Source organism: Eublepharis macularius, chromosome 17 (genome assembly GCF_028583425.1).
Source record: "Eublepharis macularius isolate TG4126 chromosome 17, MPM_Emac_v1.0, whole genome shotgun sequence".
NCBI lineage: Eukaryota > Metazoa > Chordata > Lepidosauria > Squamata > Eublepharidae > Eublepharis > Eublepharis macularius.
In genome coordinates, this window is record NC_072806.1 from 11,542,006 (window position 1) to 11,613,817 (window position 71,812).

General features: G+C 46.2%; 1 protein-coding gene across 2 annotated transcripts; it reads left to right on the plus strand.

The window, feature by feature from the left end:
• The first annotated feature begins 5,270 nt into the window (after positions 1–5,270).
• On the plus strand, positions 5,271–50,959 carry EPHA8 (EPH receptor A8). Of its 2 annotated transcripts, none has more exons than XM_055001086.1 (16): positions 5,271–5,327; positions 8,824–9,487; positions 19,553–19,708; positions 26,883–27,218; positions 33,645–33,769; positions 35,459–35,621; positions 36,118–36,211; positions 37,753–37,866; positions 39,064–39,197; positions 40,386–40,571; positions 42,395–42,456; positions 44,408–44,617; positions 45,776–45,925; positions 47,222–47,419; positions 49,021–49,154; positions 50,845–50,959. In XM_055001086.1, the coding sequence occupies exons 2-16, from the start codon at positions 8,890–8,892 to the stop codon at positions 50,957–50,959; spliced, it is 2,775 nt and encodes a 924-aa protein (XP_054857061.1). In that variant the 5' UTR covers positions 5,271–5,327; positions 8,824–8,889. The 2 variants fall into 2 exon arrangements, with proteins under 2 accessions (XP_054857061.1, XP_054857060.1); XM_055001085.1 differs by having other exon boundaries at positions 47,222–47,412; positions 48,999–49,154.
• Positions 50,960–71,812: the final 20,853 nt, after the last annotated feature.

Here is a 71,812-nt window from a genome sequence, read left to right on the forward strand (position 1 = left end):
GTTGAATCAAGGTAGCCAGTGGTTTAAAAGAGTTTGGAGGATAATAATAGTATTATAATAACATTTGATTTATATTCCACCCTTCAGGACAACTCAGAGCGATCTACAAAATGTGTTATTATTATCCTCAGGACAATCACCCTGTGAGGTGGGTGGGGCTGAGAGAGCTCCGAGAGAGCTGTGACTAGCCCAAGGTCACCCACTGGCTTCCAGCAGAGGAGTGGGGAATCAAACCTAGTTCTCCAGATTAGAGTCCTGCCATTCTTAACCACTACACCAAACTGGCTCTCTATCAGCACCTGTGAGTCCCAGTGGCTAAATAGAACCTCCATGATCAGAGGCAGTGTTTGGAGGTTTAACCTCAGGTGAGGGCCATTGTCTTCATGCTCTACTTGTGAGTTCCCCTGAAATAATTGGCTATTCCTGACGGAGACAGCATGCTCGGCTAGATGAATCTTCTGTTCAATCCAGTATTTTTCTTATGTTCTGATGTTATGCAAAGCAAACGGAACTGATCATCGATGGATGCCGATGGGAATTTGATTAACATGCTCCTCGTCTGTGTGAGTCTTGGGCGAGCCATTTGGGAGAACAGGATTTCAAATATATGAAAGAAAGACAAATAAATCTTTGGGTGCCTCTGAGTATGCAAAAGATCGCTGCATGCATTTTTATCTGGGGGGGGGGCAGGTATCTAGTATTTCCTGGGTGTAAGGCTGGATGGGGCTAAGAGGGAATCCAAACTGCACATTTCCAAGAGACAGGCAGCTGGTGCATGCCTGCCTCACCGCTCCCCCTCCCATATACCGGACTGGATTAAAGAGAACGTTCGTAGGAGTGTTCAAAGGCATTTTGTTTCCCCAGCATGAGTGGATAGATTTGCCTGGACTTCCTCATTAACTTAAGCTGGACTCCCTGGAGGCATGGGACTTTTAAGCAGGTGACTTTGATTTCCCCCCTACCCTTCCCCCCCCTTTCCTGCTGTCTCCATTTGGGAGACTCTGCTCTTTTCTCTGGTGCTAGCAGAGAGCTGGGAGAGGAGTTGTGCACCATGGGGCATAATTACTTTGGCTTTTAGTGTTCAGACTTCAAACTTGGATTCTGTCCCAGGAGAAATGGGAAACAAATATAAAATTCTTACTGGAGCCTCTGGAAAGCAGAGATTGCAAGGAGCAAGTGGAAGCCCGGTGAAATTCTCGTTCAAATTTCTCCCTCCCTCCCTTCTCTGGAGTTCCCTCTCCCTGGTCTTGTTTCCAAAGTGTAACCAGTGCATTAGTGTGTTTCCATTTGATTTCTGAACGCTGAATGTGGAAAATTTGCAAACGAAAGAACACAGACATGTTTGTTGAAGCTCTGAGCTCCTGCTGTTTATTTGCCGCTTCCTGCCCTCTCCATGTGTGCATTGATCAAACAATGGAAAAAAGCAATCTTGATGTAATGGTACATCTAGTTAGAGTAAGATTTTTTTTGTGTGGTGTGTATGTCAAACACACAAACAGTGCAATTCTGGGGGCTTAGACTGTGGGCTTAGACTGGAATAACTCTGCTTAGGATAACACTAAAAATGATCTCGAGCAAGTGAAGCTCAGTTACAAATCAGCTGAGATGACAATTCAATCGGCAGCCTTGATCATTTGAAAATTATTTTTTTTAAATGTTTGCAATTGTTATAAATTGTTTTAAAAAGGCACTTTACCCATGCCTTGTGCCCACCACCTCTTCTTATTTGCCAATGCCTATATATAAAATGTTAAAGACTTACAAAATAGTTGTCTTGGATATGTGACTCCTTGTATCTGATGAAGGGAGCTCGGACACTTGAAAGCTCATATCTTGGAAATCTAATTGGTCTTTAAGGTTCTATTGGATCCAAATCTTGCTCTTCTACTACAGCCCAACATGGCTACCCATTTGAAACTACAAACTTACACCTGTTTTTTTGACCCATTGTTTCAACCAGGTTTGGTGGTTGAGCATGAAGCTGTGGAATAACAGCAACAAAAACAACTAACAACAACAACAACATTTGATTTATATACCACCCTATCTTTGGGGTAATGTTGCCACTATCGAGACAGGTAACCAGGTGACCACATCTCCTGAGACTATTTGAGCAGTGGTAAAGAGTAAAGACCTCCCCTTGTCAGAAGAACATTTTCTGGGCTGGGGAAAGTGTGAGATAGTTACCAGCGGGTTAGTAGGGTCTATATTGCTGGAATGTTACTTTGATTGTATTTGCTAGGTCTTCACTAAATGTTCACCTGTGAAATTTTCAGGATGAAAGTTGTGCTGTCAGGAGGGACACTAAACTTTTCAACGTGGAACTTTCCCAGACTCTTTTCATTACTGCATTGACATCTCCTTCAGCCCTTTATTTTTGTTAAAACAGCTTCGTATTTCTGGGTCCTAGCCAGTCAGGGATCCCATAGCTACTGTGATACCAAACTACTACAAAGCTAATGAGTTCCAGCTACATGAAGACCTCATGAAGTTAACTAGTAATAAAAACAATTCCTGTCTTTGCCCTGCATGAATAAATACATCTGCTAGCTTTCATCATTTCCCCCCCAAAGAATCATAAACAAGAGAGTGTTTTTCACAGTTACCAAAAGTTTCCCTGAAAAGTCCCTCCCAATTTTTCTCGTCGCTGATCATTGCTGCTATATTAAAGTTTTGCTCTATATTTCTCTGGTTTTATTGTATTCTTGAACTTTAATTGTATGCTGCTCGGAGGGCACATATTATAAAACACTGTGAATGTGTGAACTGAAAATTTGCCACATAGTCAACAATGTCTGAACAGGAAGATTTGGGTCCAGTAGCACCTTAAAGACCAACTAGATTTCCAGGAAATTAGCTTTTGAGAGTCAGAGCTCCCTTCATCAGATACCCTGTTGATACCCTGGAAATCTAGTTGGTTAAGGTTCTACTGGACCCAAATCTTACTCTTCTACTACAAACCAACATGGCTACCCATGTAAATGTCTGAACAGATTGCCTTGGTTAGTTTCTGCGACTCTAGTCCTCTGGGAATGCTATGGAAGCCCCTTTTCTTTTGTCCTAGGAATAAAATGAAAGAGGAAAGACATATGGCTGAAAAAGATGACAGCCAAGCATACTTGATGGAGCATTGATTCATTCTGAAGATACTGAGAGCCAAGCTACAAGTGATGCCTGACACAGGTTGAATACTTGTCAGCTTCCTTCAAGTTCTGATGGGAAATGTAGGCATCCTGGTCTTGCAGCTTGGCTCTCCATTTAATTGAAGTTTACAGAGCGGTAGTCTATGGGAGGGAGAACATGTGGTCAGGAGGGGAGTGCAGGCATCTGGCTCTTTCCCGGAGCCCCCCTTCCCCTCCGCTGGGTGTGTGTGTGTGTGGGGGGGGTGGTTTCTGTAAACTCCAATTAAATAGAGAGCCAAGCTGTAAGACAAGGACCATCGAAACTTGAGGGAAGCTGACAAGTGTCCAACCTGTGTCAGGCATCACTTGTAGCTTGGCTCTGAGATACTCTATTTTTTTCAGTATTTCACTTTGAGTAGTACTGCTGCCATCCTTGTAACATTATGCTTGAGGAAGGGAGCTTTGACTCTCAAAAGCTCAAGCTGCTATTGAACTCAGATTTCATGTTTGAAAGCTGAAATAACCCTGCTTGCAAAATTCATTTTTTGTTGTGTTGGATGGAATCCAAAGTTATAATTCCATTAATGGTGAAGGCTTCCTCCAATGCGAACAGTACAAGGTGAATATTTCTACCAGTGAAATATTATTTTATTATTTACAAAATGCGTAGGCTGCCTTTCGGCCAAGTGAAGACCACCAAAGAGGCAAACTGTTAAAATTTTGTTTTTTAAAAAAATCATAAAAATGTAAAAAATACAATGCAAACTAAAATGAAACACATTGGGCAGGAAGGAGGTGGTGATGAAGGGAACACCAGACAAAACGAAAAAAGGCTTCACTCACTGGCAGAAAGTGACAGAAGGGGACAGGCAAATATTCCTGGAGAGGGAGTTCCATAGTTTTGGTGCCTTTTCTCAGAGCCAAGCTACAAGAGACAAATTACACAAGAAGGAGCACGTGAAGGGGGTCGCAATGTTAGCTGGGAAGCTGAGTTTTAAAAGAAACCAGAAGGCTTTGTCAATTTCTCCTCTCCACAGAGCCTGGGTGATCCCAGCTCAGAGGGTTTGTTAATTTCCTCTTTGCCTCCAGAAGGCTAGGTCAGTTTCACCTTCCTTTCTAAGAGGCAAAGAGGAAATTAACAAACCCTCTGAGCTGGGATCTCCCAGGCTCTGTAGAGAGGAGAAATTGACAAAGCCTTCCAATCTCTTTTAAAACTCAGCTTCCCTGCTAACATTGCAACTCCCTTCACGTGCTCCTCCTCGTGTAATTCGTCTCTTGTAGCTTAGCTCTTAGACTACCATCTACCTAATCGCAGAAGGTTGGAGCAACCAAAGCAGGGCCTTGCAAGATGACCTTAGTAGGTTTGTATGGGAGTAGGCATTCCTTCTGGTACACTAGTACCAAGCCATATAGGGCTATAAAGGTTGAATCGGGCCCAGAAACAAATTGGGGGCCAGTGCAGATGGTCCAAGACCCACCATCTACTTCAGTCAACAATTTGGCTGCAGCATTCTCTATGAACTTGTCTCCTCCAACAGAGTAAGGGTCCTTGCATTGAAAAAAGCTCCATCATTGTTGGAATATGTAAACTTGGGCTCCCATTTGTTTGCAATTTGTCACAGGTGATATTTCAAGCAAATCTGTAGCTACATGGTTGATAGCTTGGATCAGGACATAGGCAGGGAGCCAGTATTCACTCCTGGCATATTGTCAGAACTTAACTGGGCTGCTGGGAAGTATAGTTTTTGCAGCCTTCTGATTCAGTTTAGAAGGCAGTAAAAACTACAGTTTCCATCGAAGCCAACAGCTATTCATACTGGCAAAGACTAATTAACAGAGATAACTTCCATACAAGATTACCTCCCCCCAAATGATTGTGGTTAGGGACAAAATGGCAGGGCAGCTGAACCGGTGTATTCACGCCGGCGTTTCCGAGACATCCAACCGAACATTTATGAATGTTCATGAAACATCTTTTAGTATTTAACAAGGATGCTTGCAAAAAAAGTGAGAATTTGGGAAGTGTCTGTCCCTCGCTCTTTGATATATTTTGATTGTGATCAAGACTGGGCGGTATAGGAAGTCTATGCTCACATTTTTTTTAGCCACATAAAATAATTTTTCCGTATATGTTTTGCAGTAAACTTGCTGGACACATCCACAATCGTTGGGGACTGGGGCTGGCTCACCTATCCTTCGCACGGGGTAAGTAAAAGGAGATTGTTGGCAGTGGAGCCAGGAGGCGGAAGCAAGTCTTCATTTTCTATGTTTCTTGCAGAGATTGTTTGCATGTTTTCTGCATTTATATGCTGCCTTTCTGCCAAGGGACTCAAGGCTATTTTCAATTGAGGTTAAGGCAATAAAACAAAGAGAAGAACAGAGATTCTTCCCATCCTGTGGTCAGTGGTCTGTTGGGGAATTGGTGGCATGAGCTCTCTTCCTGCTTAGGATTCATAAGGAAGGTGGCACAGCTGGCTTTCTTCAGATAGTTGGAAGTAGTTGGCAATCTCTTCAGAAGCTTGGTGGCATGGGCTTCTTATCCCACAGGCTAAGCAGCCCCAGGAAAACTTGCCTCAGGTACATTTTTTCAGAAAATTGAATTCCCTGTCTTGAGCATCCCTGTTTTCAGTATCCACTAGCTAGCTTCTGCCTCCCTGTTCTCAATATCCCCCCGGTTAACTTCTGTACCCCCAACATTCCAGAGCAAGCTTCTGCACTTCCATTCTGAACATCCTTGGGTCAGTCACAGCTTCTAGCTCTCTCAGCCCCACCCACCTCACAGGGTGTTTTGTTGTGGGGATAATAATGGCATACTTTGTAGACCGCTCTCAGTGAGTGTTAAATCATCCTGAAGGGCGGTATATAAATCGAATGTTATTATTATATATTATTATTTCCCCCCAGCAAGCTTCTACATCCCCATTCTTAATAGAGCCAGTTTGGTGTAGTGGTTAAGAGCACGGGACTCTAATCTGGAGAGCCGGGTTTGATACCCCACTCCTCCACTTGAAGCCAGCTGGGTGACCTTGGGCGAGTCACAGTTCTCTGGAGCTCTCTCAGCCCCACCCACCTCACAGAGTGATTGTTGTGGGGTAATAATAACATACTTTGTAAACCCCTCTGAGTGGGCATTAAGTTGTCCTGAAGGGCGGTATATAAATCGAATGTTGTTGTTGTTGTTGTTGTTGTTATTATTATTAATATCCCCCAGCTAGCTTCTGCACCCCCAACATCCCCCAGCTAGCTTCTGCACTCCATTCTCAATATCCCCCAGCTAGCTTTTGCAGTCCCATTCTCAATATGCCCCAGCCCATTCTCAATATGCCCCAGCTAGCTTCTGCAGCCTCATTCTTAACATCCCTCAGCTAGCTTCTACATCTTCATTCTCTGTATCTCCCAGATATAGATTCTGCTTCCCAATTCTTAACATCCCCAGCTCACTTGCATGGCCCTATTCTCAATATCTCCCCTCTTGCTTGATAGCACATCCTCATTTGTTATCTATAGTTCAGCTAACTTTTACAAGAATTTGGACATCTGGCCTTTATAATATTTTTCCTGACGCAATGCAAAATGGAAGCAATAGAGGCAGGCAGGGTAGACCTATCCATGTGCGAAGTGATTTCTCTTTGCAGTCTTCCATGTAAATTTCTCCCCCTTTCTTCTTTCCCCCACGTGGGCCAACACTCATATCTATTATTTGCATCTTTATCCCTTTATAATCTGCTTTTTTTAAAAAAAGAAATCTTGTGTTGACTTTAATTTAAAATGTTAGCCAAGTTCCTGAATACAGATGTAATCAAACTGCTTGCCTGCCGCATTAATTATGATGTCCTCATTTTCATCTTGCTAGGGGACTTTATCTCAATGACATGGGATGAGAGAAGAATGTTTCATAGAAACCATTTCGCAGCTGGATACAGAGAGACACTGGGACACGCTGGGATGTATCAAACCTGCCCCTTTAATTTTCGTGGAGATTTGGGCTTCTTTTTTTATTCCATGAGTACAGATATTGGCAAAAATCTGAGGAGTGTTTCAAATATACTTAATTTAAGCTTGTAAATAGGACATTCATCTGACCATGTGTCCCAAACCAGGTGCCGCTTCTTGCTTTCAATAGGATGGAAATTTTAATCTCCTCCAAAATTGGTATGCTGCCCATAGCCTTTATGGACATCCAAACATGGAAACTGTTCTTTTCTATCAATGAGATGCACATCTGGAGATATGCGCCTTCTTTCTTAACATGTACGCCAGCAAGCTTGCACAATCCCTTCAATGCAGATCTAATCTAGTTTGTGCATCCTCATTTTTAACACAGACCTCAGCTAGCTTGCCCATTCTTATCCTTAACACAGTCTGCAGCCAGCTTGCACAGCTCCGTTCCTAACACAGACTCCAGATAACTAGTGCAATCCCTTCCTTAATACAGATCTCCTCCAGCTTGCTCATCCCCATCCCGAAGACAGGCCCCCGCCAGCTTGCGCGTTGTCATCCTTAGCAGTGTTCTCAGCTTGCTTGTGCATCCCCATTCTTAACAGAGACCCTAGCTAGCTTGTCTGTCACATGCTTCCGCATACACGGACATGGAGGTGTCACACACAACACACTTATGCCCCTCTTTGCTTCAAAATCAATACAGGGTAAGTCCTTGCAGAATAAATGGATATAGCTCACAGCCAGTTTGGCGGGAGTCGCCTTTCAACCCATGGAGGGATTCTCAACACTCTTGTCCGAAAACAGATTGCAGGAATACCCTTGTGTGCGTGAGATGGGAGGCATCCTCCCCCCCCCTCCTGCCAAACTATCAGAGCTGCTCTGGCTGACTCCGTGCCTGTAATGAAAAGCAGGTTATCCCTGGAATGCGAAACAAGGTCTGTGTCAAGTCAGAGCAGAGCTGGAGATTCTCTTAATGGGCTTGAAATATATCTGCTCGGATTTGCTTTCCCGCTCTGCACTTTGCACCACCGCTTTGACGGACAGGCGCCAATGCTCCCCGTAGCGGGTGTGGACACAAACCAGGGAGAAGAAGTTGATTGATTGACTTACATTGTTTCTGTCCCACTTTTCCCCTGTTCACCCAAGGCTGCTAAAAGGCACCCCCCTAGACTTTCTCCCAAAGGCAAAGTGGGAAGAGTGGTTTGGATCCAACCGGTTTTTCAATACGAGGGAGTTGCATTTGACCACCAAAGCGGCTGTGCTGGAGATCATGGGACTAGCATGGATAATAATAATAATAATTAATTATATTTATATCCCGCCCTCCCCGCAAGTCGTGTGCGATAGGGGTTATAATAAACATGGGATTGCACTGAAATTAAGCCCCAAAGGGGGTTGGATACAACTCCATGTTTTAATAATAATAACATTTGATTTATGTACCGCCCTTCAACACAACTTAATGCCCACTCAGAGTGGTTTACAAAGTATGCTATTACCCCACAACAATCACTCTGTGAGGTGGGTGGGGCTGAGAGAGCTCTGAGAGAGCTGTGACTAGCCCAAGGTCACCCAGCTGGCTTCAAGCGGAGGAGTGGGGAATGAAACCCCACTCTCCAGATTAGAGTCCCATGCTCTTAACCACTATACCAAACTGGCTCTGAGGGCTAGTTCTCAGATAATAGAGACTGTCCCTAATAAGGCCAATGAGGATGAGCACCTGGTTATATTAACCCTTTTCTCCTGCTCTACCTTGCAGTGGGACTCTATCAATGAAGTGGACGAATTTTTCAACCCCATTCACACGTACCAGGTCTGCAACGTCATGTCCCCCAACCAGAACAACTGGCTGAGGACTAGTTGGGTGCAGCGGCATGGGGCTCATCGGGTTTACGCCGAGATCCGGTTCACTCTCCGGGACTGCAACAGCATGCCTGGCGTGCTGGGAACATGCAAGGAGACCTTCAACCTCTACTACCTGCAGTCAGACCGCGACCTGGGCAGCACTACCCGTGAGAGCCAGTTTGTGAAAATTGACACCATTGCAGCCGACGAGAGCTTCACCAACGTGGACTTGGGGGTCCGGCGGCTGAAGCTCAACACGGAGGTGCGTGGCGTGGGGCCGCTCAGCAAACGAGGCTTCTACCTGGCCTTCCAAGACATCGGGGCTTGCATTGCCATCGTCTCCGTCCGTGTGTATTACAAAAAGTGCCCCGCCATGGTGAGGAACTTAGCCTCCTTCTCCCAGGCGGTCACGGGTGCTGACTCGTCGTCCCTGGTGGAGGTGCGGGGTGAATGCGTCAGGCACTCTGAAGAAAGAGACACCCCCAAAATGTACTGCAGTGCTGAAGGGGAGTGGCTGGTTCCTATTGGGAAATGTGTGTGCAGCGCTGGATATGAGGAGCAGAGAGATGCGTGTCTGGGTAAGTGGGTAAGAATTACGATTGTGGGACCCGGAGGGAGGGATGGAGAAACAAGGCATCGAAAAGAGAAATATTGTCGAAGATGCTAAGCCCACATTTCTCTAGAGAGAGACTGCAAGTCTAACACTCTGTCACTGACATTCAGAGTGCTATACTTAAACTCATCAGTTTTAAAGGTCAGCTTACAGTGGGGGGTTCCAGAACTCCTCTTGCATTGGGAAGGGAGCATATTTCATTCCTTGTGTCTCTAGTTCTGGGAGATCTTGGTCGAACTATACCTTAAAGCAGGGGTCATTTCGTAGAAAAAGAGCTGGAGGAACTCATTAGCATAACTCATTAGCATATGCCACGCCCTTTGATATCGCCAGAAGTGTGTCATTAGCATAGCTGATTTGCATATACCACACCCCCTGACATCACCTATTCTGGCTGTTTTGGACCCAATCCTGGCCATTCAGGGCCGAAATTGGGCCCAAAATGGCAAAAAGGGGCTGAAAATGACCAAAAAGGGGGCCAAAATGGTCAGGATCAGGCCGCTGCTGAGGGGGAGAGTGATCCACCACCCGTCAGAGGCCCGATCCGGGCTGGTTTGGCCCCAATCCAGGCCCAAACGGGCCCAAATGGCCGAGAGTCAGGTGGGTGGGGCCACCTGACATATAATCTCTTTGAGGAACTGCCAGAACTGCGTTCCTGTGCATTGCTCCTCAAAATGAGCCCTGCCTTAAAGACCAGCACGATTTCCAGAGTATAAGCTTTCGAGAGTCAACACTTCCTTTGTCAGATACAAATAGGCCTGGTTGCATTTCTTTATGGGCCAACGGGTGTCCATTGGAGTTCACTTCTTCCTCCTGTCTTGACTCACAGCTGGCCGAATGGTTTTTATTCCCTTGGTGAACTATGACTTTGGCTGAATCCACACATCCAGGCGTTGCAGTAAACGTTCTCAAAACTTCTGGAAGTATAGGGTCTTTCTAGTGCGATTTCTGACTCATCACACAATGAGTCAGAAATTGCGCTAGAAAGATGCTATACTTCCAGAAGTTTAGCAAACATTTACTGTGACGCCAGGACGTGCTGGGATGTGTGGATTTGCCCTGTCCTTGCCTCCTACAATGCTTGATATAGAAAAAAATTAGAATTCTAGAATAATTTTTCTCTCACTTGGCGTTCAAATGAACAATGTGAACATATGTATGAGTATTACACTCACACACACTTTTGCACACCTTCTAATTAATCCTAACACAATTGCACTGCATAGGAAAACTGTTTATAAGAGAGAGATCATTGTGTTCTTAACAGAGAAAAGAAATTAATCTAATTCAACACCCTCTAAAGCCTCGTGCCTAGATGACCAACTAGTTTGCCTATATGGTCAAGCCAGATCTGATCTTTCCCCATCTCTGACCATGACTGAGCTGGCGGGAATGGAGTTGCTTGATTGAGTTTTATGTTCACATTGCCACCTTGAGTGTTACTGTGCATATGTTAAATATTTAAAACTGGTCAATAAGCCATTCTCGTGAGATTATTTACGATCCGCATTACGATCGAAAACCCCCCACGATAATGGCAATCACGCGATCGGGACCTGGTGGATCGTGCTCGGCCATGGCCAATGATGTAGCGATCGGGGCGGGGGGCTTGATCGGGGCTTGATCGGGGCAATCGTGCTAGGATCGAGGATCCAGACACTTAGGCGCCAGCAATCTATTCCCCTGGCCACGGAGCCAGGGGAATGCCTGAGCTGTGTTTGCCCTCCTTCTGTCACCCTGGAAACCCACATGGAAGCCCAGCTTTCCTTGATCAGCAGGGCTTCCTTCCAACCATGGAGCAGCAAAGCAGTCACCAGCTGGAGAAGACACCCAAGGGAGGGAGGGGGAAAGGGGTGTTCTGTAGCCATGGGCACTCCAATCTCATCCCTGCAAACCCTGATAGGCAGCTCTGACGATCAAACACAGGCCAGACCCCCCCCCACCCCCTGAGGGGAGGCAGCTCGCCGCCGTCTCCACATGCCCACCGGGCCCGGCAGCCGCCGCCAACACCCACCTTCCCACATAGCTGGAAATAGCAGCGTGCCCCGCTTTGGCATCCATGATCCACGATCCACGGCTCAGGAATGGATCGGTGTGGATTGTTTATTGGGGATCGTCGCCGGCGCCGATCCATGATCAGCTGGATTGTTAATTTATTTTGGATCGTGCCCATCTCTAATCCCAAGTTTACACTTAATTGCAGCTGGAACATTTAGCCCTGACTTTCTTTAAAACAGCATGCTACTGTCTCATGTACATGCGCTTCCCTGAACTGGAATGGCGTCGCCTTCTTTCAGATCTATGATAAAAACAAAACAGAATGATTCCCAATTGTCAGAAGACCTTCTCCAAACTCTGGAGAATTTCTCATTCAAAGAAATAGACATTCCTAACTATCAGAAAACCTTCTCCAAATTCGAATGGGTTTCTCCTTCAAAAAGACAGACGTTCCTCAATGGCTGCTTCCACACACATTGGATAATCCACTTTCAATACTCTTTAGTGAACATTTGGAACTGCTTTTCAACGTGTGGAACAAAAAATCCACTTCAAAAGGATTGTGAAAGTGCATTGAAAGTGCATTATTCAAAGTATGTGGAAATGGCCATTATCAGGGGACCTCCTCCAAATGTGTAGCAATAGTAGAGTTTATTGTCTATGGCCAAAGGCTGTTACAATCCAAACGCATAAAATGATCTGACATAAATAAGTGAATCCTATATACAAGTATTGACAATTAATTATTTATACAAGTATCAACAATTAAAATGATCTAACCGGGAAATGCTGATCAAATAAAAGCATTACTTTCTCTGGATACCTCTGTAGCCTGAATTTTTTGGGCTGCTAAAGCAAAAAGTGGCACTCTATAAGAAACAAATAGATCAGTGTCTGAGAGGCTCCAGGCGTGTATTCCATTTAAAAACAGAGATCCCCATCTACCAGGAGATCTTCTTCTAACTCTGAGGGCCAAGCTAGACGTGACGAGTTACACTTGAATGGCAAGTGAACAGGCTCACGTGTATTCCTCCCTGTTCACTTGCGCTCCACTTGCACTCCACTCGATCACATGTGGAGTGCAAGTGCAATTCGTCACTTCTAGCTTGACCCTCTGCTTCCACTCATGAAACATTCACTGACCCGGACTATAATCTGTCTTGTCTTCCTTTTCGTTCTGATTAATGGGAGTGTGTATACAATGATGGAATAATTGGATATATATTTTTTCATTGACTGTATTTATTATATTTACTAGGAGCACCTTGCACTGTTAGGACTTTCCATTAAAACTGTTTACATATATTGTATTTATTGGTTGCAAAATTATGATTTCAGTAGGGAGAAGTTTTCTTTCCTGGTACAGAGATATCTCCCCAGGTTACCGCCTGTACAGTTAGGGCCTTCTCGTTCTTGAGGGCAGCCTGGCCCTGGGCCTGGCCCTTCCAGTGGCTTTGGCGCTCGTTCACGTACAGAGTGAGAGTCCATTAATGATTTAGATTCTTTCCCCAGACCAAGAAGAGGTTTTTCTAATCATCATAAGTCCCCAGAGCATTCATTCCTTGGCATTCTACCAACGGCATGCACAGCGGCTCTCTGCGTCTGGCTCCCATCCAGGCCTGTCCTCGGCTTTGGCCACTTCTGTGCTCCATCCACAGGCTGTTTTCTGTAATCCTGCCTTTCCTTTGACAGGAAGTTTTGACAGTAAAGAAAACAAAAGAAAAGTCAATAAGAAAGGAGAACATTATCTTCTTAATCCATCACCTTCTAATGTGGCCGCTCCGGCTCAGAGAATGGAGGGAGTTTTTTTCCCCCAGAGAGTCAGCAGGGTCTGGGAAGATGGTTTTGTTTTGCAACTGTATAAACGGTGATAAGGAGACGGCAGCTGTGCGCAAGGCACTGCCATGCGCTAGCCTGGGGCTACATGTATACAGCAGGCGGCTCACTTGGGGTCCCTCGCAGGAGGCTTTGTTTATTTTCTGTTTCTTCACAAAAGCTATTTAGAAGAGCCGAGCTGTGAGCTGACAAACAAGAGTAGGGGGCTTTGTCTAGATTGGGGGGGGCAGAATGTGAACCAGCGGACTTGACAGCATTAAACCCAAGGTGATAGTCACCAAAGTCAGGGAAGAAAAAGACATCTCTGCATCAGGTTGTTCTCTGCCCTAGGATGTGCAGCATAAGTTGCATTTAGGCAGACACAGGTGCTTCTAGCTATTGACATATATTTATCCCACTTTCCTCCCAAGGATCTCAGGACAGAGTACATATTTCTTCACACATTTAATCCTCACAGCAACCCTGCGAGGTGGTTTCAGTGGAGAGAGAGTGTCTACCCTGAGGTCACCCATGGAGTTCCACAGCAGCTTGGAGATTTGAACCCAGGTCTTAGTCTGACATTCTAACCCATATACTCCACCGGTTTTGACAGTAAAGATTTCACCCTCTTTGTCCCTTTAATGCTCTGGAATTTATCTTTTTTTCTGCAACCCAGTCTCTTTAAGTGTGGTTTAAACAGGAATTTCTAACCTTCCTTCTCTGATTTCTAAAATTCAGTTCCTTCATTCTACATGCATGTTTTGTATGCACACGAATATACACATAAAGCATGGTGGAAAAGCACAGTGGTGCTACGTAGGATTGCCTCAAGGGTCTTTTTGTGTGGTGTTTCATAGCTGTGCACATTTACTCCTGCGTGCTGGTAAAACATTACAAAAAAAAAGAGATACACAGTGTGATAGCGATTCATTATGAAGGACCCGGGTTCAAATCTGCACTCTGCCAAAAAGTTCTATGGGTGACCTTGGGCTAGTCACTTTCTTTCAGCCTAATCTACTTTACAGGGTTGTTATGGGGATAAAACAGGGAAGAACCATGCATTCTCTGAACTCCTTGGCAGGTAGATGTACAGTCAAAGTAAGAAACTGAGTGGAGGAAATTGAGTCATTTCTCATAGGAAGGGAGGGAAAGCATTGTAGGATTTGGGGGGACTGAATGTCACCCACTGGGGCCATTCTGTATGTGATCCCAAGCAATTAGCTATACCTTTCCAAACTACCTTGAGAACTTTTGAAAAGGAAAGACTGAAACCCCAAGGAGGAAATCAAATTGAGATGCCCAGTTGATGAGCCATTGTAAGGTAAAGTTTGAGTCTTGAGTTCAAATCCCTTCTCAGCTATGTATTTGACTGTGGCCAGTCTCCATCAGTCCACCTCCCCTACCTCTCACTGTTGTTGATGAGATAACTTGGGGGTGGGACGTTTCTTCCTTGAACAAAGTGTAGGTTAAAAATTAAATTCGGGAGGGATCCTAAAGGGTTGCCAATCTCCAAGTGGGACCTGGAGTTGTCCTAGAATTACAACTAATCTCTAGACTACAGAAATCAGTTCCCCTAGAGGAAATGGCAACTTTTGAGGTCAGGCTCTATGGTAAACCATAGTATGTAAAGGAAAATGAAGTCCTAGAATGATGACATTCCTGTTGAGGCCCCTCCCTAACCTCGACCCTCTCCAGGCACTGACTCAAAATCCCTAGGATTTTCCCAAGCAAAGTTGGCAACTCTAATCATGTACCAAGTTGTTTGCATGCCCTGTGCACCTGCCAAATACCCTTGCCCCAGATATAATGTTTAGGGTTATCACGTCCCCTTACCCTCCCAGCAGAAGTGAGGGACCCAGCATGTACCTCTTGGAGGTTCTCATGCTCTTTGCTCACACTTGCTTCCAGCATGGTGTGATGTCATCACTTCCAGGAGTGAAGATGTTGCACTGTGCTGGGAGTGCACCCCGGGAGACCTGTTCCTGCTCATTTTTCCGCACCGGCCAGGTGAGTGGTGGTGGGGGGAGGAGGCTGGGAACAGGGGGTCCCTCACCCCCACCGGGGGACCAGCAACCCTAATAACCTTACAGTTGCTCTGCTTGGCGGTGCATAACTTGCTGGCTTCGTTCTTTGGAGAGTTTTGCATTTCACAGGGATTGTGGCCGGAACAGCTTCAAACGGCTCCCAGCTACCATGGTGCGTCTCTGTCACTTATGCTAACCAGGGGACGACCCAGGCACTCTCCGAGGTAGGCCTCCACTGAACCTGGGGGCTGCCCTAGCTGTCCCTCAAAAAACTATAATCTCTTGAAAAGTGGATTGGAGAACTTGAGTGCCTGTTTGAGAGGATCTCTTGGCCCTGGCATGTCACTGCAAGGCACATCCCCAGAGATGAGGGCTTGTCACAGTGTCCCGGGGTTGTCAGCTCAGCTCAGCTCAGCCAGGCCGGCCTATCACAACCGTCTCTGTCGGCCAAGGCCCCCGCCCCCAGCTGATATTCTCTCTGAATAATGAATAGATGTCAAAGAAATGCCTGGAGTCCATCTAATGAATGTCAGTTTTTCTAACAGGCAAGATTGATTCTGGGCTGGCACGGAAGACGTGACTTGGACTTAGATCTATGGAGTGGTCTCTATCTGACAAAAGCCATTTCCACAATCCATTTGTTACCCAGTTTTAGTGTCAATAGGGCATGGTGATAGAACTATCCGCGCCAAGTTCACAGCAGGCACCACCACTCACAGCTGGCCTGTAGTCTAGCAACTGGCAGGCGGGTGGGTGGGAATCCCAGGAGAAAAATTAAAAAGAAAACTATGGTCCTGTTTATTTACAGGGAATTCTTATCACAGAGTTCCGGCAATTCGTCGAGCTACCCAGAAACCATCTGACTTTACCATATAGCATTTCCTAGAGCTACCCTTTGTTACTTCCAGGTAGCTCTAGGAATTGCCAGAACTCTATGGTAAGAACTTCCTGTAAGTAGATGAGGCCTTGTTTCCCCTTTTCTGGGGGCAGGGGATCCCCAGAAAATCCCCAACAGGGGGGTTGGTAACCCTACCTTAGCCATAGGAGTATTGAGGGGAAGGACATGGGAGCATGTGATGTGGGCAACATTGCTGATGTCACTACATCACTTTTGGCTTTAGGAATCACTGCAACTCTATGGTAAAACTCTGGTTTTTACCATAGAATTTCTGGCAATTGATGTGTCAGCATGTAGGCTAGAGCCTTTATTTTTCTCCCACCATCGCTTGGAGTGCAGTGGGCAACAGAGCCAATCATTGGGAAACTGCCTGCCGTAAGTAGGCTCATGGTAAGTCTAACTAATAACCATATTTTCAAGTCCAGTAGCACCTTAGAGACCAACTAGATTTCCAAGGTATGCACTTTCAAGAGTCTGACGAAGAGAACTTTGACTCTCCAAAGGTCACACCCTGGAAATCTAGTTGGTCTCTAAAGTGCTATTGGACCCAAATCTTGCTAGTCATCATATTATTTTATTTTTTTCAAAATGTTAATGCTGTGAGCAGCCCAGAAGACAGATCATACAGGACCAATGAATTTCCCCAAATCAAACCAGACACCCTGATTTTGGAGTTCTGAGTGATCTAATCTTGTTGCCAAATGAAACTGATGAATTAGAGAAATCTTCAGTTCAAGTATGGCTTTTCTTCTTCCCCAGGGCTGCCGCTCTGAAGGTTCAGACAGATCAACACTGCAAAAAAGCAGGCTTAAAGTGATTCTTTGTGTGATTGCATCAAGGATTTTTTTGTGTACGCATATGCAGGAACACATAGATGCATCAGCCAAGCTCAGCTTAGAAATAATCACGATACAGCTGTTTGGTACAATCACATCCACATTGCTTTTTTGCAGTGTTTTATCATTGTACACATACTTCAGCAAGATGGTGGGGTCGTATTTGAAGAGTTCCAGGAGGCCATTTTCACTCCGGCTCCTGAGCCAAGCTGCTTTGAACAAAGCTTTTACATCCCCAAACTGCTTTCAAATGCACAATGCACCCCCTGAGTCCAAGCTGGACCCAGCAGAGTGGCTCTTCCTTAGCGATCATTTCCTTGACAGACAGGTCTGTCTATCATTTCAGCCAGCCCACCAGCTTATTAACAGATGTTCTCCTGTCCCCCGAGCTACGAGGAGGGGGACAAATGGACCAAGTTGCAGATGGCTCAGTTAGGCCCTCCCATCCTATTTTCTGCTTCCCAAGCAAGCCTGTCAGCTCCTGAGACAGGCCGCAGCAGGAGGTGGCTGGATGAAAAGACGCATTAGAGGACTAGATGGGGAATGGGGTGGGAGCATGGGAAGGTGCAATGCACAGGCAGAGAAATAGTAAGAGATGTCAGAAGAGGCTCATTTGATAGCAGACCCAGATACAGGAATGTCCAGTATAGTACTGAATTCCCCTCTAAATGGAAGAAAGCACAGAGGTTCCTGAAGCTCAGACAGAATTAAGCCTTATTTAGAAATCACAATGTGCCCATGACAAGCTTTAGATCATAAACCCTCACCTGCCTTCTCTGTGATATCTTTATGTTTGTCTGCTCCTTTACAACACTAACACCCATGTGCACATTGATAATACACTGCAAAAAAATAAAAGAAAAAGAAATGTTGATGTGCTTGCACGCATGATTGCAGCGACATCTTTTGTGCAATCTTTTCTTGATGAGCCCTATAATTTTGCACATTAGTGCAAAAGTACACGAATCGAATCGAATCGAATCGAATCGAATCGAATCGAATCGAATCGAATCGAATCGAATCGAATCGAATCGAATCGAATCGAATCTAATCGAATCGAATCGAATCTAATCTAATCTAATCTAATCTAATCTAATCTAATCTAATCTAATCTAATCTAATCTAATCTAATCTAATCTAATCTAATCGCATCAAAAAAATTTTTTTGCAGCGTTGAATCAATGGGTGTGTGCAATTGCAGCAAACTACATATCTGGAGCAGTTCTCTGTATAAAATTCAGATTTTTTTTTAAATGAGACAATGGAGGAGTCCTAATGCATCAGTTGAACTCTGGCAAAAAGTTGATGTAATTTGGGACTCCAAAATCCAGAGGGAAATTCAGGCAGGGAAGATTTGGTGGACCATCCTTCTATCCTATATCAAGCTGTTGGGTTTTTTGTTTTTGGCAAAGAGCATCAGGAAGTTCATGGCTTTTGGTGCGCACAGCTCCCCACATGCAAAGAGAAAGAATTTGATCAGCAACACATGCTCTTCATTCACTGTGCGCCCCTTGCCTTCACCTTTTGTCCCATTTCATATCGCATCGATTTATTCACACATGTGCCTCTGGGGGGCATAAAAATCAGAGTTGTTATTTATGAAAAGGGTTCAAAATTATCAAAATGAATCCCTAGTCCCAGTTTGATGTAGTGGTTAAGAGCGCGGGACTCTAATCTGGAGAACTGGGTTTGATTCCTCCCCTTGAAGCCAGCTGGGTGACCTTGGGTCAGTCACAGGCTCTATCAGAGCTCTCTCAATCCACCCACCTCACAGGGTGATTGTTGTGAGGATAAGAATTACATACTTTGTAAACCACTCGTAGTGGGTGTTAAGTCATCCTGAAGGGTGGTATATAAATCAAATGTTATTGTTGTTGTTACCTAGCCCATGAATCACACAGGGTGCCAATGGCCCCATCACCTTCTCTCTCAGCCTCCCTTTCCTCCCGGGGTAGTCTGTGAAGATGAAACGGCATCACCCTACGCATGTCAGCTACCCAGACCTCCTTGGAGAGACTATGAATGATCAACACAATTAATAAACGAATAAGAAGTTTTTCTGTATGGAACAAAGTAGATTTTTTTTAACAGCAACAACTCTTGTCGGAGGCGTCCAGCAGGGCTGTGGGATCAGAACTGAAGCTGCCTTATACTGAATCAGGCTGTTCGTCCATCAAAGTCAGTATTGTCAAACTGGCAGCAGCTCTCCAGGGTCTCAGGCAGACGTCTTGCACATCACCTATAACCTGATCCTTTCAACGAGAGACGCCGGCGAGTGGACCTGGTCCCTTCTGCATGCAAGCCAGAGGCTCTTCCTCATTCACAGCCCTTCCTTTGGGCAGAGAAATCCCATTTCAGATTTGAACAGCCCAGACACCTGCCAAGCCGGGAGGAATGTTTTAGAGTCAGTGGCGGAGGCGTCCCCCAACTTACATCTCTCCTTTTTCCTTTTCCTTTAGCCTGTCAACTGGGATTTTACAAGTCCTCCCCTGGGGATCAGCTGTGTGCTAAGTGCCCTTTCCACAGTTTTTCTGACAGCCAGGCTGCGCAGGTGTGCCGCTGTGAGAGTGGTTTTTACCGAGCTCCTCAAGACCCTCCTTCAGCACCTTGTTCACGTACGTAATCCTCCCTGCTCAGTCCCTCTGTTGCGTGTGCCACACCAAGCCTCGCCATGCCATCCTCAGAAAATCCCAACGGAGTTTACTCCCAGGAAAGTGTCCTTAAGGTTGCAGCCTAGCTTAAGCAAGCAAGGCAGAAGTGGAAGGTTTCAGGATCTTGGTCTGAAGCATCACATGGGGACAAAGCAGTGTAGAAGTCAGTGGCAAACACACATATGCACATGAAGCTGATGGGTGAACATCGCTGCGCCCAACACAGAGCTGCTCGAATGTTTATAAGCATGCCAGTTGAACACTTTAAAAAGTTTGACATGTGTCCTGTTACACCTTTGCAATTTGCCAAATTAATTCCAATGTTTTAATTTTTCTGTTTTTTCCTCTATAAATTTCTTACGTAGTAGATTTCTCTAACACACCCTTCCTGGAAGCTTGTGGGAGTAGACCCAGCTTCCCCATTTTATTTATACGACAATGCTGGGAGGTAGATTAGGTTGAGACATAGGTGACTGCCCCCAGAGTCACCTAGAAACTTTACGGGTTGACTCAGCCTTCCATCCTTCTGAGGTCAGTAAAATGAGTACCCAGTTTCCTGGGGGTAAAGTATAGATGACTGGGGAAGGCAATGGCAAACCGCCCCCTAAAAAGTCTGCCAAGAATACGTCGTGATGTGATGTCCCCCCATGGGTCAGTAATGACTCGGTGCTTGCACAGGGGACTACTTTTACCTTTTTTTTACAGGACTGAATGCAGATCGTTCATACCCTAGTCTGATACACTAATCATTCCACAACACTGTCCTCCAATTTTATGAGCAAAGAATATTTTCATTTTTTTTCCTGACCTCCATAGGCACACTAGGCGGTGTTTCAAAAACCACGTTTGCATTTGTTTTGTTATTTTATTTATGATTTTTTTTTATAATCATAATTGTTGGTACAAGAAATTAAACCATTATTCATTCAGTTCCAGTCTGTTAAACCACGTTTGCTTCTTGCAGTGCAATTGTGTGAATAGTTACTCTAGTCTAAGCCCATTGAAGTCAATGGATTTATACTGGAGTAACTTACCATAGGATTGCACTGTTAGCAACCTTAAATTAATTTATGTTGTATCCCAGTGTTTCCTGAAGGATTTTAGGGCAGAAGACACACACAATTTTGGGGACAAATTCCAGAAGCATTCTTGCGCATCATTGGTGCTAGGATTTCCCTCTTTCCTTCTATTTTTTAAAATGTGTGTGTGTGTGTGTGTGTGTGTGTGTGACTTCTACTGAGTCAGACCATTGTTCTTTCAAAGCCAGTGTTGTCTGCTCTGATTGCCAGCAGTTCTCCAGGGTCTTAAGCAAGAGATATTTCATATCATTTGATCTTTTAAACTGGGGACTTAACTGTGCAATCCTAAAACGAGTTACTCCAGTCTAAGACCATTAATTTCAATGGGCTTAGACGGGAGTAACTCAGTTTAGGATTGTCCTGTAAACTTGGAACCTCTTGCGCAGCAGCAGCGCCAGGGTTTTTGGTGCCTGCAGCCGGCCGGCAGACCAGGTGCCCCTGCGTGCGCACACATGCACCGGCCTGTGTGATGACGTTATGTGTGACATCATCACGGGAGCATGCGCGCCGCCAGCCCGATTGCTGCGGCGGGTGGCTGGGACGGTGCGCGGGTGGCCTCCGAGCTCTCCCGCTCAGTTGCTCTGTGCTGCCGCAGGCGCCTTCCCATGGCTGCTGCACCCAGCCGGGGTGTGTGTGCTGGATACTGGCAATAATGGCTATACCCGTAATCACTACGCGAAATACACAAGGAGGGAAAACCACACGGGTAACTAACAAAACTTACGGTTCACACCAATTACTTAATCAAGTGAAAAATTCTTTAAAGTGCAAGTGCAAGTGCTACTATGACCATTCAATAAATACTTTAAATACTTACAGTTCATTCACATACAACTATATCAACAACACTTATTATACGATACATTGAACTCTACAATTACAATAGGTACTACATTGACAGAGTACGTCAGGTACAACCGAAGATCATGAAGACACAACAGTTCTTATAATCGTATTTCTCCAATTTCTCAGACAGTAAATTTCTCCAATTTCTCAGATAGCACTCCTTCAGTATATCATCCTCTTCATTCAGATGAGAATGGATGTGCAGGTAAGGAACAAGCCCTTCCTCACGCTCAATCTGGGGCCGGCTACAAACATCAGATTTCGTGCCCACTTCATCAGGAGCGTGTTTCCTAATAAGGATAGAGGTACATCAACTCCCCGGTTCCATAACATTAATACCTTAAGTTTTACAAAATTCCCCTATTATACTTACACATCACATCAGAGGTACATTTTCATAATACAAATTAGCAAACAGTTGACCCGAAGAAAGGCGGCCGTGCATTCTCTGGCGCGCCCACTAGTCATGTCAATTGCACTCTTATCATGACTGGCTAATTAACTATCTTCCTCGTAAAAGCTACAGACCCCCACTACACCAACCCTCACTGAGGCAATCTGATTTCATAAATAGCAGTTAAGTAATAATTCGTTGTTCAGACCCCTTGGTTTAACGGAGTCGAGCTTAAAGATCCAGTAAGCCTCCCGACGAAGGAGCCAAGATTGGACCCCCTCTCGCTCTCCCCTATTGGCTACTTCCAAAATCATCACCTTAAAGTTATTCTCCTGGTGATTCTGTTCCTTAAAATGTTGAGTGAGTGGTGCCTCTATCACGTTATTGCGAATACGTGAAATATGCTCAAGCACCCTCACTTTGATGGGTCTCAGAGTACAGCCAACATAAATCAAGTCACAAGGGCACTCAAGGGCATATACAACCCCCTTCGTTTGGCAATTTGCGAAGTGGTCAATGATATGTCTGTATCCCTTGATGGAGATCTCCTTGCCTTCATATAGCATCGCACAAATCTGACATTGCCCACATTTAAAGTTCCCCTTTGGTAATCGTTGTGTTTGGCTACCCCTACTGACATCAGCTCTTACTAATATATCTTTGAGGCTTTTAGTCTTGCGAAAACCAACCCTAGGTTTCATTTCGCATCCCGTTATACTTTCCACCAGATTCCAGTGTTGAGAAACTATCTTTCTGATCTGATTTGCTCTTGGTGTGAAGTCTAATGCCCACACTATTCTGTTGTTCTGTTCCTTCGTCTTAGGCTCAAAAAGGGAATTCCTATCCACCCGTCCCGCCCTGTGCCAAGCTTTATGAACCACACTTTCTGGGTAGTTTCTCCTAATGAACTGTTTACATAACAGCCTACCATCTTTTTCAAAATCCGATGTACATGATGAATTACGTTTAATTCTAAGCAACTGCCCAAAAGGGATATTCTCCCTTAAGTGGCGCGGGTGGAAAGATTGAAAATCCAAATAGGAGTTCCTATCTGTCTCCTTACTATAAGTCTTTATTCCAATCTTATTATCCCTCCCTCTGTAAGTAATGACATCCAAATAATTAATTTTCTGTTTGCTGTACTGCCAAGTGAATTTGACATCAGGATCCCTGCTATTAAGCCAGCCACAGAAGTCTTCTACACCTTCAATATCCTCATACACAAAGTAAAGGTCATCTATGAATCGAAAATATTTGACTATATTTATCCCGAATGGGTTAGATGGGTGTAAGATGAATTGATTCTCCCATCTACTCAGTAGGGGTAGCCAAACACAACGATTACCAAAGGGGAACTCTAAATGTGGGCAATGTCAGATTTGTGCGATGCTATATGAAGGCAAGGAGATCTCCATCAAGGGATACAGACATATCATTGACCACTTCGCAAATTGCCAAACGAAGGGGGTTGTATATGCCCTTGAGTGCCCTTGTGACTTGATTTATGTTGGCTGTACTCTGAGACCCATCAAAGTGAGGGTGCTTGAGCATATTTCACGTATTCGCAATAACGTGATAGAGGCACCACTCACTCAACATTTTAAGGAACAGAATCACCAGGAGAATAACTTTAAGGTGATGATTTTGGAAGTAGCCAATAGGGGAGAGCGAGAGGGGGTCCAATCTTGGCTCCTTCGTCGGGAGGCTTACTGGATCTTTAAGCTCGACTCCGTTAAACCAAGGGGTCTGAACAACGAATTATTACTTAACTGCTATTTATGAAATAAGATTGCCTCAGTGAGGGTTGGTGTAGTGGGGGTCTGTAGCTTTTACGAGGAAGATAGTTAATTAGCCAGTCATGATAAGAGTGCAATTGACATGACTAGTGGGCGCGCCAGAGAATGCACGGCCGCCTTTCTTCGGGTCAACTGTTTGCTAATTTGTATTATGAAAATGTACCTCTGATGTGATGTGTAAGTATAATAGGGGAATTTTGTAAAACTTAAGGTATTAATGTTATGGAACCGGGGAGTTGATGTACCTCTATCCTTATTAGGAAACACGCTCCTGATGAAGTGGGCACGAAATCTGATGTTTGTAGCCGGCCCCAGATTGAGCGTGAGGAAGGGCTTGTTCCTTACCTGCACATCCATTCTCATCTGAATGAAGAGGATGATATACTGAAGGAGTGCTATCTGAGAAATTGGAGAAATTTACTGTCTGAGAAATTGGAGAAATACGATTATAAGAACTGTTGTGTCTTCATGATCTTCGGTTGTACCTGACGTACTCTGTCAATGTAGTACCTATTGTAATTGTAGAGTTCAATGTATCGTATAATAAGTGTTGTTGATATAGTTGTATGTGAATGAACTGTAAGTATTTAAAGTATTTATTGAATGGTCATAGTAGCACTTGCACTTGCACTTTAAAGAATTTTTCACTTGATTAAGTAATTGGTGTGAACCGTAAGTTTTGTTAGTTACCCGTGGGGTTTTCCCTCCTTGTGTATTTCGCGGGGTGTGTGTGCTGGCAGCGGTGGGCGTGCGGGGCGGGGGTGCTAGGAGGCTGCAGCTCCATGGCATGCGGTCCCGCCCCCCCCCCCGTGCCTCCTCTGGCGCCCCCTGCGGCATCCCGCACCCTGAGGCCACCGCCTACCTGGCCTCAATGAGCATGCCAGCCCTGCTCTTGCGTCCAAAGCAGATACTCTGCCATTTGTGCTGCTTTCACGCATGTTGGTTCATGTGCTTTCAATGCACTTTAGTGCATTTCACACTGGAAAATCTACTTGCAAACAATTTCTAAAGGCTGTTGTATGCACAGAAATGGAAAAATACGGAAAATGACAGAATTAGTGGAGATGGCGAAACTTACAGCTTTGATCAGAGACAAAACATTGTCTATCTTTTTGGCTAACTGGAAACCCTTTATTGACTTTCTGCACGAAATGAGGAATAGAGAGTTGACGATTTGTGGTTTTGATCATTAAGAGGATAATAGGGGAATATAAAACAAGCAGAAGGAAGGCCGTAGTGGAAAAGAAAATGTTGGAGAGACTGTAATTTTGCTTTAAAAAAAGATAAGTGTTGTAGAGAAGAATGGAAATGAAATATGTATTATTGTTCTTTTTCCTTTCTAAGTTCCAAGTTCTGTTACTGTCTACTTATTCTTTATTCTTGTTTTCTGCTTTTTCTATGGGCTTTTATTTCTATTAATAAAAAGTATATATAAAAAAGAAAAGAAAATGCATTAAAAGTAAATAATCCAATGTGTAAGAAAGGTGCCTCAGAGACTGCCTGTCCCCTAAATATCTAATACATACACATGAAGCTGCCATATTCTGAGTCAGTCCCTCTGGTCTATCTTGGTCAGTACTGTCTTCTCTGACTAGTAGAGTAGTAGCGTGGGTCTCTGTGGTCTCAGATCTTTCACATCACCTACTCTCTGATCCTTCAATTGGAGATGCCGAGGACTGAAACTGGGACCTTCTACATGCAAACCAGAGACTCTTCCAATCCACAGCCCCTCCCTTGGGCAGAGAAATCCCATTCCAGATTAGAGCAGCCCAGGCACCTGCCAAGCCGAGAGTAGTGTTTTAAAGTCAGTGGCAGAGGCTTCCCCCATCTTACATATCTCCTTTTCTTTTAGCTGTGCTAAGCAGATGCTCTGCCACTGAGCCACATCCTCACCCCTAGATAGATACCCCTATAGTAGAACTAGAACTAGATAGACCTTAATTCAACTGATTTATAGCCCACCTTCCTTCCATCAACTCAAGGACTCCCACAAGGTGGTTACGTGATTGGGTTGCAAATCAGCACTCTGCTGGTTCGAATCCCACTACTGCCATGAGCTCAGCAGGTGGCCTTGGGAAAGCCACTCCTCTCAGCCCCAGCTCCCCAGCTGTACTGTGGGGATAATAATACACTTTGAGAATTGTTGTAGCACAGTGGTTAAGTGGCTGGGCTGTGAATCAGCACTCTGCTGCTTGGAATCCCGGTACTGCCATGAGCTCAGCAGGGGGCCTTGGGTAAGCCATTCCTCTTGGCCCCAGCTCCCCAGCTGTATTGCAGGGATAATAATACACTTTGAGAATTGTTGTAGCACAGTGGTTAAGTGGTTGGGTTGTGAATCAGCACTCTGCTGGTTGGAATCCCACTACTGCCATGAGCTCAGCAGGGGGCCTTGGGTAAGCCATTCCTCTTGGCCCCTGCTCTCCAGCTGAATTGTAGAGATAATAATAATAGTGACTTTGTTCACTGCTCAGAGTGGGCACTAGTCATCTTGAAGAGGGGTATACTTTCTTTCCCCTTCAGGCTCCTTTGATCCAATGATCCTGAGCAGTGGATAGGGGGGGGGTCTTTATTCCTTTAAGGAAAACACGGTGGAGAGATTCTTGGCCACAGCCAGTGTAGTTCTTGGTTTCTCTCCACCCGCAGATAGGGAACTATATTATTTTTTAATACAGTAGAAGGTAATTTAGTTAAAATAGGGGCAATCCATAATTTGCAATAAAAGTTATAATGAGGGCTTTCCGATATCATTCAGGGTTTCAGCCTTCTTCCAATCACATCGGCAGAGTCTGTCTGAATAAGGCAAATTATGGTATCTCCCCTGTAAGACTGCTGAAGGGGCAGCATTTAAGTGGATGAGCGTGAAGAGTGGCATACATACGAACTTATTATTATTACGATCGAGTGTTTCAGCCAAACGCTGATCAGATGGAGACATGTTTAACTTCAACAATGTTGTCTGCTACCCATATCTTGCTGCTCTGAGGCCCTCTGCCTGATTCTGCACTCTCTTTCATTCTTTCCAGGTCCCCCTTCCGCTCCCATGAACCTTCTGTCCAGTGTGAATGGTACTTCAGTCACTCTGGAGTGGGCTCCACCCCTGGATAAAGGAGGTCGCAGTGATATAATATATAATGTGATCTGTCACCGTTGCGTGTGGGACTCGGGCCAATGCGAGCCCTGCGGTGCTGGGATCCGCTTCGCTCCCCAGCAGACAAATTTGGCGCAGGGCTCCCTCGCTGTTGCCAATCTCTTGGCCCATACGAACTACTCTTTCTGGGTTGAGGCCGTCAACGGGGTCTCTGACCTGAGTCCGGAGCCGCCGAGATTCACCACTGTCAACATCACCACAAACCAGGCAGGTAGGAGATGGCCCGTGTCAGTCAGACTTAAAGCTTCTGTTCGCTTTTCTGCCCAGGAGCTGGTACAACAGAACTGACCCATGAGAGGTTCCTTTCCAGTGCTTCAATGGGCAAGACTGACTCAGTAGCCCAGACTTGTATATATAGATGATTGTTGTTACTTACTTTGGTGGTGGTGGATCAGGCCCTCAAGTCATAGTTGACTTCTGGGGAAACCTGGTGGGGTTTTCATGGCAAGAGACTAAGAGCAGAACCACAAGTGACAAAAGGCACAGATTGGACACTTGTCAGCTTCCCTCAAGTTTTGATGGGAAATGTAGGCAGCTTGGCGGAATGTTGGACAAGTGACAGTTGAAAAGTCCATTGGACAGCAGTCGGAGAGCCAAGCTGCAAGACTAGGATGCCTACATTTCCCATCAAAACTTGAGGGAAGCAGACAAGTGTCCAATCTGTGCCTTTTGTCACTTGTGGTTCTGCTCTAACAGAGGTGGTTTGCCATTGCCTGCCTCTGCAACCCTGGTCTTTGTTGGAGGTCTCCCATCCAATTACTAACCAAAGCCGACCCTGCTTAGCTTCTGAGATCTGACGAGATCAGGCTCACCTGGTTATCCAAGTCAGGGTTGTTTCTTACTCTACATGCTTAATTTTTTTTTATTTAGAAGATTTATTGCCCTACTTTACTATAAGTAATGCAAATATGAGAGTTTCTCTAAAATGTAAATTGATCCTTGGAAATGCTTCATATTTCCCCTTTGATTCAGATAAATTAATTTGGGGTCATTGTAAATCTGCGCTGTTTTAAAATAGCTCTCATAGATCTTCATGCACACTTTATATTGCTGTGCCTAGAGAACAATTTGGGGGTATGCTGTACGTGTCCGTATAGAGATGGATTCCAATTTCTTGTCCCTGCTTTTTCAAGCCCCCAATCCTTGTATTCGTTTCGATTCTTCCTTGTGAAAATCATGCCTACAATTCTTCAGTTGTGCATTATTTTTGTGCCCTCCGAATGATATTTTTTCCTGTACAACATGTACATTTCCCTGTATTATTTGTCAATAAGTTAGCTTTGTATGGGTTTGATCCAACGAGCTTTTTTGCAGGCAATCAGGAGAGGAAGTACTCCCCTTTGAACACCCTATGCTGGTGATTGTGGGACCTGCCTGAACAAATGTCATGTAGAACTGGAGTTTTATTAAGGGGGGGGGATTAGGTACAATTGAGTGAAAAAGCAGGATGCAACACTCTATGTATATTATATGAATTAATAACATATTCTTTATATATAGCCCAGGAGAGCCTGATCTCATCAGATCTCAGAAGCTAAGCATGATTGGTTAGTAATTGGATGGGAGACCTCCACCGAAGATGAGGGTTGCAGTGGCAGGCAATGGCAAACCACCTCTGTTAATCAGTTGCCCTGAGAACCCCACCAGGGGTTGCCATAAGTCAGCTATGGCTTGAGGGCAGGGGTTTATTTTCCATACATATGTCAATGCATTGCACCAACAAAATCAGCAACAAAAGAAGCAGAGAAACAAAGCCCCTGATATGACATATCAGTGAACGTATTAAGAAACAAAATCCGGAACTTCCCTACGGAGCTGTAAAATATTGATATCTCAGAACGGGTATGTGTGTGTGTGTGTGTGTTACAGCCTGCTGTTTTTGTAGGCTGCTAAACCTCCAATTCAAAGAGAGTGATACTTCAGGTATCGAAAAGGAGATGCCAGTAGAAGTTATAAATGCACACAGATAATTGCTGGTTTTGAGTTTCTATTAATGCTCCATTTGAGCGTTCTTTCTCTGACTCTGCTGACAGCTGTAGTTGAGGGTGGAAGTACACCTTTATGTGTCGTTTCACAATCATTGTTAAAGACTTTTCTTCCCTTATACAATTTAAATTGCAGCCATTGTGGCTGCAATTTCCAGAGGAAGACCATTGTGTGTGTGGAAGAGAGTTTTTCTAACCTTTCACCCTACGGAGTCCTCTCCCCGCCCCCATTTACCACCCCAACATGTTTTTACTCTGCTAAGCAAAAAGTGTCAAAAAACGAAACAGAGGGGAAGGGTTAAAATGCTATATCTATCATTTATACCAAGACTGATTGTTGAATTTCTCGTTCCTATTATTTTGACCAGAAAAATCCCCGATTCAATTTCACTCCTGCCTTGTGAAAATCAAGCCTGTGATTCTTTCTTCTCACATGGTTTGTTGTTTCCTCTCCATTTTCTCTGTAAGACTCATATTTCAGTGCTATTTGCACAGTGATATGTCTCCATTAGGGATTATGCCTATATGATATGGATAAGTGATGCATATTGTGTGTATAAGTACCGTTATTAGATGCATCGGTAAATGGTAGGCCGTGCATACAAATCCAACCGTGAAAAGTGGAGAACCAAACTTGTTAATAAAAATAGAAGCATATATCAAAAGGAAGCGAGATATGGCACATTCATTCATCCCCAATTAATGCACAGTTTCCTGGGTCTGTTCTTGTCATCTGATGGCGTTGCTGCCCTGTTGGATCAGACCTTGGTCCATCAGGCCCAGCATTATGTCTTTCACAGACACCAACTGGATAATGGTAATCCTCTGTTACTATTAATAACTGTTCCAAATTATTGAGTGTAAAGCACCATCAAGTCGCAGCTGACATATGACCTCTCTGTAGGGTTTTCAAGGCAAGAGATGAATAGAGGTGGTTTGCAATTGCCCGCCTCTCCGCAGTGACCCTAGACTTCCTTGGTGGTCTCCCATCTGAGCACTCACCAGAGCTGACCCCACGTAGCTTCCAAGATCAGGCTATTCAGGGCCATCCAGAACTGTTAGCCACCTTAATACTGAGAACCTGAGATTCAGAACAAAATTACTTCAGTAACTGTATGTTTCTCCCAATAAGGCAAATCGTGGCTCTCCAAGGTGATTTCAGATCAGAGAAATGGCACAGGGGGAGGGCATAAACCCCCTTCTGCTCGTATTGCAATGCCAGTTAGAATGGGACCTCCACATAGAATATAGGGTTAGAAGGTACCTCCAGGGTCATCTAGTCCAACCTCCTGAACATTGCAGGAAATTCACAGCTACCTCCCTCCCCACACCCCCAGTGACCTCTGTTCCATGCCCAGAAGATGGCAAAACACCATCAGGATCCGTAGCCAAACTAGCTTGGGGGAAATTGCTCCCTAAACCCAAAGTGGCAATCAATCAGCATTACCCCAGGCAGGTAAGAAGGGGCCACGAGAACGAAGCACTGATGTAGCCCTTCCTGCCCTCCCTCTCATGATCTGCCCATGTTCACAAAATCAGCATTGCTGTCAGATGGCCATCTAGCCTCTGCTTGAAAGCTTCCAAAGAAGGAGAGCCCATCACCTCCTGAGGAAGCCTGTTCCACTGGGGGACTGCTCTAACTGTCAGGAAGTTCTTCCGAATGTTTAACTGAAAATGCTTTTGATTTAATTTCAACTCACTGGTTTTGGTCCAACCTTCTGGGGCAACGGAAAATAACTCCATGCCATCCTCTATATGACAGCCCTTCAAGTTCATGGCTGATCATTTAATTTTTTAAAAACTCACTGTGAGTTCCATGCAGGGAACTGCCAGTGTCTTGTCTGGGATGGTCTTGAGTAGACATGGGCACGATCCAAAAAATAATCCTGATTTAGCTGATCGTGATTCCGCAGCGGCGCCAAACCCAGGTACCCGAACCTCACCGATCAAGTCCCATTTCCAATACAGAATCGGGAATCGGGAAGGCCGACGCGGGAGGACGCCCCGCGGTTTCCAGCACTAAAGGAATGGTGGGTGAGGAGGATGGTGGCCACCAGGCCCGTGGAGGTGGCGGTGAGCCGCCTCCCCTCAGGGGGCGGGGCGGGTCTGTCCATCTCTCTCTCTCTTGCACTTTCTCTCTCCAAAAGCGGCAAGCAAGAGCTTGCCTCTGTCCCACTCCACCCGCGAGCAGAAAGTGAAACTTTGTTGCGCAGCACATGGCTATTTATAAAGCCTGGGTCTGCTACGCAGGAGGGCTGTGTTTGGCCGTAAGAGCTGCCTCTCAGGCTTTGCAGGGATGAGATTCGAGTGCCCATGGCTACAGAAGAACACCCCCTTCCCCCGCCCTCCCCTCTCTTCTCCCAAATGGACGAGACGGGTGCGTGCTTTTCTGGCTGCTCCGTGGTTGGAAGGAAGCCCTGCTGATCAAGGAAAGCTGGGCTTCCATTCACGTTTCCAGGGTGACAGAAGGAGGGCAAACAGCTCCGGCATTCCCCAGGCTCCGTTTCCACGGGGCTCCGTTCCCTCGGGAACAGATGGCTGGCGCCAGACTGTCTGCAGACTGCAATCCCGAACGGAAACCGATTGATCCGATTGAGACCCGATAGAGCGCCCCACCCGAACGCTGAACCGGGAGCCGTGGACGGAACCGATCAGCCTGGTCCCGATGGCGCAAATGCCAAAATCGGGGCAATTTTCAGACCGTAATTCCGATCGTGCCGATGTCTAGTCTTGAGTGCCCACATCAGATGTTGGTGAGGAGTGAGATGGGGTTGGGCCCTCTCTCTTCATGCCAAACTAGGCGACTGGGGGATATTCAATCCACAGTTCCATTATTGACCAAGTATCTCAGTCCTTCTATTTCTGTCTGAGAACATTGCTATAGCAATCCAGGCACAGTGACAGGTGTGGGTTTTTTTAAAATAAGTCATCTTGCTTCTTCATTTTATACCTTCATTTCCAAGTGCCTCGGGCACATCTTGACTCAGCTTGAAACCTGAAATGTAGATAGGCCACGGAGAGTTGACAGATTCTCCAGCTGGAAGCCACTTGCAGCTCAATCGCTTTGGTACAAAGGAGGCCCTAGAGATGACTGGGAAAGGACCATTACCGGCTGACCCAGTCCTGCACTTCCACAGTTCTTGTAATGAAGCTGCAAGCAGGGATCGAGGTGAACTGAAGGGGACAGTGTTGGAATCTCTCCCACAGAACAGTCTACAGCTCACAAGAAACAGTTAGTAACAACAGAAATCCACAGCCATGATCACAGCGGCATTATCATTTCTCACTCTTTCCTCTAGTATGCTGAGATGCCTGTAGCCAAGCTCCACATCTCCTTTCCCCTTCAGCAACCCTGGATGTCAGGGGAGGCCTGCCCACTTTCTAGCTCTCAACAATTGCCTAGTGTGCCAGAGCAATGGGGGGTACCAGGAGAGGCCCCAGCCACCACTTTGTCAAGGGTCTGAATGCCCAGCCTGCCTTCCCTGCCCCTACCACATGAAAGAGGGAGGGAGGAAGCGCAGGAAGTCTAAAGTGTGCCATTGTTTCCAGGGTGACCACAGAAGTGACATCACACCACTCTAGGATGCAGCAGAAACTCTATGGTAAAACCCGAATCTCAGAATGATGGCAAGCCGTCATCATAAAGGCACTTCCCCATGTCCCAACTCCCAGGTACCAACCACCAGCTGGCAACCATAGAAATTTTCCAGCTCATTCTGCTGCATGTCTGAACTGAACTGGATACTCCCAACTGATTCCAGGTTCGGGGGGGGGGGGGTCCATGGGCAAAGTATCTACAGGGGATACCCTCTCTCAGAGGGTATCCCCTCACTACTGCTAAATCATTTGCCCCATTTCTCTGGGTTTCATTTTGATTGTTTCCCAGAGGGAAAGGTGGTAGCCATTCCTTTTCCTTGCTCCTGACATTGCTTACTCTTGTAAAACTTTGGCTATTGCTTCTGGGTTGCCAAACTCTCCCAACAGGAAGTGATCTCATAAGGGTTCAGGAAAGGCTATAGGATGTCTGTGGCTTGCTGCACTATTTTTAAAGAACGGCACAACAGCGAAGAGGGTCAGGAGGGATATCTCCACCAGCTCCTCAGTGGCATCCGCCAAGATGAGGCCTGGAGAGTGGGATGCCAAGCACTTAGAGCCAGCTCCGATTATCAAGCTCCGGACTGTGCTGTATATCATCTGATGGACAAGGAAAATGTCCTGGTATGGATTTGCCTTCTGGTTGGCTGCCAGAATGAGAGCCAAGCTACAAGTGATGAATGACACTTGCCTGGCAAGTGAACAGACTCACGTATATTCCTCCCCGTTCACTTGCCATTCACTTGCTCTCCACTTGATCAAGTGGAGTGCAAGTAGAGCGCAAGTGAACAGGGAGGAATACTCGTGAGGCTGTTCACTTGCCAGGCAAGTGTCATTCGACACTTGTAGCTTGGCTCTGAGAAAGGTCTTTGGAGATATGCCATTTATGTTTTTCTAATGGAATGGCTCTTTAGCGGGTCTGCAGGCATTCACTAGCTTGGTCCAATTATTTCAGGCTTCTGCCTCGCATTGCCAACGTGTGCCCAGCCAGAGATGAGGTGTCCTGTCCCCGTCATTCTGCTTTCCCTTAATTTATTCTCTGTTGCATGTTTTCTTAGCTCCCTCCCAAGTGCTGGCAATTCACCAAGAGAACGTGGGGCAGAACAGCGTCACCCTTTTCTGGCAGGAGCCAGACCAGCCAAACGGCATCATTTTGGAATATGAAATCAAATACTATGAAAAGGTAATTGTTTGCTGGCTGGGTGGGGAGGGAGTGGCATCTAAGGGGTGGAATGGCTCTTCTCTGAGGCTATTGTACGCTGGTTTTGTGTTTTAATAGCCGGCTGTTTTTCTGAAAGTCTTTTCCCCACTTTTTTGTTCTCTCTTTTACTGTTTTCCTTTTTGATATGCTGCTTTGACTGCTTTTATTGGTTTAATTGTGAGTGCTTTTATACATGTTGGTTGTTCAGGGGGCTTTTAATGTCTTTCAAGTATATTATAAGTGGTTTTGTCTTATTTATGAACCACCTTTGATGTCCTTATGGGGAAGAAAGGTGGTGACATCAACGAAACTCACCTAATCTTGATGGTAAGTCTCCCGATCCAAATTGGTTACCAGATTTAGCATTCCAAATTATCCAATCTTGTACATAAAGCTGGAAAGCTAGTTGGTCTTTAAGGTGTTACATGACTTGAATTGTACTCTTTTGTTTTTATTGTTTCAGTTGACCCTCCTCAAGCAGGTTCTGGAGAGGCAGCATACAAATTCCTTTAATTAAAATCTATATATAAAGACCTAACTGACTCAACAATGGCAAACCCAAACCCCTGGACCTGAAAACATGAAATTTGGGGAGGACATTCCTTTTACCCACTAAGAAGGGATTTTAAGAAATTTGCCCCCTAAGGGGGTAAAAAGGGGTAAAATGTGTTTTCCTAAAGGGAAGCCACATGCTTCCCTGTGTGGCTGGCAGGCTGCTGCCTGCTTGCATCCCTGATTGGGCCCAGTGATTCCCACTGCCCGCTTAGCCACTCTTCCCTGATTGGGCCAGCCTTTCAAGGTCATTTGCATATGCGGGCTGATTGGGGCTTACAACATTCCACACCTCATCCCCTCAACATGCTTCGTTTTATTCAAACACCTTTGAGAAGCTTGGATACTATACTATTATACCACAAAACCAACTAAAGTATTATAACTGGATTTAAAGTAGTTAAATACGGTAGCAAAGCACAGGCATCAAGCTAGTAAATAAATAAAAATTAAACCAGAAGTTAGGCAGAAATGACTGTAGTAATAATAACAATAACAGTAATGATAATAGTAACAACAACAACATTTGATTTATATACTGCCCTTTAGGACAACTTAATGCCCACTCAGAGCAGTTTACAAAGTATGTCATTATTATCCCCACAACAAACACCCTGTGAGGTGGGTGGGGCTGAGAGAGCTCCAGAGAACTGTGACTAGCCCAAGGTCACCCAGCTGGCTTGAAGTGGAGGAGTGAGGAATGAAACCCAGCTCTCCAGATTAGAGTCCCACCCTCTTAATAACAACAACAACATTCGATTTATATACCGCCCTTCAGGGCAACTTAATGCCCACTCAGAGCGGTCTACAAAGTATGTTACTTTTATCCCCACAACAAAACACCCAGTGAGATGGGTGGGGCTGAGAGAGCTCTGAGAGAGCTGTGACTAGCCCAAGGTCACCCAGCTGGCTTCAAGTGGAGGAGTGAGGAATCAAACCCGGCTCTCCAGATTAGAGTCCCGCGCTCTTAACCACTACACCAAACCAGAGAGCGGCCAGCAATAGGACTGAAATAGAATGAGGGAAAACTCATTCCTCCCTTGCATTTATTCCAAACCAGAGTTCTGCGAGTCCAGCCTTCCCACCCCGCTCTTTTTGTTTCTCTTCTCTCTCCCCCAGGACAAAGAGATGCAGAGTTATTCCACACTGAAGTCCAAGGGGAACAGCACCACCGTCGCGGGACTCAAGCCAGCCACCCGCTATGTCTTCCAGGTCCGAGCTCGGACCTCTGCAGGCTGTGGCAAATTCAGCCAAACAATGGAAGTGGAGACCACAAAAGCAAGTAAGGAAACTTGGGAGCCGTGTGGCCAAGAGCCGAGTGGCTGGAAATCCAGCAGCAGTTTTCATGGGCCCACAAATTTAGAAACAAATCAGAGAATTGTGGTTTTTCCCCCTTTGCTATCTAAACATTGTTCAAGGTGCCAAGCTGTTTTAAGTCAGCATGGAGTAGTGGTTAGAGGGTTGGAGGATCTAGGAGACCCAGGTTCGAATCCCTAGAAGCTTGCCAGCTGAGCTTGGTCAAGCCAGTGACCCTCTCCCAGCCTGCTCCTACCTTGCAGGGTTGTTGTTGTGGAGGTAGACTGGAGGGAGAACGATGCTGCAAGACACTTTGGGTCCCCACTGGAGAGAAAAGGTGGTATGAATATTTAAATACATACATGCATGCCTGCTTAAAACTCCCCCTTCAAGCCAGAGTCCAAATGTTGACCAGAGCTTCCCTTCCAAAAATCTTTGGACACAGGAATTTACAATTTTTGACAATCTTTCTCTCCTAGTAGCTCCCCATTACGACACTACAACAGTTGTCTGGATCTGCCTGACCCTCATCTCTGGCCTCGTTTCCCTGATTTTGTTTCTCATCTGCAAGAAGAGGTAAGAGAGAGAAGGTCCCACCTTGAAAGGGCATCTTTGGGATAAAACGGGGCAGCAGATCCACCACTGTTGCACACGGGGTGGCTCGTGTATGGCACGTCTCAGGCCGGGGACTGGGAGGGGGAGAGAAAAAGGTACTCCTGCTACATGCACAGGGATAACTAGACAGCTATAGAAGCAGAAGAAGCCCCAGAGAATGCTGCACTTTAGCTTCGACAGGTAAAAGTTCAGCTTGAGCAACACCTGCAACCACAGGGGTGGCTCCAGGTTGGGAGCAGGGGCGGTGCGCCTATTGAGGCCAGGTAGGCGGTGGCCGCAGACGCGGGGTGCCGGAGGGAGTGCTGGAAGAGGCGCGGGGGGCGAGAGCGCGCCCCCCCCCCAAAGCAGAAGCCTCCTATTCCTCCCACCCCGCGCCGCCGCCGCCACCAGCACAAGCCCCCGGCCGGGCGCAGACATCTGCTGCGGTGGAGGCAACCGAGCGGGAGAGCTCGGAGGCCGCCCGCCGCAGCGATTGGGCCACCGCCGGCGCGTGCGCTCCCGTGATGATGTCATGCATGACGTCATCACGCAGGCAGGTGCGCGCGTGCTTGTGCACGCGGGGCGGGGGGGCGCTTGGCCGGCCAGCCGCGAGCGCGGCAAACCCTAGCGCCGCCCCTGGTTGGGAGGGCATGTTGACATCAGATAGGGTCCCCCACCATCCCTGCTGGTGAGGCCACCACCCCTAACCACCACCTGGCACTACTGTCCCCTCTCTCCTGCCTCTGGATACCCCTGCAGAGCATCCAGAGAAACCAATGCTCCTTCCTTCCTTGTTTCACAAGAACGAGATTGCTTGGGTGGTGGTAGAGAGGGCCGTCAAGCCCTAGCTGATTTATGGTGACCCCTGGTGGGGTTTTCATGGCAGGAGACTAACAGAGGTAGTTTCCCATTGCCTGGCTCTGCAACCTTGGACATCATTGGAGGTCTCCCATCCAATTACTAACCAAGGCCGGCCCTGCTTAGCTTCTGAGATCTGACGAGATCAGGCTCACCTGGGCTATCCAGGTCAGGGTGCTCTGTTGGGTAGTTGGGTCCGTGCCTAATAAAAATCCTTTGTCTCTCAGTCCTCTACCTCCCCATCCCACCCCAAAATGTCTCCCCATTAGATCACAGCTTGTTTGAAGTAGAGAGGACAGCACTTAGTGGGCTTCTGATCATGATTATTAAGGTTCTTTTTATGCACACCCAGTTTGGTGTAGTGGTTAAGAGCAGCAGGACTCTAATCTGGAGAGCCAGGTTTGATTCCCCACTCCTCCGCTTAAAGCTGTCTGGGTGACCGGGTCAGTCACAGCTCTCTCAGAGCTCTCTCAGCCCCACCCACCTCACAGAGTGATTGTTGTGGGGATAATAACAACACACTTTGTAAATTGCTGAGTGAGTGTTAAGTTGTCCTGAAAGGCGGTATATAGATTGAATGTTATTATTATTATTATTATTATTATTATTATTCTACTATCATGTCGCCCTCTCTCCACTTTGTTTGCATCTCCCTCTGTGAGCAGGCACTGTGGCTACAGCAAGGCTTTCCAAGACTCTGATGAGGAGAAAATGCACTATCAAAATGGACAAGGTGAGTGCAGGGAGGCCCTATTCCCTTTATTCATGCCCAGCAACCAACTTGCCACAGGGATGGCACGGTATCAATGACATGCATTGTTTGGCAGCTGCCAGGATCCAAGGCGTCAGAAGGGCCCAATGCTGAATGTCCCCCCCCCACCTGTGACCCACTGCTGTAGAGTGGCAGCCAGGTTGCGGTCATTGTCACCTGCCCCCCATTTTGGCAGCAGCAATGGCACAGTGTTGTGGCCCCCAAGTTCACTGGGCCTTCATTTCACTCCTTCTTCTAGGACAGAGGGAAGGCAGAAGTGTGCATGTGAGTGCACAAAAACCAGAACAAGTAGCATGCCCAGGGAACTTCAAAACTTGCCATCAGCTCTGCTTGCCACTACCACTCCAGGAGTTAGACTCAGTAACGTTTAAGCTATGAAACAAGCTATGCTTCTCTTGCCATTGCAGAATGCATGGGTTGTCTTTCCGAACTTCTCCATATCCAGTTCCCCCTGGATTTTGGAATTCGGGACCCTCTGGCTAGATTTCAAAATGGAACTATTATATTAGGAGCTTACCCCTTTTGTGTATTTTCATTTCCAAATGGTGTACGGTATAGTCTTCTGAAGATCCCAGTTATTTGGTGTCTCCCACAATACACATTACCAATGCACATACACACATTGATAAAACACAGCAAAAAAGTAACCTCAATGTGATTACTTACATGTTTGCATCAAGATATGTTGATGTGATGTTTCATGAATGCACAGCAATATATGGGTTCATCAGTACAACACTCAAAAAGAATTGTATGTTTAGTCATCTCAAGATTGCTTTTTTGCAGTGTTTGTTTAACAACAAACTGAAAACTAAGGCTTTTCTGCAGTTTTGCAGAATAGATTTTAGAAATTCCCTTAGTTAAACTGGAATGAAACATGAGTAGAATGCACAGTGGAGCAAACTTACAGAGCAATAAAGGAACAGAACCAGGGGGAAATCTACATGTCCCAATCAGAATGCCGCTGTGTTTGTGTGCAATTCGCATTCCTATTGGTACCCATACCTAGCTCAAACTTACTTGAGTTAAGGAGAAGATTCCTGGGTCCAAAGGACAAGTCAAGTTCAAATACCTTTCAGTTTGGAAATTAACCACTTACTGCTAAACATCCCCTCTGTAGGTTACGGGACCGATCCGACATGTTTTGAAATCTGTTTGCCTTGCTGCCTTGAGATCTTGCTTTTTTCCTGACCTGCCCTGAACTTCCCACAGTGAAATTCCCCGAGTCAAAATTCTATGTGGAGCCTCACACCTACGAAGACCCCTGCCAAGCTGTGCATGAGTTCACAAGAGAAATCGAAGCCTCGAGGATTAAAATCGAAAGAGTCATCGGGTCTGGTGTGTGCTCTCTTCCCCGTCCCTCTGTCCTTCTGGGTGTACCAAGTGTGTGTAGGAATGTCCTTGGGCTGCAGTTCTCTGGGAACGTGGAGTCAATAGCTTTAAGTGGCATTAAGTTGTCCTGAAGGGTGGTATATAAATCGAATGTTATTATTATTTATTATTATCTACCACTGAGTCATGGTCTTCGACTTCTCAGCTGACTTCAGTAGTACCAGTGGTTATGAGTACCGGTTTTCAGCCATTCCACATGCAAGCTGACTTATTTGGGGGCAGACAAGGGAAATTTGGCCAGTCTTTGTAATATCACTAATTGTGTAAAGAACATAGTTTGTCTCTTCATGGAGGAGTCTCAGAATGGGTTTACTAATTGGAGCGTGTCATTTAGAGCTCAGAGTGGGGCATTGTGTGTATCAGGTAAACACCACCCAGAAAGAATCTCAACACAATTGTATGCACAATTGCATCAGTAGCCAAAGGTATGATAAAAACCCTATGATACAGTGGCTACGCACCTATTGGAATGGTTAATGCCTGGATGGAAGATGCACTCAGAACCCTATGTATGCTGAGTTCCTTGTGTGTGTGTGTGCATGTGCGCACGTGCGCACACATGCGCCATCATCACAATTGGCTTATGGCAACTCCAGCAACGGTCTGTCAGGGCAAGTGAGAAGCAGAGGTAGTTTGCCAGTGCCTTCCTCTTCACCGTGTTCCATAAATGCAATACATTTTTTTTTAAAAAAAAAAAATTGTCTCGCTTCTTCGGCAGTCTTTCATCAATGTGCATGAACTGAACAGTAATGTAGAAGACGAAAACATGTGCAGGAGCCGAAAGGAGCCGAAAGCTGCAGCAAATTGCACACGGTCCAATTAGAGAAGTAATTTTAGAAATGTTCCCAGCTAAATGGAATTCAGGGGGAGTGGAACGCAGGGTGCAGGAAAGTTATGGAACAATAAATATAGAGAAAGAAGAACATCTGGTCCTGCCTCACAGTCAGTACCCACAGCACCCACTAGAGCTCCCTCTTTGCTCTCATATGCACAAAAACATCCTCCTTCCCATCCTAGAGCGGCAGGACTCTAATCTGGAGAGCCAGAGTCAGGGGGCTCTGGAGGAGGTGGCTGGGTAAAAGACCTTGGAGGGATTCTATCTGAGCATGTTGTGTTTACCTTCTTGCTCTGCAGGAGAGTCTGGAGAAGTTTGCTACGGCCGTCTGAAGCTCCCGGGAAAAAGAGAAATGCCGGTGGCTGTCAAGGCCCTGAAAGCTGGTTACACCGAGAAGCAACGTCGGGATTTCCTGAGTGAAGCCAGCATCATGGCTCAGTTCGACCACCCCAATGTTATCCACCTGGAAGGGGTAGTCACCAAAAGTAGGTTTGAGGTTGGAGCAGACCTGGGATGGGGATAACAATAATCATATTCGATTTATATACCGGCCTTCAGGACAACTTCATGCCACACTCAGAGCGGTTTACAAAATGACTTATTATTATCCTCAGGACAATCACCCTGTGAGGTGGGTGGGGCTGAGAGAGCTCCGAGAGAGCTGTGACTGACCCAAGGTCACCCAGCTGGCTTCAAGCAGAGGAGTGGGGAATCAAACCTGGCTCTCCAGATTAGAGTCCTGCCGCTCTAGAATGGGAAGGAGGATAGTTTTGTGCATATGAGAGCAGAGAGGGAGCTCTGGTGGGTGCTTCTTGTGGCTCTACAAGGCTACCAGTCAGAGTGTGACAATTGAGCAGGCAACCCCCATTCTAGGATGTCCCACATGAGGGATGGAAATTCTTAGAACAAGTGCAAAGCACTTGAAAAGAGAGACAAACTGAACGATGGTAAATCTTAAATGGATAAGGAACTCGGTGGTGATGCTCGAGCATGCTGTGTTTGTTGCAAATGGTAGAGACAGTAGCTGCCGTTGATACAGGCAGAACGTGTTGATCAACGGGCATTTTATTTTTTTCCAATTCTGATTCAAGTTGGGAGGCCATTAAAACGATGATTCCCATCAACTCGGGCCAAGTCAAGCTGGGAATGTTTGGGAGGAGTTGTTTGCAAGAACGATAGACCGAACCCCAAACGGGTTTATGGTAAACATGGAGGTCATAAGTGACAGCTTTAAAAAATGAGTTTCACATTGGACATATCTCCCTCAAAGAGGGATGCTGGAATTTCACGGGACTGTTCTGTAGGCTTTGACATGCACAGGGCCATCAAGAATACTTCCTGATGTACACTTGTCCTCTTCTGGACCCGTCACTCCCAACTTTCACCAATCACAATGCGGATTGGTCCAACATGTGGAATATGGAAACCTAAGCTGAGCTCAGCCATGGGGCAGAGACTGGCAATTGTTGCTGTGGAATTGATGAGAGGGACTTAATTTGGAGTGGCCTAACCTAGTAGGCACAAACTCATTCCTCATTTAGCAGGCACAACCTGGCAGGCCTGTCTGACCAGCACTGTCTTCCTAAGGTTCATGTTACCACCTGCTTCAAGGCTGGGGGACTCAGGCAGTGCTAGGGCAGAGGAGCAAAATCAGCCTGTCTCTCTCTTTCAGATTTCGTTCCAGAGAGAGAGAGAGAAAGAAGGGAGTGTGAGTGAAACAGCTTGTCCCTGGCTGCTGTCCTCATTTCCCTAATTGACATCATTAAGAAAATGAGCCATTCATTCCAGCATGCTTCTCTGCAGCCGGTCATTTGACGGAGATGAAAAGGGGGCTGCTTGTGGGGGGGGGCAGGAAATGCCTTTATTCCGCTTGATCTTGCTGCCACATGTGGGTGTCTGGCTCGCACGTCTGACACCCAGGATCATGGCCGCTGTTTCCAAGGGCCCATTATCATTCACCGGGCCAGCTGACTCTCGCATTGCTTTGTTAAGGACAAAAATAGCTGTGGCCACCCTTGAGATGCAAAGCGGGATGGTAATGGCATGCAAATATCGGGGTAAATGAGAATGACTTTGTGAAGTGACTGGCAGCTGCCACGAGCAACCGGGTCGGAGCTCCCGATTGCAAATCTGAGACGGGGACTTCATTTTGCTCCACCTCGGAACGCAGCTTCCCTTCTGCTGTGGGGCAAGAGGGGGCATTCAGAATGTCCCCAAGTCTACTCCATCTCCGGCTGATCAAGCTGGCCAAGGGATTCCTGCATCAAAGTGACTTCTTTATTAATGTGACCTCTCTCGTCTCTTGCAGGCAAATTGGTCATGATTGTTACGGAGTACATGGAGAATGGCTCGCTGGATTCTTTTCTCCGGGTAGATGCCTGCTTCTTATTCATAGTGCATGGCTTGGGGCTGACTCATGGATGTAGTTCGGGAGGGGGGGGCACAACATTTGCAGGCAGGTGCTGTGTGCCTTCAGCCTTTGATTCCTGATTGGCAGCTGCAGGTTGCAGATTATTTTTTCCCATGCTCCCCATGAAACAAGACATGGGCTCACCTCTCAGCTTGGCTTGGAATTGGGCTCAACAGCTTGGGTTATTCTGAGAGCCTGGATTTTAAGGTTGCCAACCTCCAGGAGGAGCCTGGCCTTGTTCCAGAATTATAACAACAACATTCGATTTATATACCGCCCTTCAGGACAACTTAATGCCCGCGCAGAGCGGTTTACCAAGTGTGTTATTATTATCCCCACAACAGATGCCCTGTGAGGTAGGTGGGGTTGAGAGAGCTCTAAGAGAGCGGTGACTGACCCAAAGTCACCCAGCTGGCTTCAAGCGGAGGAGTGGGGGATCAAACCCAGTTCTCTAGATTAGAGTCCTGCTGCTTTTAACCATTAAACTGGCTCTCCAGATAGGAGAGTTCAGTTCCCACAGGGGGAAATGCCTGCTTTGGAGGGTGAATTTCCTGGCATTATACCCTGCTGAGGTTCCCCACACACACTCTGCCCCCCCCCCAACCAGGGTCCACCCCTTCAAATGATCAGGAATTCCCCAACCTGGAGGTAACCCTATCTAGGGTTGCCAACCTCCAAGTGGTCGCTGGTGATCTCCTGGAATTTACAACTGATCTCCAGGCCACAATGATCAGTTCTCCTGGAGAAAATGCCTGCTTTGGAAGGTGGGGACAATGGCATTATACCCTAATGAGGTCCTCTCCTCCCCAAACTCCCCCCTCTCCAGACTTCATCCCCCAAATCTCCAGGAATTTCCCAACCTGGAGCTGGCAACCCTTGGAACTACATCTTAGAGGATGCCCTAGAAGCCTCAGAAGGGGAGTCAGGAGGACAAAGAGATACTTTCTGGCCATCTCTCTGGTCTGTGGTGGCCATGATGAATTCAAATACGAGGAAAAACCAGTGGAAGGAAAAGACTGCACTCCCCCTTCCCAATTGCATCCTCCCAGTTTTGTCTCTCTGGGTTTCTTCTCAGAGCCTCCAACGGGCAGTTCACTTTGTTACCCTTTAAAAGCATCTTGCAAGTTCATCTGCTCCAATGTTTACCCACCCTTTAATTATTTGTAAAAGGGTTTTCTTTACACTTTGAAAACTGCTCAGGAAAAGGGAGAGGAGCACTGACCTAGGAGCTGGCTGATTGGGACTGTGCAATTGTAGCTTCTGCCAAAAGCCAAAATACATATCCTCTGATCTGGACTAGAGATGGGCACGAACCAAAATATGAACCAAAATTAAGCACGAACCAGGCCGGTTCGTGGTTCATGAACCACAGTTCGTCAGATCCCATTTCTGACGAACCGCCACGAACTTAAGGCTGGTTCATTTGGTTCATTTTTTGGTTCAACACTGCAGACAGCCTGGTGCCAATGAATCAGTTTCCTAGGCAACAGGGGATGGACTTCCTGCAGACCTTCTGCTGGCCCAGAAGTGAACTTCTGCTGGCCCTGAAGTGACCTTCTGCTGGCCCGGAAGTGATTATTTTTCTGACCTGGATGTGACGCTTTCACGAACCAAATGAACTGGTTCGCGAACCAGGGGCAGGTTGGTGAAAGTTTGTGGTTCGTGAAATTTGACGAACCTCAAACCACATGATTCAGTTTTTTTTCCAGTTCGTGCCCTTCTCTAATCTGGACCTGAAGCAGAAGGTTGTGCTTTGAATGGACTTCCCCAGCAGAATAATCATCAAAGTTCTGTAGGATTGCATATATTATCCCAGACTTTCAGAATAAGCTTACCTCTGTGTTGCTGAGGTAGATGCCAAGTGAAATACAACAGATTAATTAAAAAAATACTGTGCTGGTCTCTTTCCAGAAACATGATGGGCAGTTCACAGTCCTCCAGCTGGTTGTCATGCTGAGGGGCATCAGTGCTGGCATGCGCTACCTGTCCGACCTGGGCTACGTGCATCGTGACTTGGCAGCCCGTAACATCCTTGTCAATGGAAATCTGGTCTGCAAAGTGTCTGATTTTGGCCTATCGCGAATCCTGGAGAACAATCCAGATGCTGCTTACACGACCACGGTACGTTCACCTAAATGGCATGGTGGATTGCTGCCTTGCTACCCTGAGGAAACAAGGTGGCAGCTACATTTGGCAACTTTGTATCACATCTTGCCTGTTGTTTTTCTTGTTTTTCTTGTTGTTTTTCTTGTTGTTTTTCTGGTTTTTGTTGTTTTTCTTGTTGTTGTTCTCCTCCTCCAAAGTCATGGGGTAGAGAAAGTCCACCTCCATTCCACCAGCTTTGAAATGACTCAGCCTTTCCTCAGCACCTCTCCAGTTTGAAGAAAACCCCCAACACAGCTGAGACTCGGAAAGGCAGGCCATGCAAGGAGCAGGGTTTCCTCCCCCTGTCGGCCCCTCCAAGGTTCAGCACTGTGAGGGAGATTCTTTGGTTGCTTTTTGTTGGGCTGTTGAAGAATGCTTGGGGAACATCAGCCCCTGCCTTAGCTGATAGGAAAGAAACTGCTTTCTCAATTTATCTGGGGCTTGGAGGTAAACAAGGAGGGGAGAAGTGAAAAGAAGAGGGAGCCCCTGCTGCACCTCCTTAACGCTTCTAGGGTGTAGAAGAAAGCAAGACTGACAGCCACCAGGAAAACTGTTCCTGGGCTTTGCCTGCTGGGATTCTGTGGCAACATATTATGCACATGCAGTCTACGTTTTCCCTGTGATTTGGGTTTCCCTCCCAATGTGGAATGAAGAATGCAATATGTTTTTCTGCATACCGATGGGTTCCCCTAGGCAAGCAGAAACATCTCTTCCATTTCTGCCTTGCACCAATGTGTGTTTTTTTGTTATCGGCACAGGGAGCTAAGCACTTTACTATTAGGTATAGCGATACCACTTTCCAACAGCTCTCTAAGTGGCTGAGATTTTAAAGCAATGAATACAATAAAGCAACAAATACAATAAAAGCAACTAATACAATAAAGCAACTAATACAATAAAAGGAAGGCAGGAACTCTCAACTGGAACTGTGTTCATGCATGACCAAGAAGTACCAAGCTGCTTTCTGTCCTCCCTCTGATGGGCTCCTCAATGCAGTTGGAAACTGGAGGGGGAAAAGCTCTCAGCTGGTGCTGGATCCAGGCATGATGGAGGGTTATCTGGGCTGCTACCCCTCTCTGGGTATCTTGAAGGAGAAATCCTTGAAAATTCATTGTCCTGCACTTTGTGTTTCAGGGCGGGAAGATTCCCATTCGGTGGACGGCACCTGAAGCCATCACATACCGAAAGTTCTCGTCGGCCAGTGATGTGTGGAGCTTCGGTGTCGTCATGTGGGAAGTGCTGGCCTATGGGGAGCGGCCTTACTGGAACATGACCAACAGAGACGTAAGAAAAAACAGCTGTGCCTGCTCAGGGTTTAAGATGAGAGTTTGCTTGGAAGCCGTGGTTGGGAAGCATAACAGGGAAGGGAGAGAGGTGCACATGGGACTATTTTCCAGTCATTAAATAAAGACATGTCCTGACCTGGATAGCCCAGGTGAGCCTGATCTCATCAGATCTTAGAAGCGAAGCAGGGCCAGCCTTGGTTAGTAACTGGACAGGAGACCTCCAACGAAAACCAGGGATGCAGATGCAGGCAATGGCAAACCACCTCTGTTAGTTTCTTACCGTGAAAACTCTGCCAGGGGTCGCCATAAGTCAGCTATGACTTGAGGGCACTCTCCACCACCAAACAGAGAAATATATCTCAGCTATCTATCTAGTACAGAGATCCCCAGTGTCACAGAGTCTGTGAGCACTTCTGAAATTCTGAGCAGGGCATGGGGACCTCCCTAAAATAGCTGCCGGTGCAGGGAGGGGGGAGATGAAAAAATATTGAGAGGATGCAAGCCAAGTGCCCTCTTCCTGATGTCTCCACTTTACTCAGAAAATGCTGGGAGATTTTTAAGGTGGTGCCTGAGGAGGGTGGAGTTTAGGAAGGATATGGCATCATTCCTGAGGGTGGAGTAAGATATGGCATCTAGCAATTTCTCCTAATCTAGTAAAGACCACAGAGACATGTGAAAATTCCTAGAGAGTCACTACGGAGGCCATTTTCCAGCCATTTTTTCCTCTCAGGGGGATTGGGGCTGAGGGCAGGTTTTTACCTGACATGGGTGGACATATGGCAAGTTTACCTACTATGAAGGCAGCTGTTCCCAAATGGTTCTCCATGTAGACCCAAAAGTGTCTCTTTAGTTTTTCAGAAACACCTCCTGCTCCAGTCAGGTGGAGGAAAACCAGGATTTGCTCTTAGCTTTGGGGAACAGGTGGCTAAGGGAAGAAGCAAAAGGGGAACCATGGGACCTATTGATGGGCATCAGGTTGGAGGAGAAGTCGCTGATCTAGTATATTTTAATCCCCAAGAAGCTCAGACTGAATTATCCCTTTCTCCTGTTATCCTGTAGCACACTAGTAGCAAGTCCTTCCTAAAGCTAGAGCAAACATGGCGGCTATATAGGCGTTTGCAACCCAGCAGGTGGTGACATCACAACCTTCTTCGAAGTGGGTTGAAGACCACCGTTGTAAGATGTTCAGGAGCATACATATGTCCACTGTCCGAAGACTTAATACTGAGAATGAGGTTGACTTTGTGATTTGACCTCCCGGGGTGATGCTTGTATTGGCCAACCTCCTTTGTAGGTCATCCAGTCTGTGGAGGAAGGTTATCGGCTGCCTGCCCCCATGGGCTGTCCCACAGCCCTGCATCAACTCATGCTGGATTGTTGGCAAAAGGACCGCAACGAGAGGCCACGCTTCTCCCAAATTGTGAGCGTCCTGGATAAACTCATCCGTATCCCACAGAACCTGAAGTGTACATCTACTGTTAATCGGTATGTGGTCTCCGACAGAGGGGAGAATTGTTCTTGTGGCAAGGAGAGTGGCCCATCTCAGCTGGGCTTGTGTGGCATGTGGCCAGCGAAATAAGGGCCTTCAAAGAGCGGTGCTCCCAAAATTTTGCTCATCCAAATTCGCCCTCCAGGTATCGTGTCACCTGGTCTTATCTCATTAGACATCTTCTGTTATCCTATTTTTCGATTTCTGAATCTCGTGCACACGCGGTCTGCTGATGCTTTCAGTTCCTTCCATTTATTCATGTATTTCTGCCCCCCCCCCTATAATACAGAACCAGAAATGTGCCTTGGTAAAACACTACACAAAAGCAACTGATGTGGCTGTACAAGATTCTTTGGGTGTGGTGTTTTACCAACATGTGCACATCAGTAAAACACTACAAACCCTTAACACAATGTACATAATGTGTTGATGGAATTATGAAGAGAGACAGTGTAATGTAGTGGTTAGAGTGTCAGACTAGAACCTGGGGGAACTCGGTTCAAATCTCTGCTCTGCCATGGAAGCTCACAGAGTGACCTTGAGCCAGTCACACACTCTCCTCCTAATCTACCTCACAGACTTGTTGTGAAGATAAAATGGAGGAAAGTAGAATCATGTATGCTACCTTGGGTCCCCACTGGGGAGAAAGGCAAGGCATAAATGAAGTAATAATAATAACAACAATAACAACAACATTTGATTTATATACTGCCCTTCAGGACAACTTAATGCCCACTCAGAGCGGTTTACAAAGCATGTTATTATTATCCCCACAACATACACCCTGTGAGGTAGGTGGGGCTGAGAGAGCTCTGAGAGAGCTGTGACTAGCCCAAAGTCACCCAGCTGGCTTCAAGCAGAGGAGTGGGGAATCAATTCCGGCTCTCCAGATTATAATCCCGTGCTCTTCTTAACCACTACACCAAACTGGCTCTCAATCAATATTGCAACCTGATATTTCATTTCTAAGCCCCCTTGAGTCATCAGAAAGGCAAGGGACACATATTTTTAAGTAATAAAGATTTGTTAAAAATTTGTAGTGTTTTATCAATGTGCACACACATGTCCAAACGGTAACAAAGAGGGCAGAAATGCAAACGAAGCGAAGGCTGTGATCATCCGTGCCTGACCCACTTCTGGAATTAAAATTCTCTGAATGAAACCAGAATTCAGGAGGAAAGGACGGCAGGGCGGTGCACACCCACGGCACCAATAAAGAACCAGCGTGGAGAAAATAAGTTCATTCCCTACCTGCCAGTCTGCTCATGTCCTTCCCAGCAAGTTCCTTCTATGGCCCATTTCTGTCCTGGCAATGGTCACAGCAGCGATCTTAGAAAAGACAGCAAGTGGATCTCGCTGCAAGGAAGAGACTTGCAGTTAATCTAGACCGCCTGTTTCTTATGACTTAACTCATTCTGTGAGAAGCAAGGGCTGAGATTCCCGGTGGACACGAACAACCCTATCCAAGGTTCTTTACCAGATATGATCTTCTGCCTTCTCTTCTCCTCCTTTGCACATATTTAATTTTTTGCCATATTCGCATATCGATGAAAAAAGAATGGCTTCTCTCCATTGCTTCCAGATTCACCCAAACCATCTCTGAGCGATCGTGCATCGATTTCAGCAGCTGCCATTCCGTCGAAGACTGGCTGGACTCCATTCGGCTGGGGCGGTACCAGGAGAACTTTGCCCTGGCTGGATGCACTTCCCTTGGGATGGTGATGCGAATGAATCTTGAGTAAGTTCCTGAGCCACCATTTGGCCCAATGGGGCCCAAAGGAGCAGCCGCTCCTGCCTTGCTTCCAGCCACAGTTCTTTGCCCTCCCAGTCGGAATGAAGAGGAAGACACAAGTGTTGGGATTAAAGGGCCACTTTATTAAATCGTAACAACATATTTGTCAACACAACAAGGGCCTAGCTAGCGGTACAGATCGGGCCCTGGGATCACTCCAGGACCTCTGCCCCGACCTGTATGGGTGACCCCCTACAGCCCCGGGTGCGAGCCATCCATGGTGTGGCTGGGGCCCAGCCGGCCTGGCTAAGTGGCTCACCCCCTTAAAGCTCCCCCACCTGGCCATACAGCTGCAGGGGAAGACTGGCTTGTCCAGGGCTTCTGACCATGCAGCTGGGCCATAGAGCAGCCAGCCACTCCTGACAGACCCCAATTCCCCACCAATGGGGATATGCCAAGGGTGGTCACCAGTCCGCTCATATTTCCCAACTCCTACCTGCCAAGGGAAAGAAACTCGACCCACCAGAGCCAATTACCACCCCATCACAACAGTGCAAGGTAGGCCAAAAACTCCCCACCCAAGAGCCAATAAGGGAGAGGAGAAAAAATTCCTACCTGGTCCCAATAAATGGCAACCGGCGAATCCTGCACTGAAATATGGAGAGGTGGGTGGGCCAAGCACAAGGTGCACTGGGACGCTGAGGGGCGAAGCAGCAGCAAACAGCTAGCCTGGCTCCGCCCCTCACGCAAATCCCCGAATACAGGGAAAAGCGCCGGTACTGCCTCTTCCTCCTTCTGGAAGGGCAAAATACATCCCCCAGCTGTAGCCGCTGTTGCCGCCGGCCGGGAGTGCCGCATTGTCATCAGCCCTCTAATGTAGCATCTCTGACTTAGTCTGGGTTTAACACCAAAAGAATCATTGGGGTGGGTGGGGAATGTTGTATCTCTGAGCCATGGCCCCACCCCAGCCATTTTCAGGGAGCTCATCCTTTTCCTCAGTGCAACAAGTAGGGCCTGATCCATCCCTCTCTTAGCAAGGAGCAAACTGCAAATAGAATTACCATTTTCAACATAGAGCAGAACCACAAGTGACAAAAGGCACAGATTGGACACTTGTCTGCTTCCCTCAAGTTTTGATGGGAAATGTAGGCATCCTGGTCTCGCAGCTTCGCTCTCTGACTGCTGTCCAATGGACTTTTCAACTGTCATTTGTCCAACATTCCGCCAAGCTGCCTACATTTCCCATCAAAACTTGAGGGAAGCAGACAAGTGTCCAATCTGTGCCTTTTGTCACTTGTGGTTCTGCTCATAGTTTGATTGCTCCCACCAAAATCATCAAAATGGGTGAACTGTACATGATTTCAGGTTGCCCCTGTGTGTGCATTACGTGCCATCAAGTTACTTCTAACCTATGGCGACCCTATGAATGAAAGACCTCCAAAATGTCCTATCATGAACAGACTTGCTCAGATCTTGCAAACTGGAGGACGTGGCTTCTTTTATTGAGTCCAGGTCTCACTCTTTTCCTACTGCCTTCTACTTTTCCTAGCATTATTGACTTTTCCAGAGAGTCTTGTCTTCTCATGATGTGACCAAAAGTACGACAGCCTCAGTTTTGTCATTTTAGCTCATTTCCACTCATCCCTGATCTTTGGGGCTTCTTTGATCTTTTGTGATTCTGCGTTTGTTTCCACAGTGACATACAGAACTTGGGCATTAGCATCGTCGGACACCAGAGGAAAATTCTGACCAGCATCCAGATAATGAGGTCACAGCTGCTCAGCACCATGGGCTCCAGAAGACATCTGTGAGAGCCCCTTCTTCTCAGCTCTAGATGCTGGCTCAACTGCTCCCTCCGTTGGTTCCATTGGCTAACCGTACCAAAAAGAAGTCCTCCAACAGTGGAGACGAAGTGCCCACTCCTTCAGCGATGGTGGAAGCCACATGATTCCAGCTGGATGGACACCTAAGAGGATATGCTGCTTGGGGAAAGTGAGAAGGCATTGCACCAAAGTGCACGAGTCCATCCTTGTGGAGGACTTCCTAGGCACTGCAGTTTTCACAGTGTATAAACCAGCTTGGACACGATTTGCCATTGGGGGAAATTAACTGAGGACCACAGCATGGTTCATCTCTGCCATAAGTGATGAACCTAACACTTCTGGGACAGGGAAGGACAATCAGGGTTCTTAAGGCCCTTCAAGGGCTGGCCGTTTTATTGCAATAAACTCTTATGATCTGACAGGCACCGAAAACTATCCTTCCTTGTGGGGAGGGGAGCATAGCCTCTCCAGAACCCACAAGGACAGAAAAAAGATGACTGCAGATTCATCTTCTGTTCCTTGGAACAGACCAGATTTCCATAGAAGTGGAGAACTTTGCCAGAAGGATGCAAAGCCAACCAGTCATCGCACCTAGAATCTACCAGCAGTCCACACCAAGAAACCTGAATTATGTGCCATGAGCTCAGGGTTTCAGGCTGTAAACTCAGGTTTCCCAGATTCCAGCTTACCTCCACCCTCTTCCTGAGATACTGTGTCTGGGTGGCCAGGGCAGGCAATGGCTACTTCCACCACAGGCCTGGAAAAATTCCATCTGTTCTTCCATTGCTGCTCAAAGCAAGATCTTCACCTCTTCGGTCTGTTCCCCACATCCGAAGCTTCTGTCCTTTCGAAATTGGAGCAGGACACCCTTCCTTAAGTTTGGCTTTGTCTGGCTCAGCCAGGAACTATTGCAGTCTTCCTGGTTTTATATTGTAAAGGGTGGTGGTTGATGGAGATTTCCTCGGGGTCCTACTCCGAATATAATGTTTGAGTCTGGTCAATCTTGTTATTCTCCAGTGGGCAGTATGCTCCTTGAGTATGCCAGCCACTCTGTTACAGGATGTCATGTTACCTTTGTGGGAGGGACTGAGCTATCCTGGGAGGAAAAGGCAGAAGATAAATACCGCAGGAAAGAGACACCAGCTTCCTCGTGACCTTCCCTGTAAATAAGATTTTCTACCATGGTTCAAATTTCTTCTAGTTTATTTTTTTGGTTTAACAAACGAAAACGGGCCCATAGCACAGCTTCTGTCCCAGCTCAGAAAGGGGAACACAGAAATGGGTCCATCTTTTTGGAGTCCTCAATGAGTTCCTTGGAATAAGGATATATGCACATTCCCAAAACTGGGAGAAGCCATGGCTTAGAGGTAGCGCACATGATTGCATGCAGAAGGACCCAGGTTTGATTCATAGAAGCAGATGGGGGGAAATTTTCAGTCTGAAATCCGCCTTGGGGACTTTACCCAACTTTGGGGTTCTGACTTAGTGGCTGAGTCTTCTTGTTTCTGGCCTCAGCAATTCCCATGTAGGTGAACAAGTGGCGCCAGGGACAGACCCGAGGTTGCTGTCTGCTGCCAGCAGAGACCCAGAATTGAAGAAGGCCATAGTTCAATGGGAGAGTACATGCTTTGCGTGTCAATGGGCCCAGGTCCACTCTATAGCTTATTTATTTATTTATTTATTTATTTATTTATTTATTTATTTATTTATTTATTTATTTATTTATTTATTTATTTATTTATAGTTAACCTTCTCGCTGAGACTCAAGGTGGATTAACTATTTTAAGTCTGTACGATCAACTGCGCTGAGACATTCAATAAACAATAGGATAGGGCAAGGATTGAAAAAATGTGCAAAGAAGCAGAAATCTGCTGAGCTGAAAACAACGCTGAGACCAAACATAGAACATAAGCTTCTCCCATGAAAGGGAATTTTTCCGCCTGAGGGCCACAGCTGGGATTTGACCCATTTGCAACTTCCTCGTCACTTCTGGCTTGTCCATATTTTTAATCGATGTCAACTGGCCATGGGAGGAAAAAGATCGTGTCCCTCTAATTGGGTTTTAATTTACAAAAAATGGGCATTTGAAGCTTTTCGTGGCATGGGGCTCAGCCACATTACCCAATAATTGCTGCAAATTGAGCTGATATGAAAGGGACAGACAGAGAGACATGTTGGCAACTCTAATGTTTACTTGTGGGCAAGCCAGATGGTAGCTATTCTCCCACACCGCCTCTCTTCATGGCCCTTGAGTTGCTTACCAATTTGGGGCCAGCGTTGGCCCACTCGCTTATGCGCCAATCGAGTGAATTGATGCTCCAGATGAAAAAATGTTGAGCAGCTAAAGGGCTAGAGGAAAATCTCCTGTGAACAGGATGTGGCTCCATAAATTGCCCATCTTCACATTAGTGGATCTCAGAGAGTAGAATTGGAGCAAACCTCTGCCTGTGACCTTCAAGAGCTGCCACCAGTACTAGCCAGTTGTCCGATCCCTCGAACGGTCCATTTGCAAGCGCAGATGTGGGAAGGTGGGGCTGGAGACTCACCAGACACCGGAGGGGAACGAGAGCCATTATCTGAATGCAATAATCATGGCTAAATTTAGCCATCTCTGCAGGGCAAATGATACCACCTCACTTCTACTCTACAGTTGTATAGCAGCGTCTTTCCCCCCCCCCCTTCCTATGGAAGCTCTATTTTTAAACAGGGTAAAAAAAATGCAATACGTTGTTTTAAAACTTATATTCGGTCAGCGGAGGGAACCAGTCCGTCGGCCTCCTGCAAGCGTCCAGGGCTCTCTGGAACCCAGGGCTTGCGCAGAGAGCACATAAAGGGAGCCCGACTGGAATGGACTCCCAGGAGGCAGGGAGGAAAAGCTGCTGGACAGTCTTTGCTCCCCAGAATGGCACCAGTTTGTTCTAGGATGGGGATGAGATAGGGACGGGTTATTGCCAGACTGCCATGGGGAGATTCATCCTTGCTGCTCTTTCTATTCCTGTCCTCAGAAAATAAAACTCTTCCATTCACTGCCTGCCTCCTTGTTCTCATTGACTGTTTTTGTTCTCTAGCATTCTTCTGGATTTTTTTGGGAGGGCAGCCATGTGGGTCTACAAAAGAACAGTAGGATTTGAGTCCGGCAGCACCATAGAGACCAACAAGATTTTCAAGTTTCTATTTTACTATCCATAGCAAAATCTATTCTTGCTCTTCGTTGGAAAAGTAAACTGCCTCCCACAGCTGAACTTTGGCAAACTAGATTGTGGGATTGTTTCATTTTAGGGAAACAGAGAAAATGCAGTGTGTAGTGACTATAAATCTACTTTTGTAGATATATGGCACCCTTTAATAAGCTACATGACAGAAGCTGATCTTCTCCGGAAAGATTCAATTTACCAAGATATGATATATTTTTAGAATTATTATTTATACCAGTATTGATGTGATCATTTTGGGTTGTGTCATTGGCTGTATCTTGGATGTTATTTTTTGTTAACATTGGGTAGTGGGTTTGTTTGTTGTATTTTTTATACTTGCAATATATTAAGAAAATTTTATTTTTCAAGTATAAGCATTTGAGAGTCAAAGCTCCCTTCTTCAGATACAAGTCGGAATAAAGATCCCTGAGACCATTCCGACTTGTATCTGAAGAAGGGAGCTTTGACTCTCAAAAACTCATACCCTGAAAATCTTGTTGGCCTCAATGGTGCCACTGGACTCAAATGTTGCTGTTCTGGATTTCTGTTTTTGTTCTTCTGGGTTATCTGGCCTCCTGTTATTCCCTGAAGCGCGGGGTGTTTGCTGTCATCTTGAGATTGCCAATAATGGATATTTCCAAGGGACAAGCCTTGTCCCCCAGTGCTGCATGTATTCGCCTGGTTTGGTGCAGTTATTCAATAGATCACCTTCTTCAGAAGAGAGAGTTACTCTGGGGAAGATTTGATTTCTCACCTCTTCCTTGTAAACATTCATTTACACATTGCTGCTGCTCCATGCCCAATCTTGATTCCAGCAGGAGACATGTGGGTGTCAACATAGCAGGATACCATCATGTTGACTGCATGATGTCATTTCCGGTGTGAACCAGGAAATGATGTCATGCTGTCAACACAGTGATGATTTTTTAAAAATTGTTATTGTTTATTTTTATATATAGTCCACCTTTCTCACTGAGACCCAAGGCGGATTACATACCACAGGCGAATACAATATGTCCTATTGATTAGAAAAAAGATGACATGATTAACTGTTAGGACATTCAATGAAAATGGATACAGTAAGGTATGGAACCCACAAATTTGAAAACTAGCAGAAAGCCAAACATGTAGATGAAAACTTTCTGAACTAAAGTGCAATTTCCCCCTCTCTCACTGTCCAACCAAACAGCAGTAAAAATCGGGGCTGTTGCTCCCCTGCCATTCCTGCAGCTAGAAAACTAGCACATCAAGGTGAAAGATAGGCTAGAACTCCCCCCCCCCTCCATGTGCTAATTTCCTGTGTCCAAGTTTACAGAAGATCTTTCAATCACAGGAGTTCCCATCAACATTTGATGGCGTACATCCCAGAGACAGACTGATCAGCTAAATGGAAACAGAGCCTCTGCGTATCTCTGACTATCAAAAGCAGCTGTTACCTTGATTAACAGCTAATCTATGTCATCTTTTTCCTGCTCACAAAACCCATTTTCAATTGTTACAATTTTGGCACTCAAACGGCACGTAAGCAAAAAGCACTAGGCAGGGAGTCCATTGTGTGGAAGACGCACTAAGTATCTGCTGATTGCTACCCAGAGATTACCTCCCAGTTCAGAATGTGGGTCAGGCTACACACGCCGAAGTCCTCTTAACCCTGAGATCTCCATGTTGTGGCGTATGGCACATTAAACCAAAAGGGCTGCCTGTGATGACTCCCTTCGTTTCTGCCCATCTCTGCTGGAACGAAGAACATGTGACATTTCCTGTCCTCCCCCATCCCCAGTTCTAAATTTTAACACTTTTGCCTGGGCAGAAGATCATGAATAAAAGATGGAAATTGTTGGGTCTGGGTGTCTCCGATAATTTAAGAGCAAGGTGATGAGGACTTGTTGTGGGAGCGGAAAAGCGGGTCCTGCACACTGAATACCAACTGTGAGCAATGAACTTCAAACGGGCAGAAACAAATGTTCTCGCTTTGATGTGACATCCTGCCTGGCTGGCAGCTGGAAAGGGGGAAGGTAAAAGCTGGAAAACTGGCCAGAGGAAATGTGGGCTAGACGGCTTCCTAGAGAGTGAAGCTTTTATTTCCCAAGCCGGTCACAACCAGGAGCCTGGCAGCTTAAGATGCACCTTTTGCAACCACTGTGGCCAAGCCCCAAGCAGGGCATCGTCTAGAGATGTTCCTGCAATGTTCTTCATCTGAATTTCCTCCCAGATGTTGGAATTCTGAATTGCTGAGTGTTCTTAACTGAAGTTAAGCCAATGCATTAGAAATCCCCCCCCCCGGTTCTGTTTTATTAAAAGATTTCCAAACATTATACAAAACTATCAGCATGTGCCACGGATTTTAGCTCCTTCCTGTCTTTTTTTCACTTCTCAGTATTACTATTGCACATTATACACATTCATAAAACACTGTCAAAAAACAAATCTTGATTGGGATCACATGTATGATCACATCCAAATTCTTTGTCTGTGGCATTTGGCTAGCGTCCAGGAACATAGACTCACATTGGTCCAAGTATGCAGAAAGGACCTTCTTGATCCAATAATGCACCTGAGTGCTTTTTTTTGCAGAGTTTATCAACACATTTATGCTCATTGACAACACTGTTCTCTGCGTTCTTGCCAGGATTTTAAGTTCCTCACTCGAGGCCCGGCCCATCTCCCTCTCCTTTCAGAAAAGGCACATCGCAGCAAGGAGCAGGTCTTCTTGGTCATGGAACTCCACAACTTTTTAATATCCTCGACTGCCATAAATATTCATGAAAAGGATTAGAGCAACATCATTCCCTCTGTCCCTACTCCCTCCCTCTCTTGCTGGTTGCCAGCTGATGGCTGGCAACCTTAAGTTGGGAAAAACCCCTGGTTTGCCCATAACTCTACAGAGGGCTTTTTCATGTACAGATGGCTTTTGTCAATGCCACCTCTCAGGAAGTAGGGTTGTCCGTTTCTTGTTGGGGGCAGAAGATCTGCTCCCAGCTCCTGTTGACCACCACCACTCAGCTGGGAGGCAGGAGGAAATACCAAGATAAAATGAGGGGGGGGAGGCATGACTGGTGTACACTGCATGATGACACGGCTTCCAGCATAACCCAGGAGTGATGTCATCGTGCCCCTTGATGCTCTAGCATTTGCCCAAATCAGAGAGTTTTGGGAGAATGCCCGAGCTTCATCCCTGGTACGATGACATCACTTCTCTGTTGCACCGGAAGTGACATCATTGTGCCTTGGGTGCTAATTGTCCCCCTCGCAACAGAAGTCCCCATCTCTCCCACAGATCAGTTTAGCAAGGGATCCTGGAGGTGTTTTGCCATCTTCTGGGCATGGAGTAGGGGTCACTGGGGCAGTTGGGGGAGGTAGTTGAGAAGTTCCTGCATTGTGCAGGGGGTTGGACTAGATGTTCCTAGAGGTCCTTTCCAACCCTATGATTCTATGATTCAGATTCCGCACACGTTGGATAATGCACTTCCAATCCTCTTCAGAGGTCATTTGGAACTGAATTTTTCGTGTGTGAAACAAAAAATCCACTTCCAAATGATTGCTAAAGTGCATTGAAAGTGCATTATCCAACGTGTGCGGAATCAGCTTATGATTCTCCCATCTTCTGTCAGTTGCCAGGCCATACCTCGCCACCCAATCAGGAACACAGATCCTCCCTCTACTGTTGCCAACTTCAGCTTAGGAAGTTTCTGTCAATTTAAGACTGCTGACTGGAGAGGGCAGAGTATGGGCAATGGAGGAAGCTGTGAGGCCATAAAATCCACCTTTTGAAGAAGCCCTCTCAAGCTCTATAGTCAGGAGATCAGTTTTAATTCCGGGAGAACTCTGGGCCCCACCTGGAGGTTGGCAATCCCACTGTGTTCTAAGAACATAAGAACATAAGCAAAGCCATGTTGGATCAGGCCAGTGGCCCATCCAGTCCAACATTCTGTCACACACAGTGGCTAGAAATCCAGTGCCATCTAAAGGACTGTCAGTGAGGCCAGGACACCAGAAGCCCTCCCACTGCCTTCCTTCCAGCACCAAGACAACAGAGCACCACCTGAGGCCTTCTGAGGCCTTCTCTTCTGCCCCATCCCTTCCCAAGTAGGAAGGCCCAGCCAAACCTGCTTCTGTGCCTTTAAGAAGACGGCTCCTGTTGAAAGGCTTAATATTCAGAAATCAACGTGTAACGCTTTGGCTAGCTAACCCTACTAATTGCTGCACATCAAACAACTGTTAAAAGGACAGCTAACGGGGATGGTTCAAAAGTTGGCTACCCAAACAGAACCCAACGAAGATGAAAATAAAAATGAAAGAAAAAATGCCTCCCGAGCTGTGAGCACAAAAAGGGAGGAGGGCGTCTCAGGCTCAATTTAGCCCCTTTGATGGTTACTCTGTGCTACTCTGTCACCCTCTGGGATCCCCAAAACAGCATTTCATGCCAGGCCCACCTGCCTTCTGCCTCACCCCCCCCCCCTTCTCTCCGCTCTGGCATCAGCTATCTCTGACTCACAGGGATCTCGGCACGCTATCACTGCTGCCTGAGCTTTAACCGAGGTGACAAGGAGGGAATGGAATCCATCCACACACCAGCCAGGCACGAAAACCTTGTCACGGAAACATGCAAACAGATCAATGCCTCCCGCTGAGCAGGGCCTCCTCGCACTCGCTTTCGTGCGGTCAGAATGTTTCTCTGTCTGGTGCTCCGCTCAGCCTGAGAACAGAAAGGAGGATGCTTTTTATGCGCCAGAGATGGGAAGGCCAGTCTTTCAGGGCGTAACAAGGGACACGAGAAAGTGGAAATCAGGCACAGTAGCCAGAAGCTGGCTACGTCTTTGCTCTTATTATTTCACAAGCAATGATAACAACGACACTCGATTTATGTCGCACCCTTCAAGACAACTCTCACTCAGGGTGATTTACAAAGTATAACTAGAACCCCACCTTTCTTTAATTTTAATTTCCCATGGGTTTCCTTCTGCCCTGCATTCTACTCATGAATTCCAGAAATTTCACTTCTGAAATTAATTCTAGAATTGACGTATTCCCAAATTCATTTCCTTCGGTTCATTTACATCTCCATTTCCCCACTCTATATAGCAATGCGCACATGTGCAACGATAAAACACAACAACAACAACAACAACCCCCCCCCCCCACAATCTCGCTGGTTCTTCAGCTTTCAGGCCAGTTCACTCACATCTTTCTCCTCTCTTAACAATAACAATAACGACGACAACGGCAACGGCAACGACGACGACGACAACAACGACGACAATGACAACAACAACAACAACAACAACAATCTATTTATATACCGCCCTTCAGGACAACTTAATGCCCACTCAGAGCAGTTTACAATGTATACCATTATTTTCCCCACAACAAAACACCCTGTGAGGTGGGTGGGGCTGAGAGAGCTCCAGAGAGCCCTGACTAGCCCAAGGTCACCCAGCTGGCTTCAAGAGGAGGAGTGGGGACTTATGTGAGTTACATTACATTACATTAGCAGCACTTACGTATTGAAATATTCGAATATTGTAAATCTAATTCTTTTTGTGCATTGTTTTGCCATTAAGTTCATCGGTAAATGCCATACTAAAAGAGGACTAACATAACCGTTCATTCAATGATATCACTGGAGGGAGTGTGTGAAATTAGCAATGCTCACAAGTATAAAAGTGCCTGATAAAACATTGCACCCAAAGAATCTTGATTCAGTCATCATGCATGAACACACAAAGGCTGCTTTTTTTTGGTAGTGTTTCATCAATGCACACATGCGACAGGAATGATACTGAGCCCCAAGAAGTAGAATGAACGATTCCAAGCAATGAGAGCAAATGTTGTGTAGTGGTTAGACGGGAGTTCTGGGGCCTAGGAACAAATCTTCATGCAATTGTGAAGCTCATCGGGTAACATTGGGCCCGTCCCAACCTAATCCACCTCACAGTGTTTTTGTGTCTATTAGAAGAGGGGTAAGGAAAACACGCACGAGACCCTTTGAAGAAAAGGTGGGATAAATTGTACTATATAGGTAAGCTGCAGTGCTCTGTGCATACACAGTTTTTCATGTGACACAAAAGAGTAGCAAACGGTTTGTGATGGATGGCCGTTTTCACACAGCCACGCGCCCAGAAGATCGCACGAAACTCACGGCATAAAAGCGTCTTCCTAGCGCGATTTCCCGGCACGATCCCATTTAATGGCCCTTTTTCGGATGTCATTGGGCCATTAAAGGGGATCGTGCTGGGAAATCGCGCTAGGAAGACGCTTTTATGCCGTGAGTTTCGCGCGATCTCCCGAGGCGCATGTGAAAATGGCTGATCAGTTCCTCTTCGGAAACAGGATAATTCAGAACTGCACAATCTAGCAGAAACTCAAACAATGATAGTTTCAGAAGCATCCCTAACTACTGTCGTAAGGAGAAAAGATAGAAGGGAGAAGCTTTAACCCGCTGGAGGAAGAAAAGCACCTGAGGAACTACAGCCAAGTCCCAACAGAGCTTCCCTTTGGCTCTCCTTCAGTCCTTCTCCACTCTGCGTGCCTCTCTGCCTTTGACTCCAGGCTGGGAGGGGTGAGCCATAACAGCCAAGCAATGATCCTAGCTCCCCTCCCCCGGGGAGCACTTGACACGCTCTTCCTCACACGGACAGCCCTTTACACGCCACCGCTGTCACAACATGGCAATTAGCCAGGGATTTCTCTGACTGACGCGCGCTCACGGTTCGAGACAGCTCTTTCCTTTGCCTGGCAGCTGGGCCTTAAAGACTCGAGGCACAATTTCCAGGGGGAGCAAGAGATGAAGGCCTTCAAAAGAGCTGCGCAAGCCGCATTTGCAGGGGGACTTTTCCCCCCTTGCCCTCTCCTTCCCCTTTTCTTGCCTTTCTTCTTTCCCCTTGACTTCGCCTTCACTCTCTCTTTTGGTTCCCATTTTTGGAGAGCTCCTGCAATCAGAACTAATCTCCGGACTACTGAGCTCAGTTCCTCTGGAGAAAGTGGCTTTGGTGGAGTGGGAATTCTATCACATTTTACCCCTCTGATGTCTTTCCTCTCTCCAAACCTTGCCCTCTCCAGGCTCCACCCCCAAATCTCCAGGAATTTCCCAACCCAAGTAGGAACCCCCATGTGCCTGGAAGGATTTAACCTCGGGTGTGCCCAGAGGCATCTCTGGCATGGAAGGAATTTTAGAAGTACTTACAAACAGCAGCCAAGTATCACCTGGGCTGACTTTGCTCTCACCTCTTCCTGCAGGTGTTTAAACCTGGGCATAGCCAGAGGGGCATGCCTGTTGGGCATGTACTGAAAGGTGCTTGGCCTGCAATTTTCAACCTATGGCCTATGATAGCCAGCCAAGTGATTCAGGGTGTGTCCCGCATTTCTTTGTCTTTTAAAAATTTGAATTATGTGGTGTAAGTTGATTGGTCTGGAAATCTTTTAAAGCTGTTAGAAATTCCTCCAGGGAATTAAAAATGGCACAGAAATATCCCAAATGAATAAAAAAGAGGAGAGAATCAGGAGCTGTTGGGAGGAAGGGAGGGCTAAAAATGCAGTAAATAAATTAAGAGAGCAACCCAGTGTTGGTCTACTAGGAGTCCTACTCAGGTCTATTCAGTGGAGTTTACTTCTAGGAAAGTGTTCTTATGACTGCACTGTAACCCTCATCCTTATTTCTATTTTACTGTCTCCAAAACTAACACGAAAATTTTGGAAGTCACTAACTGAGCTGGAGGGATCCATGACTGATTCTCCCAGTGTCTTTGATTTGATTTCAGAACAGCCGTGGAGAAACTGCCAAATCCTTCCCCCACCCTAGTGTTTTCTGATCTAAACAGGAGGCCTGTGTATTTTCCCCAGTATGGCACATACGGCAGTGGGAAAGTTCGATCAGGGAAACAATGTAGAGGGAGAAGGGCTTCCCCTTTTCTCCCAGCCCTGTGGCTCTGACTGTTTCCTCCCAAGCTACTTCTAAATAAATCCCAGATCTCTGTCTATGCCCTGAGTTTCTTCCCTCTGAACGACAAGTCCCAATTCTCTCTATTCCTTTCAAAGGAGAGTAGAAAGAAGCAAACAGATGCAATGTTTTAATACCTGCATCCATCCAGATTATATTCCTGATGCACATTAAGTGCAAAAATTATTTTAAATGCTTCAGACTGCTTTTGTCTTGTCTGCCAATCAGACGCTTGCAAGACCTCTAAGCAGAGCACAAAGGACTAGGAAGATTTGGTTTGGGGAGAGCCCAGTTGGATTGTCTAAGCCCAGTTTCCTTCCGGCTTTTCAATCTGAATAAATTGCCTCTTCCCTAATAATTTAGATTTAAACATTTAAACACACCACAAATGCTTATTTGGTAGCCTTTTAGCACATTTTAAAAGAGGGAAACGTTTTGAAAAACTCTTGGAAAAAAAATATAACACACAGGCACAGGTCAACCAGAGCTGTTAATAGCTGCCTTCAGCTTTAAAATGGCAAAAGATGGTTTATATTTCACCCCAGAGCTCAGCCCAGGAAAGGAATCTGAACTGGACACAATCTATTCCTATATAAAAGGAGAGCTGTATTGGCGACGACTCACCTTTTATTCCGGTGCAGGTGCATTTGCATGCTCCTCCAGGGGAGATAAAAGATGAGTCCTCAGTTACACAGTGGGCCAAGGAGGCCCCAGAAGGCTGCTGCGGGTGGCTGGAAGACCCAGCATGGCCGAGTGGCTGCTAGAGGGCCTTAGGAGAGTCTCCGTGCCACCTCAGATAGGGTTGCCAGTCCCTTGCTCCCACCGTTCACTGCTGCCGCTGCTTACATCCCTGGTGGTGTGATACGCTCCTGAGTGCCGCAGTAGGCCACTTCAGGGCCCTTTCTGTCCCACAAGCACTCCCAGGCCCACAGCTGCCCAATCCAGCCCAGGCGAGTCCCTCTGTCATATCTTGGTGAGTGGAGTGATTTCAGATGCCAAATGACAATATCAAGATAAATGAAAAAAGCCAGTGAATGACAATAGCCAGCGTAATTGGATAGGGTGGAGTACGCAGACGGGTGGTGGGAGTGGCAAAATCAGCATTGGTAATGAGACAGGAAACCGAGGTCTTGATTCAATCCAGGTGGATGCATTGTCATGAACTTCCTTATCAGCTGCATTCAGCAGTCTCTGACCCACTCACAGTCTAGCTGTATAAGAAGAAGGGAGCAGTGACTCATGAAAGCTCATACCCTACCACAAATTTTGTTAGTCTTACAGGTGCTACTGGACTCTTGCTCTTTTCTCCTGCTAAAGACGGACTAACACAGTTACACATCTTGATCTATCTTCCTGAGACCATTTCAGGTAGGGAAAGTGGCGTTTATGCGTGAGGCATTCTCAAGTAGGCTTGATAAAAAAAATTGGAATGGGACAAGGACAGTGGGAGATTTCTCTTTTGGAGTGTTCTATGAATATACAGTCTACTGGGCCACCAGAATCACGGATGTGCAATCTGCACGTGCATATCAGCAACAAGACAGTGCATGTCACAACTCTGTGTGCAAAATTTAGAAATAAACAAGTGGCACAACAGAGGACTTTGGAGTAAAAACTGAGAAATCGGGGCCTCCCGAATCTGAGCTGGAGCATTTTGAAAGTATCCACGGTCCCTGATTTTCTATTCTATTCTAGCCATCGACAATAAAGCCGGCCTAAAGCATCTGAGGTGTCCTTGAAACTCTTGACACTGATTTTGCAGTGATTTTCTAAACTTGCTGAACTGTTCTGCCAGTCAGGAAGTTTTTTAAACCAATTTTCCTCTCCGGGGCTGCCCTGAGTTAGGGGCACAAGCCTGTGTCACTGGCTCCACCTGGTGTCTGCAAATGGCTATTGTCACTCCTGGACCGGGCAGCCCCGGCTGCAACCTCGCTTCTGCTGCAGATAATAGAGCTGTCTGCCACATGAAAGGATCATTTGTTCAAGCCAGGCACTAATGTATGCAATCGCCGGCTTCCTCCTCAGGCAATGTTAAGGCATGGCAGTTCTGGGACACGGTCATGTTGCCTGTTTGAGCTCCCAATAGGAACCTGTCATGAGCAAAAAGTTAGGTTTCTATCACATTTTTATTCCGTTCTTCCTCTGCAGAGCTCGGGGCAATATCTATTGCTTCCTCCATTTGATCCACACAACTTTCTGAGACAGGTTAGGCTTGCAAAAAGAGCCAGTGTCGCATGGAGGCTGGAGCGTCAGACTTTGGCTGGGAGACCAAACCAGTCCTTCTGTTTCCACTGGACCTACCTCACAGGGTTGTTGTGCAGAGAACAAAGAGCACTAGACATGTTACCTTGGTAGGGTTGCCAACCTCCAGATGGATCCTGGAGATCTCCAGCAGTCACAGCTGATCTCCAGACAACTTGGAGAAATTTGGAGGGTGGACTGTAAGGGTTTATACACCACTGAGGCTCCTCTTCTCTGCAAACTGTGCACTCCCCCAGGCTCCACTTCCAAATCTCCAAGAATTTCTGAACCTGGAGCTGACAACCTTGGAGGAAGCATTAGAATAGAAACCTGTGATGGGTCCAAGGTTACCCAGTTGGCTTCAGGGATGACTGGGGATTTAGTCGTGCACTAACCACTACACCACACTATCAGTGCACCAGCATAGTGTAGTGGTTAGCATTGGGCTAGGATCTGGGAGATCCGGGTATGAATGCCCCATTCTGCCATGGAAGGTATTAAGACTACAAGTATGTTTGTAAAGATATTATAGGTGTTGTAGAGAAACTTGAAAAAGATTTCTAATACATGTATAATTTTTTTGTTCTTTTTCTTCAGTTTCTGTTCTCTTCTTTTTCTTTCTTTTTTCTTATTCTCCACTATTTCTGGGTTTTTTTCCTTCTCTCTTTTTTTCCATTTTCCCCTTTTAATCGGATTTTAAATTTATCAATAAAATAAAAGTTTTTTTTTTAAAAAAGGAAGTTCTCTGGAAGACTTGGAACCAGTCCCCCTTTCTCAGCCTAACCTACCTCACAGGGTTGTTGTTAGAAGGAAAGAATGATGTTGCAAGCCACTTTGGGCCCCCATTACGGAGAAGAATGGAGGTATAAATATCTAAATAAATAAAGTCAGTGTATTTATCTCCCATATTGTGGGATTATACTAGGCTTGCCAGGTCCCACCCCCCACCCTCGGGCAGGGAGTTTAATTAATTAATTAATTAATTAATTAACCCCTACTTTTTCCTTTTCGTTTCTCGTGCATGTGAGCAGCACACACATGATCCCAGACTGCAGGATGACATCAGTTCTGGGAAGTGACGTCATCGTGCAGGCCTCTGGTGCTCTGCAGGAGGCCGAATCAGCCCGAATCGGGCCACTGCAGAGCATGGAAGTGCTGCTGCGTTCTATTCGGGCTTGATTTGTGCCCGAATCTGCCTGCATTTGGCCTGATTCAGGCCGATTCAGCCTGAATCCAGCCCAATTTGGCCTGAATTGGGCTGCTGTGGCTCCTGAGAGCACACCACACTGCCTGGGAACACGCCCTGGGAGGTGCGTTCCCTCCCTGCCAGACAGGTAAGCGGGGCGGGGTGGAGGGTGGGAGCGGGGGATCCCCTGCTGGGGGCGGGGGACTAGCAACTCTAGATTATACCCCATTTCTCCCTTGGCTGCAGGATTGTTTTGTACTGCCATGTGAATTTGTCCCACTTGCTTAAACCACATATTCCCAAAGCACATATTCCCAAAGCAGCCCCCCATTACACACACACAGACTTCTGCAGAGCCCTGCCAGCCCGCTTGGGCTTGGAGGCTTAGAGGTAGTCCAGCTGCCAGCCTTTCCAGAGGAGGCCACACCTGGATGGCTGCTAATCACCTACATTGACTAATTATCCACTGGGGCTTCATCTCAATCCCTTTCATGTCTTTCCCTGCTGAGACCCCACTCCTGCGAGGTTCGTGCTCCCTCAAGCCCATCCTCAGCAATAGCTGAAAACGTCTTTGTTCGCGTGTCCTTTTTTCCTTGGGGGGGTGGGGGCTGTGGCTCAAGACAGTAATTTACCAACGGGGAATCTTGCGGTGCCCTGAAATTTAACTCAAGGAGTCCCTCTTTAAACTGAAGAAATTACTGCCACACTATTTGGAATTTTCTGCTCTATTAATTTCCCTTCTAAAGTTTTATTCCTCTTGTTGTTCCTCTGGGGCATACTGGATTTGCATCTTCCCAAACAAGCCTCTTGGCACCCCAGGGCTTTCCTTCTCCCTTGCTGGAAGGCCTGATTAACAGCTTAGCCATGTCAAGGCCTGGGGTTCCTTGCTGGGAAGAAACAAACATGCCTTCTGCTCTTAACTAGCATGGCCAACTTTTCCCCACTGGCCACGATCCTATATTTTCAGCCTAGGTTTTTGGTTTTCAAAGCTTTCTCAGAAAGCAAGGGGTATGATGTCAAAAGCAGTTCTATGGATAGTCCGATGGTTTCTGTCCTTTAACATTTGCTTGTATTGTACTCTGGGGTTTTGCATCTCTGCTTTCATGGCTGGTTTTGCAGATTTGAGGTTTCTATGCAATGCCCCCTTTACAGGAAAAAATTTCAGTCCATGAAAATGGCCTGCAAATATTTTTTTAAAACCATCATGGGTTTGGTTTACACAAGGAAGAAGCAAAATCAAAATTCTGTAGGGAGGTGAAATCCAAAATCACCCCAAATGTACCTCTTGCTTATTTCTGCATGACAAGCAATGGTTATAGGAGCAGGGCTGCAAAGACGGTGTAGGCATGCTTCTGAAATTGTCACCTGAATTTATCTCCAGATTTTGGAGTCCCAAGTTATCTGATCTTGTTTTGAAGTTCAGCGAACGCACCGGCAGCTTTCTGTTGATTCCTTATTTCTGAATTCAGCAGCCATTTTTCATTCCTTCAATTTGTTTGCATCTTTCCCCTTCTACATTTTTGACATGCAAAAACACATAGGTAAAACACTGCAAAAAAGCAATCTTCGTGATGCCGTCAAGGTACCTTATGTCTGCTTGATGTATGTGCCTTTGTGTACTTTAATAAAATGCTACAAAACAGCAGTCTTCGTAAGATGATATTATAGCCCCCCTCCCGTCACCAGTGTTTATCAGTGCACACTAAGCAGGAACGCAGTGGCATAACAAGATTTGAGCATAAACCTTTGCGATCCAGAGGTGACTTCATAAGATGGGCTGGCTCCTGTTTCGTTTTGCTGGGGCAGACAAACATGTATCCCAGTTTGGAATTGCCATCACGTAGAAAAAAGAAAAGATCTAAATGAGTTTCAGCGACTGAAAGCTTGATGCAAAAATGCACCTGTTCAAGAATCCATTCTCCTAGTTCAACTTGAATTAGAGAGGAGTAGGACTGAATGGAAAGCTGGTATGGTGTGGTAGCTAGTGTCAGACTACGATATGGGCAATCTAGGTTTGATTCCCCACTCTGCCATGGAACCTTGGGACAGGCAAAAACACTCAGTCTTGCCTACCTCACAGGGTTGTTGTGAGGATAAAATGGAGGAGAAGACAATGATGAAAGCCACTTTAGATCCCTACTAAGGAGAAAGGTATGACAAAATAAAAAAATAACAATTCTGGAACAATTAAAAAAAAAACTAGGGAAATCAGCGTATTCCTTTAAGAATTGCAGCTATGGTTGCCAGCTCCAGGTTCAGAAATTCCTGGAAATTTGGGGGTGGAGCTTGGGAAGAGACCTCAGCAGGGTAGAACGCTGTATAGGCTACTCTTCAAAGCAGCCATTTTCTGCAGGGGAACTGCTCTTTGTTGTCTCGTGATCCATTGCAATTCCAGGAGATCTCCAGGCCTCACCTGGAAGTTGGCAGCCATAGTTGCAGCCCATTGTGCCTTGCCACACCCCCATCATCTTCAAAACAACAAGATGAGAGTATGATACAGAAGACCAACCTTTAGAAACAAGGTCAACAATCAGTCAATCGGTCATCCTTCGGACAAATTTTTCCTCCTGCTAGCTGTGGTCCCCAATGTGAAATCTATTTGCTTTGGTCCACTTATCAAGCTGCCTTATATTGGGTCAGGCCACTGGTCCATCTAGTTCAGCACTGCCTAGCACCTTCCCCTGTCCTGATCAGCAACAGTTCTCTGGAATAGAAACATCTTTCCCTGTGTACCTGCTATGTGAATGTGGGCATGCTGCCAACTTCGGCATAAACTCCTCATGTTTGATTGTCATTATGGCAAGGTGAGCTCCATAGAGTTTTACCATAGAGTTTCTGACAATGCCTAGAGCTCCCCTACATCACTTCCTGGTTTTACCCGGAAATGATGTTGCAACGTGCCCCAAGTCACTCTCCTCCCATTTCCTTGCTTCTGAGCCTCCTTGCCTACCAATGAATTGCCTGTAAATGAATATGTTTACACCGAGTCAGTTTAGCTCTGTATTTTCTACTCTCACTGGTAGCAGCAGCTCTTTGGGGTGAAAATATAAAAAGAAAAGAAAAAGGAGAATTTTGTCCTGTCCCTAGTCCATGCAAAGCTACAAGGGCAGACGTTACTTCCCTGTCCTCCCTGTTCTCATGTCCAGGAGCATCTTGCTCCATGCACGCAATTTTCACACCGCATGGTTTGTTCCCGTGCTCTCTCCCCACTTCCTTTTTGCATGTTGAACAGCACAGCCAGAGGGAGTCTGTTCGAGGGAAAGCTGTCTGCTTTCCCCTCTTTCCCTTCCAGCCCAATTTAGGCCCTCTGCTACAGCCTTTCAGGACAAGGAAGATCCCCGCTGTTTCTCAAAGGGATTGCCACAGAAGTAAAACAAACAGTTAACCTACCCCCCACCAAAATGTTTGCATTTTCCAACATGGTTTGTGCCTCAATAAATCAGCATTATACAGTATGCATATTTTATACATATAAATACTGCATAAAACCCTCACGCAACACGCAAAGGCAATTGATAAAACAGTCGAGAAACAGGAGAGAATGGAAACTACTGTCAAAAGTATCAACAAATATTTGAAAATGAACAGATTACAGGGCATCTGCCTTGTCTCTAGCTTAATGTCCTTATTCTTATGCTGGAGAGCATGTAGATTTAATGGACAAATTCTGGGGCAGAAATTGAGTTCTCTGCAAGCCAAAAATGCACAGAAGCAAACTACTTAATTATTTTTAAAATTAAGGGGGAGCTCAGACTCTCGAAAGCTCACTCCCTGGAAATCTAATTGGTCTTTAAGGTGCTACTGAACCTGAATGTTGCTCTTCCAAATTGTACGCCACTGCTGAAATCAACCCATTTGAGATACATGTGATTGTATTGTGAGACCAGGAGGTAACTCTGGGCTCAACAAAGGGCTGTTTATTTAGAGAAACAATCTGGAAGATTCGGGGCGAAACTTAGGGCAACTGGAAACAAACAAAGAAAAATCTTATTCCCGCCTATCTTACAGATTTAGCTCCTTCTCTGTTAAAAAGCAGGAAATGTCCCTTGCAGAAAGGCAGCCGGCCAATTACTGCTGATTAAGAGCTATATCGCAGCCATAAAGCATGCTGCTGCAAAATGCAGGGAGACCGGTGAAGCCCTGGCCTGCTCTTTCATGCCGACATCCTTCTCTTGTTACTCATTGTCTGTCATCTTTTCCTGCTCGCTTCCCTTCCCCCACCTAAATACGGTCTAAAAAGAGGACACCTCGTGTTGTCTATGGAGATGCATGGCAGATGGGAAGATGGATTCTTGCATGAAAGGTGTCTAGCTGGCAGGGAGAACTTGAAAGATAAAAATCTAGTGCTGGCCTGCAACAAGCTTAGTGTCAGATGACACGAGATGAGATAAGTGGGTGCTGGGAATGTAGGCTTGTGAATTCCATGTTGGGAAATTCCTGGAGATTTGGGGATGGCGGCCTGGGGAAGGTGGGGTATGAGAGGGGCAGAGACTTAAGCAACATATAATGCCATCAAGTCCACCTTCCAAAGAAGCCAGTTTGCCAGACCCTGGACACCGTTTTACAACTGGATGATGATGATGATGATGCAGAACTGATGAGGAGCTTACTGGGTTACCAACTCTGGGTGGAGAAATTCCTGGAGATTTGAGGGTGGAGCCTGGAGAGGGCAGAGTTTGGGGAGGGCAAGGACCTTAATGGGGTATAATGCTGTACAGTTCACCATTTGGAGCAGCCATTTTCTTTAGGGGAATTGATCTCAATAGCCTGGAGATCAATTGTGATTCTGGGAGATCTCCAAGTCCCACCTGCAGGTTGGTCACCCTACACCTGGATGCATTATGGATCATGTTGGGAGGTAAGAACACCAAATATTCTCTAGGTGGAGGCATTCCAACCTCTTCCTTGTGGACGTTGCTGCATTGAATCCCAGGGTCTTGCCACAGAGATATTTCTCTGTTACATCACAGGTGTTTGCATGAGGATCGAAGAAGGCTGCATCAGCACGGCATGTTCAGACCCCTCCCTCGAAGGTTCTTCCTGTGGTCTCCAGGGCTTTGTGTTTGGAGACTAAAATAACAGAAGGAATGAACATGCCTGAAAATGAGGGACAAAATTGTGTGTGTGTTTCTCCTATATCTCTGAAACTAGAAGCATAGCTTTTTAAAGCTAGAAGTTCAAGGAAGAGGTGTGTGATATTACTGGTGGAACCAGGTCTTCACAGCTCCCATGCACCTACAGCTCTAATGACCCCTTTTAAACAGAAAAAGACATTTTGGAACGATTTCCACTTGGAACACTGCTGGAAAAAAGCACCTCCCGCTCCCCTGGCTGTTAAGCCATTGCAATATATATATATGACATCACTTCAAGGGAAACCCAGAACTGACACCATTCCTCTCTAGGAATCACCTGAAACTCTATGGTTTTACTCTATGGTAAAACTCTATGGTTTTACCATAGAGTTTCCAGCAATTCCTAAAGAGGTGTGACATGTCCAGGTTTCCCCTAGAAGTCATGGCACACTAGCAGTGATGCCCCCCCCCAGTGTCCCCAACCCCCTGTCTCCTCTCTACCCGGCAACCTTGTTTCTCCCATATCACTTTTCTGGGCCTCATCATCTTCTTGGAAGTAGTGTTTCTGTTTTAAAAAGGGTGTCAGGATAATACTATACCCCTATCTGCTTATCTAATCTGGACCTTAAGGAAGCCATTTTAGTGGGTCCTCCAAAGAGGGCGTCAAAAGAGGCTCTTCCAAGACTTCCTCTCGAAGCTCTCCCTCCAGATATTATAGATAATATTTCAAACAAATGAAAATGATTCACCTTCTGCTCCATGAGCAAATTCCCCGCACTCATCCTTTGAAGGCGGTTCCAACACATTGGAATTACTGAGAAATAGTTTTAGGAAAGGGGGGGAAATGGAAAACAGGGCTCGAAACCCCTGAAGACAGAGACACTGTCTAATAGCTTTTAAAGTGTGGGGGTACAGCTGAGCATCCGGCTTCTGAGCCAGTGCTGGAAAAGAGAGCCGGGCGTCCAGGGACCATTTCCCAGCTGCCGCATAAATAAGAAAGTTACTTCAGGCTGCATGAAAAATCAGACGCTACTTCAAAGGCATTTGAAGCTCCATATCTGTGTCAAACTGCCGCTCTAAGCAGCCGGCGCTGCCCTCCTATTAAAGATGAACTTTTGTACTCCATTCGACATCTTAAAAAGCATAAAACATACGTTCATTATGCTTTTCAAGTTTTCCCTCGTTCCCTTTGCAAACTCAGAGAGACG

Coding starts and splice junctions, on each gene's coding strand:
- EPHA8 (XM_055001085.1), top strand. CDS start 8,890: ATGTCCCCCAACCAGAACAACTGGCTGAGGACTAGTTGGGTGCAGCGG. Junction 39,198..40,385: donor CGAAAGAGTCATCGGGTCTG/GTGTGTGCTCTC, acceptor CTTGCTCTGCAG/GAGAGTCTGGAGAAGTTTGC. Junction 40,572..42,394: donor GGAAGGGGTAGTCACCAAAA/GTAGGTTTGAGG, acceptor CGTCTCTTGCAG/GCAAATTGGTCATGATTGTT.